The 72089-nt window shown below is 38.7% G+C and overlaps 1 protein-coding gene across 3 annotated transcripts; it reads left to right on the forward strand.

Annotated features, from left to right (window-relative positions):
- LOC109227083 (general transcription factor 3C polypeptide 5-like) lies at positions 15379-59645 on the forward strand. 3 transcript variants are annotated; one of them, XM_019392091.1, is made up of 16 exons: positions 15379-15597; positions 15675-15812; positions 16454-16820; positions 16957-17046; positions 17135-17225; positions 17741-17798; positions 25472-25514; positions 26872-27043; positions 27152-27250; positions 27901-27969; positions 34547-34685; positions 36611-36806; positions 37099-37235; positions 37338-37368; positions 46675-46849; positions 59383-59645. In XM_019392091.1, the coding sequence occupies exons 2-15, from the start codon at positions 15678-15680 to the stop codon at positions 46839-46841; spliced, it is 1794 nt and encodes a 597-aa protein (XP_019247636.1). In that variant the 5' UTR covers positions 15379-15597; positions 15675-15677; the 3' UTR covers positions 46842-46849; positions 59383-59645. The 3 variants fall into 3 exon arrangements, with proteins under 3 accessions (XP_019247636.1, XP_019247633.1, XP_019247635.1); XM_019392088.1 differs by having other exon boundaries at positions 15380-15597; positions 37329-37368; XM_019392090.1 differs by lacking the exon at positions 15379-15597 and having other exon boundaries at positions 15604-15812; positions 37329-37368.

The raw sequence follows: 72089 nt of genomic DNA on the forward strand, positions 1-72089 counted from the left end.
ATGTTAGAAGAGATTAGAGTGATGGTGATGGAGAGGATGACTACCATGAGAGAATTTGCAACAAGGTGGATTTCTGATGTATCTCCCATGGCAATGGGGTACATAGAGGAACAATCTTAATACGCTGTTAAGCATGAATTTAAATGGAATGGGGACGCTGGGTATGAGATACAACATGGGGTTTACAAACATATTGTTGACTTTTCCAACAATACATGCACATGTAGATCATGGCAGCTCAAAGGAATACCATGCTCCCATGCAATATGTGCAATGTTTTTTAAGAGATTTGAGCCTGCTGACTATGTAACCCACTGGTACAAGAAAGAAACATACCTGAAGGCTTTTAGTTGTTACATACAGCCAGTACCAACATGGAGATGTGGCCATCAACACAGAATCCAACTGTTGAGCCTCCTGTAGTTACCAAGATGCCTGGTAGACCTAAGAAAAATAGAAAAAGAGCTCAAGATGAACCTAAAAAGAAGTTTGGAAAGAGATCAAGGAAAGGGACACCAATGACATGCTCTAATTGTAAGACAGTAGGCCATAACAAGAAGGGGTGTCCTATCCTGGTAATGTATTCAATTTGTTTCTGATTGTGTTTTGTACTTTGGTTGTTTCTATATCTCATTTTATATTTTGGAAATTTCAAAAAGGACAAGGATCTGGATCAACAGGAACCGGTAATGCTGGTGCTACTCAACCATCACAGGCTGCTCAAACAACAACTCAACAATCAGGTCCTACAACTGATTCGGGAACTGCCAGGACCAGAAATACTCAACCATCAGCTGTTGCAAGTGCATCTATAAGTATTCTTTTTTTACTTTAGTTATTCTCTATTAGGACCATAATTTTTAAATTACTAGATAGTATTTTATCTTACATCAGGATACTGGAAGTATGAGATCAGAACTTCTGAGGATATTATAGCTAGTGTTAGAGGAAGGACAAGAGGTAGTGGACTTCGAGGAAGACCAAGAACTACTAGATTTGGTATATTGTTTAGTGAAACAGGAACAGTGATAGAAAGGGTAAGATCATTAAGGATTTGAATTTTTATTTATATATTAGTAATTTGGGTACTGATTTGGCTTCTGATGCAGTGTGGATCAAGAGATAGGGTACATTCTGCTCCTACAAATGTAGTGGATGTTGGGCAGACCAATATCGATCTTGGATACAGTGCACCTGGACTAAGGTGGCAAGGAAGAAATGCTATATCACAAAGGCAACTTCAACAACAGTTGAGGAGAAGACAAACTCAAGCAAGCCTTAGCCAACCTCAAGTCCATTCTTCATCTCAGCCAAGCCAGTCTCCATGTCCAAACTTGAGCCAATCTCAGCAAAACATCAACCAATTTCAACCTTGAAGATGATTGAATATTTGTTTTTGTGATAACTTAAGTCTGTTAGTTGCAGAACTTAATTTGTAGGTTAACTTAAGTCTCTTTAAGTATGACTTCTCTTTTGGAACAATGTTCAAACTATTTCTGCTATTAGACAGCAGTTCAGTGCTAATTTTGTCAGCCAAGAAGGCTGATCGAACTTGGTTGTTTATATATGTATGCTTGTTTATGTTAAAATTGCTTTTCATTCCACAAAAAATACATCATTCATTCTGTCATTATCATTGTACATAGGGTTATGAAGACACTTATTAGTGCTAACTAGACTAAGAAGAAAATTACAATTATTAGTGCTACTACAACAACTAAAGTTACAATGATCTTCACCCTCTTCCTACGCTTTAGTCGATCTCTCTCTCTAATTCTTGATAACAGCCCTGAAATCACCTGTTTACAGTGATCTGGAAGAGGTGGGTCAAACCACCTAAAAAATTACAAGAATTGGCTTGACCATAGTTTGAGCACCCATAAAACCTTCTTCCTGGATTTGTTGGCTTCCAAGTGATGAAAATATGAGCTTCAACTCCACAATGACAAAATACAGGACTTTGATTCATTATCACAGTTTGGAAAAAGAAAAAAAAATTAAGAAAGCTTCAGATTTTAAGAAATATGTAGGAATGAAGCTTCAAATGCATATAATATAGGGATAATGTGTTTTACATTAAAGGAATAAGAACCCACTTAAATAGGCCCCATTTTTTACCGTTGGGCGTTGGGAAGGGGGCTCTCACACTCCTAAACGTCGTAACACTCATGCAGCAGGCTGACTAGGACCAACTGAAGCCACATGGGATGGGTCAACGGTCAAATGTGTTTATTAGTTATAGGTTTCACGAGTTTGAGTGTTTAAATGGGAAAGACGAAAGTTTGTGTATCGGCTTTCAAAAGCCCTACAAGTTTAAGTGGCCAGGAAGCCATTTCGCCTTTAATTAATTAAAGAAAAGAAAAACAAAAAAAAAATAAAGAAAAGGAAAATAGGAAGAATATATCTTTTGGTCTTGTTTCTATTAAAACTGGGCCAATCCTTAAAACTGGCCCAATCAATTTTAAAACCCCGTCCAAACTCCAAGCCCAAATACCAAATCCACCCGGTCCAATCCCCTACTTACCAAAACGACCCTGTTTCGCCCCTTCCTAATCCCAGCCGTTGATCATCACGAATCCAACGGCTGGGAACTGGTTGTTCATTTTACATATAATTGTCCGAACCAGAGACCCACCCCCATAGACCCCCTCTCATTTCCGTCTCTCACTCTCAAACCAAAGAAACCCTAGCTGCCCTAATTCTCTTCACCACCTCCGCCGTGGTCCGCCGACTGGAAATCGCCTCACGATGGCGGACCACCTCCAAACCTCACTAATTTAACACCTCATAACCGTCTCCTCCTCCTCTTTCCATATATCACCATAGTTCCCATCGAACAAGTCCCCAACCCCTCGAATCTTAGGTCTAAGACCCCATAAACCCTAATTTTCCCCTTTTTGTTTCTTGGTTAGTTTCTGAGTCGATTGAACCCAAGACCTCCATTAGTCGACTATTCTTGCTAGAAACAGTCGATTAATGGTTGTCCAAGTTCATTTTTCCCCATAAAATCGGTTGAGTTCATAACTGGTCCATCGGTTGAGTTCTTAGGTAATTTCTTTCCTTTTCTGCTTACTCTATCTTTTGATTTCTTTCATGTTCAAGTTTCTTGTTTAAGCCCGCATGATTTAGTGTTAGTTTTTTACTGCTTGTTGGACTTTGCATGTTTGTACCCGTTGTTTAGATCAGTTAAAGCATGCTGAATTTCATAAGTATTTGAAGCCTAATTTCGATTGCATAAGGTTAGGTTAATTAGGTTTAATTTTTTAGGGTTTTGATAAAATTGACTGTTCTGTCTTTTTTTCTTTCGTGTTTGCTTTTCTCTTATATTCGTTTATTTGATATTCAATGTTTAGTTTAAAGTTGATTAGAATAGTTTTAGGAGTTAGTCAACAATCTACTTGGCCCGTCTGTGATTAACTGTTAGAAATCTTAGCTTTAGTTGATTAATTTGTTTAATTTGCAAACTCATTAGGGTAATTTCTAGGTTTCTTTGCATTGGCATTCTGTTTTTGTTTAGCTACTGTTTTGGGCTACAAATTCAAATTCAGTATTTTATTTAGGGATAATTAGATAAACCTGTTAATTAGGTTCAAATGGTTTGAATCAAATCCTAGGTACCCTTAAGCCTAATTTTAGAATTAAAAGGGGCAATTGAAACAAGTCTAGGAACCCTAATGTAGGATCACCTAGCTGGTTCTAGAAGGTCCTAAGGGGATCCCTAGAATCAAAATAGGATAAGAATATAGGGTATAACTGAAAGAATAAGTAATTGAAGGGTTAAAATTGGGTTCTACATTAGGTAAAAATCAGAAGGTTCTAGCATTTGTACAGCTGTCCCCATTTCCAGCATGAAAAATGCTGGAATTGGGCTGAAAAAGGACAGATAGCTGTCTAAATATGTTGTACTATCTGACAATTAGGGAATTTAGGGTAGAATATTCCATTTTGATGCTATTTTGGCATACCCTATAAAAGAAAAGGTTACTCCCTCATTCTGGACAGAGAATTCATTTGCATATCTTGACCTAAAAACTTCAGAATACAAAGAAAAATCCCTGAAGCTTTTCTGGCTAAAATCTTCAGTTTTTCTAGTTAGATTTCTAGGCTAGTTTTTCTGGTACTCTGATTTTTTGAGAAGTTTGAGTGCTGGTTCTTGGTTTTCTGGGTTGGTTTCCACTACTGCTGTTTGGTTTTGGTTGTTGCTCCATCTCTAAGTTTTCAGTAGGGGTGTTCATAAAAACCCGAAAAATTGAACCAAACCGAAAACCAAACCAAACCGACCAAAAAAACCAATACTTTTTGGTTTGGTTTGGTATTGGTTTTGAATTTTAAAAAATGATCAAATTTGGTTTGGTTTTGGTTTTAATAAAAAAAACCGAACCAAACCGACTATAAGAGTAGCTATTTCAAATTTATTATTACACATATATATATGTATATTTTTATACAAAGTTTCAAGAATTTAATGGTTAATGTTAATAGTTTGCACTTTTAGTATAGTTCTTTACCTATTCTAGTTTGATTGGTAGTTTTCTTTTGTTAAGTGTAAGAATCCATTTCGTGTTAAAAATAATATATTTTTAATTGAGTCCTTAAATTATTCATCACAATTTGATTCAATTATCATCAATATATCCTGGTAAATAATAGATTTCTCAAAGGGCAATTTATTTGATAGTGTTACGTTGAAAATGTGGTCTCCGAAATATGTGTTTGGTAGTGTATGTATTATATTTAAGAAAAACCGATAAATAACCGAAAAAACCAAAAAACTGACATAAATCGAATCGAGAAAAAACCAACTTAATTGGTTTGGTTTGGTTTGGTTCTAATATTTGAAAGACCGACTTACTTGGTTTGGTTTCTCTTTAGGGAAAAACCGATCCAAACCGAACCATGAACACCCCTAGTTTTCAGCCAGCATCTTCACTTGTTTTTGCTGCTGGTTTTTGCTGTTGTTAAGGTACTGTCACGACCCGGATTTTCCCACCCTCGAGGGTCGTGATGGCGCCTACCAATAGGAGCTGGGCAAGCATACTTAATTAGCAATTTCATTAAACACCTGTTCCTTTTTTAACAATTAACGGCATTAAATAAAGGTGACGGAATTAAAATCATAAGCGGAAGACTTAAATGTAGATAGATGATCGATAATACAGAAGTTCCAACACATATATCTCTACCCCGGGACTGGAGTCGCATACTCACGAACGTCTAAAGAGTACTACATACAAAGTCTGAAAGGAACATAATCTATTTATCTCGGGTACAATGAGATGACAGCCAAATGTAAAGATAGAAGGGAGACGCCGGGCCTGCGGACGTCTGCAAGTTACCTCGGGTCTCTCTGGACTGAAGGTTCGCCCCCGTGCTAGTGCTGCTGCTGCTGGTCAATACCTGGACCTGTGCAAAAATGCACAGAGTGTAGCATCAGCACAACCGACCCCATGTGCTGGTAAGTGCCTGGCCTAACCCCGTCGAAATAGTGACGAGGCTAGACAGGACTACCGACCAACCTGTGCAGTTCAATATTTATATGCAATAAAAGGAAAGAACAAAGAAATTAAGCAGTTAAGAGGGAGGGGAGCATACTATGGGGAAGTACAGTCCGGATATAAAGTCAACAATTTAAGTAAGAAACAGGGAAATAACAATAATTAATGAGAGCAGGAAAATCAACAGTTTCACGGCATCAACCTTCGTGCTTTTACTCTCATTCTCACCAAAAGCAATCAAATAAAGTGCACGGCATCACCCTTCGTGCTTTCCCTCACAAAACTCTCATATCATGACACGGAATGATCCTTCGTGCAATTATAATCAAATCAGAGCACAGAATGTCCCTTCGTGCATAAATAATCAAAACATGGCACGGAATGACCCTTCGTGCAAATATAATCAAAACATGGCACGGAATGACCCTTCGTGCATTATCACTCTTCCTCACCCAAACAGTAATCACAACCAAACGGGGCGAGGGGATAAACAAATAATAAGAAATGTCCCGGCAAGGGAATTACACAATTAACAGCTAAATCCCGGCAAGGGAGCAAAAACAATACTTTCACATCCCGGCAAGGGAGATAATCAATATACTCAAACCAACCCGGCAAGGGATTAATCATATCACTTTCTATTTCTTTCATTTCTTACTCAATAGTCTTTTTATCGTTCGAGCCAACGCTCCAAAGAATTTACAATTCATAATTAGTCCTCATACTCTTCACATTGCATAGAATTCATCAATTAACATGGAAGAGTCATAACAATATCAGGATAAGCACATACAAGGACCCACGGTCATGCTAGACACCGGTGTATAGATACTCGTCACCATGCATATACACCGTACTCCACATTTAGCAATTAGCAAACAACACTCTAATCCTATTCCCTCAAGCCAAAGTTAGATCAAACACTTACCTCGAATGCTCCAAACTCAACTCAATCCTCTAGTATAGCTTTACCCCTCGAATCCACCACCAAACCGCTCGAATCTAATCACAAATTACTTGAACGTATTAACAAATGCTACTTGAATCGATTTGAATGCATGAAAATGAAATTTCCCAAAGTTTGTTCAAAAATTCCCAAAATGCCCCGGGCCCACGTGGTCAAAACCCGAGGTTCGAACCAAAACCCGATTACCCTTTCCCCCATGAACTCAAATATGTAAGTTATTTTGGAATCGAACCTCAAATTGAGGTCCAAAACCCCCAAATTTAGGAACCCTAGTTCTACCCTAAATTCCCAAATTCCCCCATTAAAATCCTTGGTTTGAAGTTGAAATTACATTTAAGGATGTTAAGGAGTATAGAAAATCAGTTAGAAATCACTTACCAATCGTTTTGAAGAAGTAGAATCGTTTGGAAAATCGCCTCTTATGTTTTGGGTTTTGAAAAAGTGAAAAATGACTGAAAATCCCGACTTTATATACTGTACTGGAGACCCGGCGCGGATCGCACAAAAATGCCCCGCGGCCGCGCCGAGGAAGAGTGGGGAACCCACTCTCTGAACCTACCCAGCACGGACCGCACTGATTTGGTGCGCGGCCGCGCTGGAGGAATGGACCAAAATTCCCACTCTCTGAATCTCCCAGCGCGGACCGCGCTGATATGGCACGCGGCCGCGCTGGGCGACCTAGGACTACTGGCCCTCTGAACCTAGCCACGCGGACCGCACAGAAATGCACCACCGCGCAGCTTCCAGCGCGGACCGCGCGGAAATGACCGCGGCCGTGCTGGGGGCCTGCAACACCTGGACCTGCAAATTTCTGATACTTTTAAGTCTAAGACCTTCCCAAGACCCACTCAAAACTCACCCGAGCCCTCGGGGCTCCAAACCAAACATGCACATAACTCCAAAAACATCCTACGAACTCATCCGTGCGATCAAATCGCCAAAATAACATCGAATTAGGCCTCAAGACCCATAATTTCTTTCCAATTTCCATGAAACATCAAATTTTACTGCTTCTAGCTCAAAACACGTCAAATGACGTCCAAATCTAACCAAATTTTACAGCAATTGCTTAACTCATATTTAAGACTTGTGCCGGGCGTCGGAACCAAAATACGAGCCCAACATCACAGTCTTCTAAACAAATAACACTTTCCAATTCTTTAATTATTTTCAGAAAACAATTTCACGTAAAAATTCATTCCTCGGACTCGGGACCTCGGAATTTGATTCCGGGCACACCCCCAAGTCTCATTTTCATACGGACCCTCCGGGACTGTCGAATCACGAGTCCGGGTCCGTTTGCCCAAAATGTTGACCGAGGTCAAACTTAATCAATTAAAACATCAAAATTTTATTATTTTTCTCACAAATTCATATTTAAACGTTCCGACTAGCGCCCGGACTGCGCACACAAACTCGAGGCAACCCCCAAGTGAGGTTTTCACGGCCTCAGAAATACAGAGTAAGTAGGAATACAAGTGATGACCCTTTGGGTCGTCACAGGTACTGATTTCACCTTTCTTAATGTACTGCCTGTTTGAAAGGTTATGATATCAAAAGATGCAATTATATGTGATAAATGAGTGTCCTTTCATGTAGTTGTTTGATTACATTGTTACAGATCTAGTTAATCTATTACTATGTTTGGGTTCAGGGGCTTGAAATAATCTGGTATGAGTATCTTGGTTAATACATTGATGCTTGTAGTTTTCCTCTTGAAAGTTACCTTATTTGAAGATGCTTCTTTAGTTAAATGTTCTTCATGTTAACACTGATTCTGAATATTAGTTGTTGAAGTCATTCCTTCCCTTATTCTCCTGTTGATGAATAACATGGTGTTTACTTGAGATCATTTGGGGTTTGTCTTGCTAACCATGAGCTATAACTTGTGGATTTGGCCACTAATTAGCCAAATCAGCAAGTTCAAAAGCTAAGAGCTAAAATTCTGCTGTTGATATCATGCTGAAACTAGTGGCTTCATGTGGTGCATTAAGCTTTGATGGATAAATCATATCCAAAAGGGGCAAGTGTTCACTAGGCTATCAATTACATGGAAGTTGTAATGGAATTAGTTGATATTTTTCTCTTTAAAAAATTAAATTCTGGTGTAGTAGATCAGTTGTAATTCTCACATTGTTGTTAAGATAGTCTGTAATAACTGCCAGTTAGTATCAAGGTGTTGTAAATATAGCATGACCATTAGAAAATCAACCGAGCTTATGTAAATTCATAATGAGTTTGAAGTATTTGATGACTTGATGATAACAGCTTTGTGTTTATGATTGTTATTTAAACACCAACTTTGAGCAGAAAGGTATAATCGAGCATGTTATGTCGAGTTTCTTGGCTATAAATTTATTGCGTGATGTTCGATTTTTGTTAGTCGTGTTATTAAGTAGCCAAAGTTGACTTTGTGCTAGACTGATAAAGTGACCCAGTTGAAGTTGTTTAAACCAGTCTGGACACTCTAGGCCATTGGGCCTTAGAGTTAACCCATTGAAATTTGTTCGAAGGAATGGATTGACAATCCAACATTATATTCTATTACTTGTGTGAAAGTATGAATCGTTCGGCCCCATCTGGACTTGTCGAAATTTTGGGAATGGAAATTTTACACTGTACTGCTTAGCCTAATTAAAATATTGCCCAAACATGTAGGCTCTAAAGGGATATTGAACCAGTATATGGGAACAAATGTAAGCAACTGTTTGAATCAAATGTGCTAACTCTTTGACTATTCATGATGATCAACTCTTTATTTACTAGCCAATAACTTCCTCAACCTTGGCCTTCACAATAATCTCAAAGTAGTTTTAGGAAATAATTTGAACATCGTAGTTTGTTTTAGGCGCACAATTAACTATCGCGACTATGGGTACGGTTCCCGTGACATAGTTATGATACCTAATCCCGAAAATCGGGTGTGCATTTCATGTGACCTAATCGTTACAACTTCGAACAATAATAAAATAAATATGTCGCGAATCGCGGGTGCATTTCATGTAGCGTGGTTTGAGGTATATTCCAAAACGGTAAGTGTACGACAATCGTAACTTATTAAAGAAATAATTCCATAAATCCTAAAAGCGGTTTAAAAATAATTAAAAGCGGTTATAAAGTTAAAAATGCACAATAGGTTTAAAATATGTAATAAATCAGATAATTAGGCCAATTATTAATGGCTGAGCGACCGTGCTCGAACCACGGAACCCGGGAATGCCTAACACCTTCTCCCGGGTTAACAGAATTCCTTACCTAGTTTTCTGGTTACGCAGACTTTTAAATAAAGTCGATTTTCCTCGATTTTTTTTGGGATTTAAAATAAACCGGTGACTTAGGACACCATAATAAATTATCCCAAGTGGCGACTCTGAATAAATAAAAATAATCCCATTTCGAATAATGTCACTTAAATTGGAAAAACTCCCTTATATCCCCCCTCGGGGTGGAAAAAGGAGGTGTGACAAGAAGTATCTTAGAGAACATCCTACTAACTCAAGAGATTGTTACCGATATTAGATTGAGGGCCAAGCCTGCTAATGTAGTCATAAAACTTGATATGACTAAGGCATATGATAGGGTGTCCTGGAAGTTTTTGTTACATGTGTTGAGGAAAATGGGGTTTACTGAATACTTCATCAACATGATATGGATTTTACTGTCCAATAATCGGTATTCTATATTGGTTAATGGCCAGTCCTCAGGGTTCTTCAAATCTTCTAGAGGTGTGAAGCAAGGAGATCTATTGTCTCCTTCCATGTTCGTCCTATTAGCTGAGGTTCTATCTAGGTCATTGAACAAGTTGTTTGATGACAAATCATTTATAGGTTTTGGGATGCCAAAGTGGACTGACCCCTTAAATCATCTTGCATATGCTAATGATACCATCATATTTGCATCAGCCCATACAGAATCTTTGAAGAAGATCATGGCAGTGTTGAATGACTATGAGAAGATTTCAGGCAGTTGATCAATAAGGCAAAAAGCTCATATAATATGCACTCTAAGGCATCCAATGCATTGTTCCAAACAGTTGGGGATCCCACACGCTTCACTAGAGGTGCTTTTCCTTTTACTTATCTAGGATGCTCTATATTCTATACCAGGAGGAGGAAGGAGTATTATGATGATCTTACTGAAAAAGTGAAGGCTAAGTTACATTCATGGAAAGGGAATCTGCTATCTTTTGGAGGTAAGGCTACCTTGATAGGTAGTGTTCTTCAAAGTATGCCTATACACATTCTCTTAGTACTGGATCCACCTAAGAATATCATAGAACATTTACATAAACTGTTTGCAAGGTTCTTTTGGAGTACAAATGAGGAAGGGATAAGCAGGCATTGGGCATCATGGCAGAAGTTGTGTCTTCCAAAGGAGGAAGAAGGGTTGGGTTTTAGATCATTGTTTGATGTCTCCAAAGCACTGCTTGCAAAGCTGTGGTGGAGGTTTAACACTGCTTGTAAAGCTCTGGTGGAGGTTTAGGACCACAAAGTCTTTGTGGTCAAATTTCATGTGGAATAAATACTACAAAAAGGAGTTGCCTACAGTAGTACAAATTAAGAAAGGATCACATATTTGGAAACAAATGTTGAATGCTAGACAGGAAGTGGAGCATGAGATTTGGTGGGAGATGAAGGCTGGAACCAGTAATGTTTGGCATGAAAACTGGACAGGTCTAGGAGCTTTGTATCACCTAGTGCCTCCTGATTTTCACATTAATGAGGAGTTAGAAGAGGTGGTTGAACTAAGGCAAGAAGATGGTTGGAATGAGGAGTTGATTGACCCATTTACAAAAGACATTGCAGATCACATCAAGCAACATGTACGGTTTGAAGGAAGTGATGAACTCTGGGATAGGCCTTGGTGGAAACCTACTACTTCTTATAGGTTTAATGTGAGTAGTGCTTGGCATCTTGTAAGGCATAGGGCAAATCCTATTCCTGAATTCAAAAATATGTGGATAAAGGGACTGTCATTCAAGATATCTTTCTTTCTCTGGAGGTTATGGAGATTCAAACTGGCTATAGATGATATTTGGAGAAGGCAAGAGTACATTTATATGTCCAGGTGTTGGTGCTGCACAGCACCACAAGAGGATAATCATCTTTTCATGACTGGAGTACTGCAAATAAGGTGTGGAGGACCTTTCTAATGCTGCTGGGATCACTGTTCCATTGGTGCAGGTACATCAGGTGATTAGGGCATGATGGAATGCTGATTGTTGTCCAAAGTTAAAGCCTCTATATAATGCAACTCATGTAATCTTACTTGGGAACTTTGGAAGATGAGAAACACAAATAGGAATAGGGGATAAGTGTCTGTGCAAAGATTCACTCATGGGATCAATAAGACATTGCACTTATTAGCAAAGCTACTGCTATGTTTTTGTTAAGCTTGGAGACAGGTTAAGTTTGCAGGTTGAACTTTACCTTACACTAACACAATCTTCAGAAGGCTCAAATGGTACATTCAAGCAGGAATCCAGCAGGTTAACAAGTTACTTGTCTATTCTTGAGGATCTAGGTACTGTTATGGCAGTTTTCAGTGGTATTGGCATGGTTACATGCCCAGTCTGGAGTTGCCATGATAGTGCTTGGGATAGTTTTGTAATGCAGGAAATAAGCTTCTACACTTATGTTCACTGGCAGCCTAGGTCATTGAGCATGAAGCTGGATCAAACTACATGGTTTTGCCGTCAATTGAAACTGTTCATTAGTACCGAAAATGACGATCGATCATGCTACGTCTTGAAGTCCAGAAAATAGAACTACATGCTGTGTTTCAAAGCAATCATATGATACTTGGAAGGTAGGTTAGCTCTAGAAGTGGATGGTGTTGGTTGGAGATTCACATTTGCCATGTCGTTTGGAATGCAAAACTTGGCTCTTGGTGAGAGCGTTAAAGGTGCTACTTTGTGGTTTTGCCCTTGGCTTGTGGATACACACACCACCATATGTTGGGAGTTGACTATGATATCTGTTGTAATAGCTAACATTTGCATACTTCTTAGCTTTAGCTTTAGCTTTACATCTTTTAATTTTGGTTTTGGACAAATTGTAAACATTGGATCCCTGTTTTGAATTATCATATATATATATATATATATATATATATATATATATATATATATATATATATATATATATATATATAAACCATTAGGCATCCAACCTAGTGGTATGTTTGCTAAAAAAAATAATTAGCATCACTTGCATGTAATATAGACAATACACAATCACAACTTCTAATCGAAATAAAAATCGGTACTTATCTCTTAAAGCATGACCGCGATTGCGAAAATATCTTCATGCATGAGCAAAAATGTCCAAGAGATCATCCTCCAGTTCCATGGTCTTCTATTGTTACCTAGATAATACCAGAAATTGCGAATTCGCGTGGGCGAATTTTTTCCATGAAAAAAGTGTAGTAAAATCATAGCCTCCTTATGGAATAAGACCCTTTTATATAGCCATAGATTTTAGGGTTTAAAACCTTTTTCTAAACCTGTTGGGTCTTCCTTTTTCACCAAGAAATAAGATTCCATTTAATTCCTAAGTATTCAGGCACAACAGGGACCACAAAATTTAAGTAACGAGGCTTCCTATTATGGACTTAATTCAAGATATTTGAATTAATATTACCATAATAAATTACGAATTATTCCACTAAAAATTCGTAATTGCACTCCTCAGTTTAATTTCGAAATTCTTTCACTAGACCTTATTTAACTCCTCATATTAAGATTCAGATACTAATCAAATAAATTAAATTACAGACAATTTAATTCATTGATTATTTTCTTTAGACATTTAGTTAACTTATTTCATGTGATGGATACAAAATCTACATGCAGGTTACACATTGAAACTTATAAGCTTTCATAAAGGTGCATCATCAATCTCTAGGCGAGACATGAATTCCATCAACTAACTATTACTTCTCCAATGCATATGATTATTGTCCAATTTACCAGGCATATTGACCCACTAAAGAATCTCGCCTTTTAATAAATTAAAATAATAAATAATATACACAACTAATAATAATTATATAAAGATTAAGAGTATAAATACATTTAATAGACTAGAGACTTATTTTATGAAGTCAGTATAAAAACTTGTCTCTACTTGGTCCGTTCAATATATAAAATAAACTAGCATAAGAAGTATTCTATAATCAAGATAAACTATATTTAATTTTGTGCTACAATCATTCCAATGATTTGTTCAATTTCATCTTAGATTGGGAACATAACCTTTATACTTATAAGGTGATTTAATCTTTCGTGTATAAGCTAAATTCTATACACTAAATCATTTACTATATAAGTAAACATATATGAATACATAATCAATTTAAGTTATTATTAAAATTGAATAAACAATATTTTCATAATAAATATATATCCAAACCTATAGTTAATAGTATATATCACAACACTTCCTAAAAGCAGAAAAATTGATAACGGTACTGCTCAAAAGCACTTCTCCAATTTCGCCAAATACATCAAATTTTCAGAAAAGTATTTTTTCTAACAAAAAAGTAATTTTTAACCTCCAAACAGGCTCTAAAATTTGCAATGATATAAATACCACATATTTTACAAATCTTGAATGACATTAGGCACCAATCAATTACCAAAAGTGCAATGGAAAATGGCGCCTGGAGGAGTTAGAGAATCGAGGAAATTTTACTGAGGAAAATTTGAGTTTTTAGTTTTTCAAATTTGCATAAATTTTAATATTGGTCATTGTGATTTTTGGTTAAACACAATTAATCTTAAATTAATTGATATGTGTATTTTATCCCTTAAATGTGTATCTTTACAAATTTAAAGAATTGTTAAGTGTTAAATTATTTAATTATCAATATGTTATTTAAATTTATACTATTACTCCTTTTTAAGATCAATAATGTTTTAATAAGATTTTTTTGATATCACATATTTCCTATATAGAGAGACAAAAAATATTCGTTTTATTTAAATAGGTATCAGTATTTTCTTTTACAGAATTATAGATTAAAAATATACTTTATCAAATATTACAAGGACTAAAATCAAAATTATCAATAATAAATGAGAGATCATAAGTACAATTATCTCTTTTATTCAAGTCTAATATCTAAATTGATTCCTAATATGTCTTTTTCTTAAAAGGAATCCGATAAATGATGTCTTCCTGCGAAAAAAAGTAACACAAGCAATACTTGAGAAATAGTCAAACAACCGATTGTCAATCCCATGACCGCAAATCAATCGAGACTATCTAACCAACTTGACATATTTTACACTGTCATTTTTGTGTGTTTCAAATAGACTATTTGCTTGCTTGACCAATCTTTTAAAATCTTACTTTAAAAAATACTTTTTCTTAAAAATATTTTTTTTTAAAATTATGTTTTCTATATATTTAAAAAATAACAATTTATTTGACTAATCAATTTTAAAAATATTTTTACCAATATTAGGCAACAATTTGAGCAAGCTTTCAAAAGTGGTTTAGGAAAAAACTATTTTTCTTAGCTTCCCAAAAATAACTTCATCTACTAAAGAAAATACTTATATTTTTAGAAGTTATTTTTTTTAAAAAGAAAAAAAATAAGCACGATTGACTTCTCAAAAACTTCGCCAAATAAGCTACCTATAATATATTTTTGTGGATACTGCCTCAGAAGCGGAGTTAGAAGTTGAAGCAAATTTTAAGACAGAATCGTGATCTAAAGCTAATATACAATAATAAGTAAACTAAAGAAATTTTTTAAAAAGGTGAAAGTTTAAGTTTTGGTATTAAAAAGGAAAAATGGTGGAGTAATTCTAAAGGAAACAGCAGTAGGCCTCTTTTTTTTTTTGGCGTGTGTTTAAAAAAAAAAATGTAGTAAAAATCACAAAATAACGCGTGTCTTCCCCAAGCCCCATTTGCTAGCTTTCAATACAAAAATACAGGTCCATGGAAAAGTCATTGGGTCTGCCCAGTAGTATTAATAATGGAAAATTTTGTGTCTGGATTAAATCTCTACCCTTTGGAAACTCGGAAGTTTTTTGACTGAACAGAGCGGCAAGCAGAAGCAGCAGTATATAAACACTTATTCAGAGAAACACTTTCCTCTCTACCCCATAGCTCCTCTCCACACCAGGTAAAGACTATTTCTCAGAAAACCAAAATTTTTGCTGTGTGAAGCAAATGAGTTTGTTTTTGCTGGTTTTATAACAGATTATGGGGATTATAAAAGATGGTTCAGTATCAGGAATTTTACCCAGTAACAAGGTCTTTGCTGTTCATTACCCTGCTTACCCTTCTTCAATGGAACGTGCCATTGAGACTCTTGGCGGCATTCAAGGCATTGTCAAGGTATTACACATTTTGTTGTATGTACAACTTTTGCAAATTACCCGCATTGGAATTTGAAAGTTCAATTCTTAGTCACATTCTGTGCTATTATGAGTACCTTTTCTTTTAATTCTTTTTTGCTTTGCAAATCCGGTCAAGGAAGAGCAAGTTCATTTAGTAGTTCCACTTGTCTAATTCACTTTCCGGGAGCAGTGAGAACTTAGTTGTCCTTTTTCACCTGGTGATGGTGGAAATTTGAAAACATTCCTAACTGCTTTAGCCCAATAAAAGAAAAAAAAGGACCGAGCCTGCCTCTATAAAGTTACTCAGCTGGTGGTACTAATGGTGCATGTCATAATGGATTCCTTTGAGATTGCTCATTAAATATTGTTTCAAATTCTATTCCGCTTGCTACCCTTTTTCATTACCACTTGATAAAAAAAGTTGAAAATTGATGTAAGTAGTCCTAGGTTTCATGCATTAAGAATGTAACTCATGAGTAGTGGAAATTTACTCCAAAAGAAGCACTTTATGGAGCACCCTGATGTTTGTGAACTAATAGTTATACTAATGGCTGGCTAATTCGCTTTATAGACATGTGGTAAATTTGATGTCAATTAATCTTAGAATCTGATTGTTGCTGACACTCCTTGTAATTTCAGGCTCGAACTTCACAGTCAAATAAGCTGGAGCTCCATTTCCGGCCAGAAGATCCTTATTCACACCCTGCCTTTGGGGAGCTTAGGCATAGAAATAATTTCCTGTTGAAAATATCCAAGACTAAAGTAAGGGATGTCGAAACCGCTGACAGTAGTTGTGGAATATTGATACAATCTTCAGGGAGTCCTGTTAATTGCGAACAAGAAATTTCTCGTGTTGGACATTCATTAGCTGCAGAAAAGGTTAACGAGTCTAGATGTTTTCCTGCTAGTGCTTCAAAAGAAATTGAAGTGCAGAATGCTACTAAATTGCAGGAGCATCTCTCAGCTAATATTGTTTCTCATGTTGCTGAAGCTTATCATTTTAATGGTGAGAACTGATATTTAATGTTAGACCACTTCATGTTCCCCAGTTTGTCTTTCTGCTTTTCTTTGAGCACATATTAACTTTATAATTTCTTGTTCCCCTTTTTTCTTCTGCGTGCACAATTGTGCTGCTTTCAAAGGAATGGTAGACTATCAGCATGTTCTTGCCGTTCAGGCTGATGTTGCCAGAAGAAAAAAGAGACAGTGGGCAGAGGTGGAACCTAAATTTGGTCAGCCATTCTCTCATTATTCCAGCAATTTCAAAATGTGGGAAATCCTCTGTTCCAATACCTAATTTCTTGAGTTTACTGCTTGTAGAGAAGGGAGGTCTTATGGATGTCGATCAGGAGGATTTGATGATTTTACTACCTCCTCTGTTCTCCTTAAAAGATATGCCTGAGGATATTGTGTATGATGCTCTGGCTTGTTAATCTGTTCTTACGGTTTTAACTAACGTTAGACATTGTATACCTATGCACACATTCTTGTTGCACCATGGTTTTAGCAATCCACCACTTCTTACCCTCTCTGTTATGTGTCTCAGTCTGTTTCTCTCTCTCTCTCTCTCTCTCTCTCTCTCAGTTGCTGTTGGTGTAAAAGTTTCTGGTTTTTCTTCTCTTCTCCTCTATTCTCTGTTGTCTCCTACGTTATATGGACTTGGGTATGGATATGTATTTGCTGCGGGCATAAGTATCCGTTGTCGGTAGATTCAACTTTTATCATGATTTTAGAGTATTTTGAGGATTTGCACGTAATACGCATAACAACTGATCGACACAGAGGCAAATGAAGAGTCCATCTAACGTTAGTTGAATCACCACAATCGGTTATGTGATGCAGACCACTTTCCTTGTCTAAGTTAAAGCATTCTCTTTAAGAGAGGTATCTTCCTATTTGTAAATTTCAAACTTTTTGTAATTGCAGATTAAAATCACTTGCACCAAAAAGGAAACAAGAGGTGCTTTACCGGCAAAATTGGGAGGTAATTTTTTCTGCCTGCATGGAGGAATTTTCTCTTGTTTTAAATTCTTTATTTTCAGTCAAATATTTTCTGCAATTTTATTTTAATCTTTCAATCAATTTAACAAGAACACTGCAGATCTTTTGTCATGCTGCCTAGGCAGTAATGCATTAACAAGGAAAGCGTGTCTTCAAAATTCCATGTTTGAGTAATTTAGGGATCTGGATTACCTTTGAAGCATTCTCTTATCCTGCGTCTCCAGTCTAATGGGAATATAATTTTTTTTTTCTTTAGTGATATCTAGCTCTTGAAGGGGAGCCTTGGCGTAACTGGTAAAGTTGCTGCCATGTGACCAGGAGGTCACGGGTTCGAGCGTGGAAATAGCCTCTTGCAGAAATGCAGGGTAAGGTTGCGTACAATAGACCCTTGTGGTCCTGCTCTTCCCCGGACCTCGCGCATAGCGGGCTTAGTGCACCGGGCTGCCCTTTTTTAGTGATATCTAGCTCTTGTTAGTAGGTCATTATTGATCTTCTGCATGTTGCAAGAACCATAATAGGTTAGATCCGTCTAATCTATATGTTAAATTGTGTCCATTCTTAATTCTAGCACTAATCCTACGGCAATAAACAACCGATCAATGCTGTAAAGTAGTTTACTCAATAGTATATTAGTATGAAACTGATGTAAATTCAGTTAACTGTTCTTTCACAAAAAGAAAAAAAAATCAGTTAAATGTTAATGCTGATTTGAAATTAAACCGTAAAAATGGATCTTTGGTACTTGATACTAAGTGGTGTCCAGGCTTATGTGTGCCTCAATCAATTCACCTAGTACCTGCTACCTCTCACCATTGGTAACTCTGCCCACTAGGGAACAGATGGGAAGAAATTATTCTTTTTGTCTCTGCCGAGATTTCGACCTGTGGTCTCCCAAATGTTTGATTTGTTCCGTAACACTTCGGCAAAGCTCCTTTTGTTTCGCATACTTTCTGATATACCAAGATTCCTCTTTTGTACTGCGAACACTTACTCATGTACTTTATACGTAAGTCACATTTGCTCATGTAAAGAAAAATAAAGAAATTAACTGGAAACAAGACAATTTGTCATGAAAAGGAATTCAAATGCATTTTTCCAAATAGTTGAACCGAATATAAGTTAATCTGACACAATGGAAGACAGCAGGGCGCGGCCCTTTCTCGGACCCTGCATGAACGCGGATGCTTTGTGTACTGGGCTGCCTTTTTTTTTTCAATGGAAGAAATATAATTTTTCCCCAATAATGTTTGCTAACCTTGACGAGAAAGCTTCCAGTTCTCTTCTATATAATGAAACTAATCATGAGATATATGTAGAATTATGAAGATTGCAAGAGGGACGAGCACAAGTTAGCTGCAGATTCTTGATACTCTTTAAGAACTTTTTTTGATCAAGTAGACCAAAACGAAGAAAAACCTACACGAAAATACGAATCCCTGCAAAAGTCACCTAATCATCTATACAACAAGGAATTTCATGGGTGCACCAGAAGAAAATAAGGGATCGGATGCTACTCCTCAGCCGAGTAAAGCTCATCTCTACCCCTTCAAAAGCTCTTCAATTTTTCTCTCTCCAAATGACCCACATGATTGCAGGTGGAGCAACATTTTATGCCTTGCGCCTTCTCCTCCTCTCCCACTCTTCCAGCTAGACATCGGTTCTCTTACTGTTCTTGGCATCACCTATGAGGCACCGTACCAACTACACATATCCCCCATCACTACTGGACTGCAATGTAGAAGAAGATGATCCACATCTTCACCTGCCTCCTTACACATGTAGCACCAATTGACGCAAACAACCTTTCGCTTTCTGAGATTTTCGGCCGTCAAGATCCCCCCTCTGGCTGCTAACCAAGTAAGCACACCTTCCTAGGCACCTTAGGAATCCTGATGAATTATATGGAAAGGCGTCCTCCTCCCTAACCAAGAACTTTTCATAGAACGACTTAATAGAGAACACTTTGTTATTCCCCAAATCCCACCTGAAAGTATCATGGCTATCTAATAACGTACCTTGAAGTAAAGCTAGCAATCTTTGGAACTCAGTCACCTCTCAATTGTGGAAATCCCTTCTGAACTTCAAATCCCAAAAAACCTTTTCACCTTGTACGCCCGAATTTGTTGGACTGTCAGCCCCTTTTAACGTGAAACCCTGTAAATGCTCGGGACTTTCTCTTTCAACATGTTATCCCCACACCATTTATGCCCCCAAAAACTAACTCTCCTCCCATCACCTACCCTGAGTGATATATTGCCACTAAATTCGACACAGACCTTCATAATATTCCTCCATAACCCACACCCATAAGGCATATTGACATCTTTAGTTCTCTTTAAGAACTTTTAGTGGCTTTGTGAGAATGCACGGAGAAAAATCTATGTTTGATATTATTCTCTTGTGTAAAAAAACGATACAATGAGCCCTATATATATATATATATATACATAACATGTCCTACTCCTAATACATATGAGATTAGGGTTATTTACTTTTATTTACATAACTATTCTAACACTCCCCCTCAAGCTGGTGCATATAAATCATATGTACCGAGCTTGTTACATATGTAGTTAATTCGAGGACCAGTGAGGGACTTGGTGAAAATATCTGCAAGCTGATCATTTGACTTCACAAACTTTGTAGCAATATCTCCCGAGAGTATCTTTTCTCTGACAAAGTGACAGTCAATCTCAACGTGTTTAGTTCTCTCATGGAACACTGGATTTGACGCAATATGAAGAGCAGCTTGATTATCACACACAAGTCCCATTTGACTAATCTCACCAAATTTCAACTCCTTGAGCAACTGTTTGATCCAAATTAGCTCACATGTGGCCATAGTCATCGCTCGATATTCTGCTTCTGCACTAGACCGAGCAACCACATTCTGTTTCTTGCTCTTCCAGGACACCAAATTTCCTCCTACTAAGACACAATATCCAGACGTAGAATGTCTATCAGAAGGTGATCCTGCCCAATCAGCATCTGAGTATCCAACGATCTGCTCATGGCCTCGATCTTCAAACAATAAACCTTTGCCTGGAGCTGATTTTATATACCGAAGAATGCGAACAACTGCATCCCAATGACTATCACACGGAGAATCCATAAACTGACTCACAACACTCACAGAAAAGGAAATGTCAGGTCTTGTCACTGTAAGGTAATTTAATTTACCAACCAACCGTCTATATCTTGCAGGATCGCTAAGAGGCTCCCCCTGTCCTGGCAGAAGTTTAGAATTCGGATCCATCGGAGTGTCAACAGGTCTACAACCTGTCATTCTGTTTCCTCAAGAATATCTAAGGCATACTTCCGTTGTGAGATCACAATACCTGAGCTAGACTGAGCGACCTCAATACCCAGAAATACTTTAGTTTGCCCAGGTCCTTAGTCTGAAAGTGTTGAGAGAGATGTTGCTTCAATTTAGTAATACCATCCTGATCATTGCCGGTAATAACAATATCGTCAACATAGACGACCAGATAAATACAGAGACTCGAAGCAGAATGCCGATAAAATACAGAGTGATCAGCTTCACTCCGAGTCATGCCAAACTCCTGGATAACTGTGCTGAACTTACCAAATCAGGCTCGAGGAGACTGCTTTAGACCATAAAGTGACCGGCGCAAGCGACATACAAGGCCACGAGACTCCCCCTGAGCAACAAACCCAGGTGGTTGCTCCATATAAACTTCATCCTCAAGGTCACCGTGTAAAAAGGCATTCTTAATGTCCAGCTGATAGAGGGGCCAATGGCGAACAGCAGCCATGGATAGCAAAAGGCGGACTGATGCTACCTTAGCCACGGGAGAGAAGATATCACTGTAATCGAGCCCAAATATCTGAGTATATCCTTTGGCAACAAGACGGGCCTTAAGGTGATCAATCTTGCCATTCGGACCAACTTTGATTGCATATACCCAGCGACAACCAACAGGAATGAAGAGGGACGAGCTCCCAAGTACCACTTGTATGTAAAGCAGACATCTCGTCACTCATAGCCTATCGTCATCCTGGATGAGACAATGCTTCACCTGTAGACTTAGGGATGTAAACAGAGGACAAAGAAGATAGAAAAGCATAATAGGGTGATGACAAACGATGATAACTTAAACCGACATAATGGGGATTAGGATTAATGGTTGTCCGTATACCTTTCCGAAGTGCAATCGGTGTACTAGGAAGAGACAAGTCCGCAGTAGGAGCAGGGTCAGGTGCAGGACGTGAATAAGCTGGGCCTGATGCCGGGTGCGGACAACGATGATATGTCAAGAGTGGTGTTCCTGTGGCAGGGAGTCTAGGAGGAGCCACACTAGACTCCCCAATGGTTGGAATGGGTAAGACTTCTGTGACGGAAGGTGAAGGAGGAGCTATAGTAGACTCCTTAAAGGTTGGTATAGGTAAGACCTCAGATATATCAAGGTGGTCAGAATGGTCATAAGAGGTAAAGAAAGGTTTAGACTAAAAAAATATGAGATCAGGTGAGTAACAACGATATCCCTTCTGAACACAAGAATAACCAAGGAAGACACACTTGAGAGCACGAGGAGCTAACTTATCTTTCCAGGGGCTAAGTTATAAACGAAACAAGTGCTCCCAAAAACACGAGGGGAACAGAGTATAAGGGTGACTGGGGAAACAATACTGCAATCGAAAATCTGATTCTGGATGGGAGATGAAGGCATACCGATTAACCAAATAACAAGCTAGTGAGAACTGTCATCGCCCCAAAAACGCAACGGAACATGAGATTCAAAGTGAGAAGTGTGCGAGCAGCCTATTCTTTCTCTCTGTAACCCCATTTTGCTGAGGGGTATAAGGACAAGACGTCTGATGAATAATTCCTTAAGAAGTCATAAACTGCTGAAATTGAGAGGATAAATATTCTAAGGCATTATCACTGCGAAAAGTGCGAATAGAAACACCAAATTGATTTTTAATTTTAGCACAAAAATTCTGGAATATAGAAAACAACTCAGAACGATCTTTCATTAAGAAAATCCAAGTACATCTTGAATGATCATCAATGAAACTAACAAATAACGAAATCCCAAGGTTGAACTCACTCTACTAGGACCCCATATATCAGAATAAACTAAAGAAAAAACAGATTATGCATGACTCTCAATACTACGAGGAAAGGAGGCTCGGATATGTTTCCCGAGCTGACATGACTCACACTCTAATGTAGATAAACTAGACAAACTAGGCACCATCTTCTAAAGCTTGGATAAGCTTGGATGTCCTAAACGTTTGTGAATTAGGTCCAGAGGATCTGTAGCTAGACATGCCTTGGAGGAATTGAGTGAGTTAAGGTAGTAAAGGCCTTCTGATTCAAGTCTTGTTCCAATCGTCTCTCCCGTACTGCGATCCTGCATAATAAAAGAATCATCAATAAAATATATACCACAATGGAGGGCACGAGTCAAACGACTAACGGATGCAAGATTAAAAGGACAGCTAGGGACATAAAGAACGGAATCTAGAGTGACAGAGGGTAGGGGATTCGCTTGTCCAACTCCTTTTGCTTTAGTTTGAGACCCATTGGCTAAAGTAACAGTGGGAAGAGACTGTGAATACGCAATATTTGACAAAAGTGATTTATTACCAGAGATATGACCAGAAGCGGCTGAGTCCACAACCCATTGTCCAAGAGTACTAGACTGGGAAACACAAGCAAAAGAATTACCAGCAACAGAAGTATCAGTCTGAGCAACAGAGGCTACTTGTGGAGATGTCTGCTTACTTGCTCGATACTGAAGGAACTCATTATACTCCCCTTCTGATAAAGAAAATCCCTGGTTACCTGTAGTCTCAGTTTGAGCAACATAAGCATTTTTGGGTGGGCGACCATGTAAAGAATAGCACACGTCACGAGTGTGTCCAAGTTTATGACAATAAGAGCACTTGGGTCTAGATCTTCCAAAACGACCTCCTCCTCGTCTATTCTCCATAGTATGAGATGCCCGATTGTCCACTGACTGGGATACGAGGACAGATGAGTCAAGTGTCTGTGATGAACTCACTGGGTGACTTGGTGCTGCAGCAAGGCGAAGTAATCGAGAGAATAATTCATCAACTGTGGGGACAGTCGGACTAGCCAAAATCTGGTCACGTACTGAATCAAGGTCATTAGGGAGTCCAGCGAGTGTAAGAACTAGAAACATCTTCTGTCGTTGCTCTTGTTGCTTTTCAATACTAGCAGAAACTGACATCATCGTCTCAAATTCTTCCATGACTCCCTGTACTTGTCCCAAGTAAGTAGACATATCCAATTCCTGTTTCTTCAAGCTTGTCATTCGCGATATTACATCATAGAAACGAGATATGTCATTAGTGTATAAATTACGAGCCTTTTCCCAAACTAAATAATATGTCTGGAATGGACGGAACAAGGGCATCAACTTGGAATCAATAGATCGCCACAGGATACTACATAACTGAGCATCGACCTTCTCCCACAGTGTTTTGGCCTTTTCATCACCTTCGCTAGCCTTTTTTGTTAAATGATCTTGAACTCCTTGACCTTTACACTACAACTCGACAGACGAAGCTCAAGCTAAGTAGTTTGAACCTCCCATTAAAGGTTCTGAGGTAATCATAACACCGGAACTGCCAGAACCCGGGTTTTTAGACCCGAAAGCATCGACTCCCAAAGACATCGTTGGATTATCACCAAATAACAGAAAGAATCAACTGACAACTCGCTGAAACAGATGAAGGAAACACTGTTTTTGCCGGAAAATTACTGTAGCTGCCGGAAAAAATCAGTGTAGTCGCCGGAAAAACTCAAAGTGGTCGGAATTAAAAAAAATAAAATTATGGATAGGCTCGGAATGGTTGGGCGATCAGACTGTCCTAAAGGAGTTTTCTGAAAAAATGGACGGAACGGGCTCCACGCGCCGGCGCGTGGAGTAGATCTCACCGGAGGTTGACTGTTCCGGGCGGCGCGTATGACGGAGGTGTTTGCTGGGGTTTGGTCGCCGGAGGTTGGGGGACCTTGTGGTGGTGTTGGTTTTTGCACAACACCGACGGAATTGTTTTTGACGAAAAATAGCCCTAAAAAGTCACCGGAATTGAAGCACGGCGACGGCTGGGTTTTTTTTTCCCGGATGTTTTCCCACTGTCGCTCTGATATCATGTGAGAATGCACGGAGAAAAATCTATGTTTGATAATTCTCTTGTGTAAAAAAACGATACAATGAGCCCTATATATATATATATATATACATAACATGTCCTACTCCTAATACATATGGGATTAGGGTTATTTACTTTTATTTACATAACTATTCTAACAGGCTTCATGAACAATGCCAGATAATCAATTTCTCTTACTTCTGCTCATTGATCCATTTATTGCTACTCTATAAACAACATAAGGGTAGTCAGTTTCACCTTGTTGTGTCTTTTTTCTCTATGTATTGACTGATTTTTTTGGACATTTCAATTGTTTTTTCAACTCTTTCTTATTTGTCTGCTTACGTGCTGAGGCCATTATGAATTATTTTATCTTCACTTCCCTTAGCATTTCCAGAGCTGCATACTTGACATACTCCATATTCTTTTACTTGACATGCTCCATATGTTCTTCGAACTCTTATCACACTAATATTTTACTGATGAATTTTTATTTCTTTTTCAATGTAGAGGGAGATGGAGCAGAGTCTTAACCTTGATGTTAATATCAAAGATATCCTTAAGTGTCTGAGCAGTGCATCAGTATTAGTTCTGTGTCTGTTGTTAGACTCTGATAATTTCTTCTCCACCTTTCCATTTTCAATGTATCTAAAACAACCCTTGCTTAGAAGCACTTTCCATGACCTATATAAGGGAGACCTCAAAGCTTTTTTTCAACTTTGATTATTTCTTTTGGGATGAGAGAAACAACTTTTTTCATCAATACAAGTAGGATTAATGAGGATTGAAACAGTATCTTGGAGCTACGATACATAGAAAATAGAAGCTCGTGAAAGTACCTTCCAATCTCCTTGAAAGTATCTCTTAAGCTAGTCCATTGAAAACTTTTGTTGCCTTATTTCTACCAAAGTGCACCACGAAAAGGGTACTTTTCCCCTCCCTCTGTAAATTATTGTGATCGATGTTCTTAAGGATATTTCAAATATACTGTATATCAATTAGGATCAGAACAAATTAATTAGGATTATTAGTTTCCTGTAATTATGTAATTCTTGATTTGCTTTCCTAGTTTAGAACATGTATGCTTTACTATTTTAAAACCCTATAGCTTGAGGGAATAATCAAACAGAGTTTCTCTCAATTCTTACTTCCTTGTCCTGCTTTCTCATATGGTATCAGAGCATCTAGTGAGGTTAGTAGACACTGTACAGTGATCAGTGACATATACATGAGAGATATCCTGTTGTCATGGAATTGTCCGGCAACTAAATGCATCTGTTCGAGGTTACTATACTTTCTAGGGACATTGTGCGTGTAGGAGTACCACCAGTAGACTCATAACTTCCTGCAACCCTAGCCAAGAAAGCCCACTACCATAGGGCCCTCCATGCGTGGCATGTGCCTGCGCTGGTGCGTGCAGGCTTTTCCAGCCACATCCCAACCACGGTTTTCACTCTCGGGGGGTCGCGTCTTGAATTCGACTCCGCCCGCCCAGGTTTCAGCTTGTTCTGTTGCTACAGCGAGGACAAGTTTCGCTTTTCCGGCGAGATCAGCTTTTTTTTCTTCTTTTATGCACTGGTCAGGCATCCTCTATTGTTGAAGTGCAGCAAATGGGAAAATAAGCCCTCGTACTTCATGTTTTAAGGTGAAAGAGTTTGTTGGCTTGGTAAAATCATGGTGGGAGTCATCAGCAAATAATACATTGGGAAGCTCTTTCATTACTAACTCTGCTGCCACTCATTAATTGCACTTTTCTTCATCCCTGAAGAGAAGTCTACTGAAGATTATATTATCTTGAAAAGACGGATACTTGACATCTTATTCAACAAAGACAAACACATAAAACAATAAAGTCACTCTGCAGTATGATGGTATTGCAGCTGCCTGGTTGTTCTGCTTAACATTCATACAGATTCCTAAACCAGTGGATTGGGAAAAGCACATACTTCAGGGATCAGAAGATTGGAGACGGCAGAAGGTGGTATCTGAATTGTTTGAAGAGCGTCAAATATGGGTCAAAGAATCATTAGCTGAGCGCTTGCGTGATGAGGGTCTGAAGCTTGGAGAGGGCAGGATCAAAAGGTAGCATATGAAATTCTTATACAGTCTTCACTTCTATCATTTGGATTAAGTCTTGGAAATGATACTGTTCATAGTATAAATTTTTGGTATATCTCTGTCATTATGCAGGCTTCTCTTTAGAGTAGCATATTACTTTTCGAGTGGGCCTTTCCGTAGATTCTGGATAAGGAAAGGTTATGATCCTCGGAAGGATCCTGAATCCCGCATGTAAGAATGAAACAGTAATCTTTTCTTGTAATCTTTTACTGCTACTTATCAAAGAAATGTTTTCCTTGTGGATTTCACTTAGTTATATTTATTCACTAATGATGATTTCTGAGCTTTGTCCCCCTTGTCCCTGATTTATTAGAGTTTTTGTCTCATATGTCATCGAAAATGTATCTTTCCACTTGCTTGTTAATAGTTCTGTTGTATATACCCATGCAAACCTTGGGAAAACAGTAAATTTTTGCTTTAAGAGGTGGCATCTGCAATTGAGAGAGAGGTTAGGAGAGGGTGACAGAAATTCTATGACTGCACACATTTTAGTTCGCGTAAAATATTTTCGAATATAGATTACGAAACTGACCAAATTTAGTTGATTTATCCTAGAGATGGAATTTCTATCCATTTTCTCCTTTGTTCCCCTCTTTATTTGTCCCTTCCAATTTGTCTTCTTCCTCTGACATAGAGCTGATTCCTCTTCCCCACAAGTGGGATCAACCAAAGGTGTGTGATCCATTTGTATCTAATTTGCACTTTTCTTGTTCTTGTGTTGCTTAAGGTACTTGGAATCAATTTTAACACGTTAGTTTTAGGTGCAATTTTTTCGAACTCTTCATTATGCTTGTGCTTACTTCTTGCAATTTGTTTAACAGATACCAGAATATTGATTTCCGAGTGCTCCCTGAATTACGAAGCTACTGTGAGAGTCATGCGTCTTCTGGGTACTGAATCTGCTCACAACTTCATATCACTTATGTGTTTCTTAGAATTTAAATATCTCTATGAGCTCTCGGTAGTTGAGAATGCTGTAATCTTCATCTCACATTGAACCTTATCCGTCTTCGAATTTATATTATCTAAAACTAAAAGAAGCTTGCTTGGTGCGCGAAGTGCACTTTCTGGCTTTTTCCGAAGTACCTCAAGATATGTCCTATAGGTCTGGTTTCAGATGGGAAATGTATTACAAGCTCTTTAAATAGTTAGGTTTGGTTCAGATGGAAAAGGTATGCAAGTTATTTGAGTTGTGTTCTGCTGACTAAACTGGAGTAAATTTTGGCGAGTTATTAAGTTAAGTAGATTGATAAACATTAATTTCCTTTAGCTTATTTAGCTAAAGTTAACATGAAAACGACAATCATGTGGCTAGCCGTGTGGTGCATTTAGAATTGCTATCATTTCCTGTCTTCATGATCTATGAATCATTATGAGGAGCCATATGTTTAGAGATTGCGCTGTAAAACTGCCCCTTGCTTTTACAGTGGTCATGGCCGCACCGAGTTTCGGTTCAGAGAGCATCTAAATTACATTCAAATGAAAATGGTCAGTAAGAGATATTACCTCTCAAAATCAGTCCATAGACTTTAAGTTCTCACTCGTTGCATCAAGTAAGGGGATAGGAGAGATGCGGTAGGAAATACGAGTCTCGCCTGCCACCCATCGTCACCCAAAATTTTTGTTATCTGTTAGTAGCGGTAAAAAGTCAGAGGACCATAAGGATACAGCTTGAAACGACTTGCTTATCTTTTCTTTCTCTATCTTTTGATCAAACTAATTTCTTGTGACTAGCAGTGGCAAACGGGCGGGTTGGGTCGGATATGGTTCGGGTCGGAAACGGGTAATGAAAAAACGGATCAATTATCCGACCTGAACCATATTTAATACGGATAAAAAACAGGTTAACCGGCGGATAATATGGGTCCATGACTTCTTGTATATGATCACTTTTGGGAGAATTCTTAGTCTCCTTAACTTGAGGAACCCCCAATTTGAGGCTTTACAAACGTAAAAGTTAGACCCATTGGTTATCCATTGGTTACTCATTGGTTATTCATTTTCTAAATGGATAATATGTTTCTTATCCATATTTGACCCGTTTTTAAAAAGTTCATTATCCAACCCATTTTTTAGTGGATAATATGGGTGGTTAACTCTTTTCTTTTAACCATTTTGCCACCCCTACTTGTGACTAACTCAGAAGTTGAGAGAAAAATAATTTCTCTATATTTGTATATTTTGATCTTGCTTGAGTTGGTCAAACAGTCAAAGGGCCACCGCAAGTAATAGTATAGTACTAAAAGGATTATATAGTTATTGACATAGAGGGATCTTGTAATTATGGGAAACTTCAAATGTTTCAAGTAAAAGTCTCTTAAATTTTCTTTTCAGTTAGTCAAATATCATTTCATTTATGCCAAAAGAGGGCCAAAATATATATGTACAATGTAAGACTGCATGCTAGTCTTGATCTTTTGACAAACTGTTCCTTTTTACACCAAATAAGTGAAATGAAAAAAGAAAGAATCCTTTACAATCCTTGAATTCTTGCTGATAAATGGACCTTGAGCCTAACTGAACCCCAAAATCTAGCTTATGAGGTGAGGATTGCCCAAGACCATATAAGGAGACCAAGAAACCCAAATCCCACCGATGTTGGACTTAACACCCCCCTCCCCCTCACGCCCAGTCTTGCAAACTGAAGCGTGGACATTATAAATGGAGGCCCAACATCTGTAACAATAAATTGAGATAGGCCTGGCTATGATACCATAATAAATGGACCTTGGGTCTAACTCAACCCCAAAAGCTAGCTTATGAGGTGAGGATTGTCCAAGACCATATAAGGAGACCAAGAAACCTAAATTCCATTGATGTGGGACTCAACACTTGCCATTGCCTTGAAATCCTGCTGTTCTTTCCATTCCACATTGTCAACCAAAAAGGCATAATGGCTACTAGAATGTACCCTGTTAGTTGAGGGAATGAGCTGCGGTTTCCCTACATGATTTTGGGAAATTTTCAAATTAAGAGATAGCTTTTAGAGTTGAGTTATACCTAATGTCCATCTTCTTTACAGATACCGCAGCCAAACACATCACTATTATGGATTTACCCAATGTTGAGGTCTCGTGTCGTATTCTCCATGCTCCAGATGCCATCCCTAAGCATTCCAGGTGTGGTAGAATGTCCCGCTTAGTTGAGGGAATGGGATGTTGCCTTTTTATATGGTCTCAGTTAAACCTAGTTTATGAGCTAGCTTTTGAGGTTGAGTTAGGTCTAAGGTCCATTTTATAATATGGTATTAGAGCCGACCATTCCTAATCTTGATTTACCTAATGTTAGGCCCTCATATTATATCGTCCACACTCCAAATGTCCAGTTCCGGACATGCATAGGGTGTTAGAGTGTCTCATATTAGTTCAGGAAATGAGATACTGTCTCTTTATGTTATTTTAGACAATCCTCACCTTACGGCTAGTTTTTCAAATTGAGTTAGCCCCAAATTCCATTTTCTTAACATGATATTAGAGCCATAGCCATCCTGTTATGTTTTAGAATTTTGGGCCTTTATGTTATGTATGCTCTAGTTGTCCAAGTTCGAGCGTGCAAGGGGTTTAGAGTGTCTCACTTTGATGGAGTGAATGTATTGTTGTCTCCTTTTACAAATTTGGGTAAGTTTTACCTCATGGGTTAGCTTTTGGGGGAAAGAGTTAGACCCTAGGTTCATTTTCTTTACAATGGTATCTTTATTGCTGCTTTATGTGATCGAGCTTCCTTAACCTCCAACTTGCATTGTGTTCGGGTGAGGTATGTGTTTCAGTTTTATTATGAGAATACCCCTGCCCAAAATTCTGAGGCCACTCTATGATGCAACACTAAGTGATCGACATCTTTCCCTTATTGTTCACCCGCAATACCAACTTTCAGAAATTCATTTCTCTAGAATGTTTAATCAATGGATTGCATTTCATTAACATGTGAAGAAATTAACTTAATTCATTTTTCCTTTCAATTTGCCTTTTTTGCTCCCACTTCAGGTTCACATAAGTATTAAGGTGTTACTTGGGAAGTGGTTATGGAGATTTGGCGTACAGGAGAATGCTTTTGGAAGAGGTGATTGTGGAGAAATGTGGGGTTTTGGGATGGGGAGGGAGAACCAAAAATATTACACTCCCATATGGGTATGGGTTATCGAGGAATATTTTAAAGGGTTAGGAAGAGTTTAATGATAATGTATCATATATGGTGGGGATAGGAGTAGAGTGAGTTTTGGGGGACACAGATGGTGTGAAAGTAACATTTTGAGTATTACTTCCCCTAACATGTACAGTATTTCATTCCAAAAGAAGTTGTGAATCCATGGCATGCTTGTTGATTAGCATGATTTCAAGAGTTTTGATTATATTTAGGAGATTGTTGATTAGCATTATTTCAGGGAGATCTGATTATACTTAGAATATTTAATTTTATTTGATTTGATTTGATAGCTGGACTGATTTTATATATTTTTTCCCCCTTAATTAGCATTAGGAGCTTTGTATAAATTTCCTTGCTCATGGAATGTAAACACACACAAAAATACAATAAGCCTTTTATTCTTCTCAAAATCTACGTGGTATCAAAGCCATTGCTGCCTTTTTGAGGTGAATTATCTCCCTCGCAGCACTAGGATTTTGTTTTTATCAAAGAGATCGAGTTTTCTCTCTCTTAATGGTTGTCGGCAACACAAACTCCTTTTCGTCAGTTTTTTTTGGAATTTTCTTTTCTATTGGGATCGCTGGAATTTTCCGAGCCTGTCCCTACCAGTTTTGATTTTACTTAATCAGAGTTAAGGTTCCGCCAAGACAGATTTGGTTTCCGGCAAGGCATATTATTTTTCAGCAATTTTCTTCAAATTTCCTTTTGATTAGGCAGAAAATATGGAGATATTGAGACTGCTCGCACACTTCTCATTGAGTCTGATATTCCATTGCGTTTTTGGGGCGATGCAGTTCTCATAGTTTGTTATTTGATTAATCAGATGCCTTCATCTCTCATCAAGAATCAGATTTCGCATTCAGTATTGTTTTCCCGGTCACCCTTATACTCTCTTCCCCCTCGTGTTTTTGGGAGCACATGTTTCGTTCATAACTTAGCCCCTAGGAAAGATAAATTAGCTCCTTGTGCTCTCAAGTATGTTTTCCTTGGTCATTCTCGTGTTCAGAAAGGATATCGTTGTTGCTCACCTGATCTTCGTAGGTACCTTATGTCAGCTGACGTCATATTTTTTGAGTCTAGACCTTACTTTACCTCTTCTGACCACCTTGATATATTTGATGTCTTACCTATACCAATTTTTGAGGAGTTTACTATAGCTCCTCCTACACCCTCAGCCATAGAAGTCTTACCTATACCAACCGTTGAGGAGTCTAATGTTGCTCCTTCTAGATCCCCAACCACAGGAACACCACTCTTGACTTATCGTCGTCCACTCCTAGCATCAGGCCCAGCTGATTCACGTCCTGCACCTGACCCTGCTCCTATGCAGACTTGTCTTCTCCTAGTCCACTGATTGCACTTCGGAAAGGTATACGGACCATACTTAATCCTAATCCCTATTATGTTGATTTAAGTTATCATCGTCTATCATCACCCCATTATGCTTGTGTCTCCTTTGTCCTCTGTTTGCATCCCTAAGTCTACAAGTGAAGCGTTGTCTCATCCAGGATGGCGACATGCTATGATTGACGAGATGTCTGCTTTACATATTAGTGGTACTTGAGAGCTTGTTCCTCTTCCTTCAGGTAAATCTATTGTTCGTTGTCGTTGGGTTCATGCAGTCAAAGTTGGTCCGGATGGCCAGGTTGATCGACTTAAGGTCCGTCTTGTTGCTAAAGGATATACTCAGATATTTGGGCTCGATTACAGTAATACTTTCTCTCCCATGGCTAAAATAGCATCAGTCCACATTTTTCTATCCATGGTTGCTGTTCGCCATTGGCCTCTCTATCAGTTGGACATTAAGAATGTTTTTCTTCATGGTTATCTTAAGGATGAAGTTTATATGGAGCAACCACCTGGTTTTGTTGCTCCAGGAGAGTCTAGTGGCCTTTTATGTCGCTTGCGCTGGTCACTTTATGGTCTAAAGCAGTCTCCCTGAGTCAGGTTTGGTAAGTTTCAACACAGTTATCCGGGAGTTTGTCATGACTCGTAGTGAAACTGATCACTCTGTGTTTTATTGACATTCTGCTTCAAATCTCTGTATTTATCTGGTGGTTTGTGTTGACGATATTGTTATTACAGGCAATGATCAGGATGATATTACTAAGTTGAAGCTACATCTCTTTCAACACTTTCAGACTAAGGGTCCGGGCAGATTAAAGTATTTTCTAAGTATTGAGGTCACTCAGTCTAGCTCAGGTATTGTGATCTCACAACGGAAGTACACCTTAGACATTCTTGAGGAGACATGAATGCCATGCTGTAGACCTGTTGACACTTTGATGGGTCCTAACTCTAAACTTCTGCCAGAACAGGGGGAGCCACTTAGCGATCCTGCAAGATATAGGCGGCTGATTAGTAAATTAAATTACCTCACAGTGACTAGACCTGCCATTTCCTTTATTGTGAGTGTTGTAAGTCAGTTTATGGATTCTCCCTGTGATAGTCATTGGGATGAAGTTGTCCGCATTTTTCGGTATGTGAAGTCAGCTCCAGGCAAAGGGTTATTATTTGAGGATCGAGGCCATGAGCAGATCGTTGGATACTCAAATGTTGATTGGGAAGGATCACCTTCTGATAGACGTTCTACGTCTGGATATTGTGTTTTAGTAGGAGGTAATTTGGTGTCTTGGAAAAGCAAGAAACAAAATGTGGTTGGTCGGTCCAGTGCAGAAGCAGAATATCAAGCAATAGCTATGGCAACATGTGAGCTAGTTTGGATCAAACATGTTGAAAATTTGTTGAAATCAGCCACATAGAACTTGTGTGTGAAAATCAAGCTGCCCTTCGTATTGCATCAAATCCAGTGTTCCATGAGAGAACTAAACACATTGAGATTGAATGTTACGTTGTCAGAGAAAAGATACTCTCAGGGGATATTGCTACAAAGTTTATAAAGTCGAGTGATCATCTTGCTAATATTTTCATTAAGTCCCTCACTGTTTCTCGTATTAGTTACATATGTAACAAGTACGGTACATATGATTTGTGCACACCGGCGTGAGAAGAAGTGTTAGATAGTTATGTGTAATTAGTCCTAGTCCCACATGTAGTAGGAGTAATAGGGCTCATTGTATCATTTTAATACATCAATAATATTTTTCTCGTGTATTATTTCTCCCGGTTGCTAACTTCTTTTCTGCAGGGCTTCTTTCTAATACTTTTTTCTTTGATATTCACATCGCTTAACTAGGGTAGAACTAAATTAGTGCTGAACTAGCCAACATGATCCTCATACATAAACCTGATTTGATTTGGTCTAATGGATAATGATAGCCAGCTAATCGGCTTTTTTATGCCGTATTTTCTTTTTTTCTGCAGTTTGAAACATAGATGGGATGATATATGTGCTTTCCGTGTTTTTCCGTATAAATGTCAGATATCATTGCAACTTTGTGAACTCAAGGACAACTACATTCAACAAGAAATCAGAAAACCCTCAAATCAAGAAACTTGCGATGTATGTTATCATTCAGTAAAATATTTCTTTTCAACAAGCTATTGTATGCTAGACACTTTGATGCATGGATGGTTTGTGGTGCTCGTGATGCCCTTGCTTTCGTCAAATCAGAAACCCCATTACCATTTAGTTGTTCAGTAGGATTGAAGTGTATGTTGTCCACTATGATAATGGAAGTATGTAACTTTTTGCTGTATACATAGTAAATTCTTGTCTACTATTTGCTTGGAATAATAAATTTATGATGGTAGAAAACTAATAAAATAATGAAGTAGTTTCTTAATTAATGGATATGTTGTTCCGTATTTTCTTTGTTTCTCACTTAGGGACGAAGCAGAGTGATGCTTCGACTATTCACTTTATCTCAATAATTTGTTGTCTCTTTGAAAAGGCAGGACAATAATGTTTCTAGAGTCCCGCAGTAATTCTGCATATAGACTGTAGACTCTTTCTTGAATCTAAAACTTCTGGATACGTTGATACCATGTTAAGAAAATGAATTTTGGAACTAATTAACCCCAAAAGCCAAAATTTTTGCGTATTTGACCTATGGAAAAGAATCAAGGCCCGCAGGTGAGGAAACGTGCTGAAGATATCATTAAATACATAAAGTGTGTCTTAGATGGGTTGGTGACACACTTCAACATGGTATCACAGCCAAACACGTCCCCGATATTGTGTTACCTTTTGTTCTTCGCCGCTTTCTGGTGTGCTATGATGTTAGATTTCCAAATTGGTTGAGAGTATAAATTGTAGTCCTTTTATATGGTCTTGGACAATCCTCACCTCACGAGCTAGCATTGGGGCTTGAGTTAGGTCCTATGTCCATTTTCTTAATATGGACCAGAGTAGAAAAATCCTAAGTTCTAAGTCTTCTTGAAGACAGGGTTTAGTTAGCTAGCTTTTGGGCTATAGCACACTGCACACAGTTGGTCACATGGCCCACTTGAAGGCATGGGTTTCTTGGTTTCTAAATTGGGGCGGAATACGTGAGGCTGGGGTCACTAAGTCAAACTTATCCCTGGTGTTGTGTTACTTAATGTTAGGCACCACTATGTTATCCATATTCCAGATGTCCAGTTTTAATGTGCAGCTTAGGGTAGAAGGGGAGGGAGTGTTAGAGTCCTACATTGATCGAAGGTATAGTTGTAGTCTCTTTATATTTTTTTGGACAATTCTCACCTCTGGTGCTAATTTTTTGGAGCTGAGTTAGACCAGTGGTCTATTCTCTTAAGTCTGAATAGCTCTCATATAGCAAATTTCATGTTTGCCTTTCCCCATGAAAGTTCAAAAAGACTTTTGCGATTCATCTGTCAATACCAATTGAGTGAGTGGAGAAATGAAAACATTATCTTTGCGATGATAACATATTTGCGTGTGTGCATACTCACACTCATTCATTCTAAAAGTCATATTTCTGCTCATGAGATCTCTTGTGCTGAAAGATAATCAAATCTAACTATTGACTTGACAATCTTGAGGATTAGAAGTCAATCTGGTTCAGGAGAGAAGCAAACAGATTTGTCCACTAGAGACTGATTGTTTAGTTTTTTTATTTTATTGTGCTCACGTTCATGTTATCTCTTGATACTTCTTTTTCACCTTGGTCTTTTTCTTTATTTCTTTATTTTTGGTTTTCAGATTGAATGTTTTACTGTGAACATTTTAAGTATATCCTACATGCTCTGCCTGGTGCCTTTTTCCTTGTAATTTCTCTGAGAGGATGTTAACAACAGATTATAGGTGGAAAGGACAGATGATTTTGCCTCTTGGGGGTTTGGGCCCTGGGGGTTTTCCTTTAGTAACTCACTTCTTATGTACTTAAAACAATTCCGATTTGCATAAATGTAGTTATCTTTGTGTATTCTGACTAATACTTGAAGCAATCACCAATGGTACTTCTCTTCTGATAATTTTATTTGCAGAATACAACAGGATGGTTCTCCTCTCATATTCTTGATTGCTTGAGACTGTGCATTGCTGTGAGATTTATGTCAGTATGCCCTCATCCCGATGCGGAGTCTTTACTAAAAACTGTGTCTGCCCGCTTTGAGAAGTCGAAGAGGATTCACACTTGTGTGAAAGTTACAAGACCTGAAGAGCAAGGAAAAGTCCATAAAGGTTGAAAACAGTTGGAGTTATTTGTAGTCTATCATGAATCTTAAACATTGACGTAATTATCTATCATGAAATTTAATTGTTAATGTAACTAACTGTCGTATTTTCTAAAACTCCTAAACTGCAAATATCAAAGCTAAAATTATCCCTAGAGCTGATTTGCTCTCTGGAGTACTTACAGGCTTCCAGATTTTACCTTACTTTTGGTATATTTTTATCTTCCAACTAGTTGTCATTATAGTCACATCGGACCCTTTACTCAAGTTTTTCTCCTATAAATTCCTTGAAATGTCAGAAGCTGAAAACAATGAAGTCGATGACCAAGCAGGAAACAATGAAGTTGATGAACCTGATTATTTAGAAGACGATGAAGATGACTTTGAGGATGATAATGTTGAAGATGAGATGGATGCATACGAACCTCTTGACCTTGTAAGATGATATTTATATTTGAGATGCATTCATAAGCAATTTCTGGTAAGCATCCTTCTCATTGTTAAGTCAACTAATGCCTTGTCTTCTTAGGTTGGCCAGGAAGGGGAGGTCTCTATACATGATGATCCACGTATCCTTGGAACAAAACCATGCTCAATCAGACTTATTATGTCATTCTTCTCTTATGCTTACATGCTGATGGATGGTATTAGTTGAATGATCAGCAAACCTGCAAGAGATTTTCAAGAAGTATAGGAAAAACGATTCTTCTAGGAAAATTTGCAGATACTCATCCTTAATAATTTTGTTTTTTGTTCTCACACCCTGACAAAAGAAGCAGGAGAGCAATTAATAAAGAAGAACTAGAGGGTAGAATGCTGTAGTTACATGAAGTCTAGATGAAAAGTTGTTGTCTTAAAAAGATACTCCCTCCGTTTCAATTTATGTGAACCTATTTCCTTTTTAATCCGTGCCAAAAAGAATGACCCCTTTCCATATTTGAAAATAGTTTACCTTTATGCAATGTGCCCCATTTTACACCACAAGTTCAAAAATCAACTCTTTTTTCTTAAACACCGTGCCCAGTCAAATAGGTTCACATAAATTGAAACAGAGGGAGTATAAGTAACTATCTGCAATAGTTTACATGATATTGAACATAAAGGTAGAGGGGAGTAGCTAGTTTCTATTGGAAAGCTTAGCAACCGGTCTAGTCAATGTCTTTTTTCTTAAGAAAAAGAAGAAGATAACAGTGGGGTTTGGACGAACTTGCACACCTATGTTATATCAGCTACCTCAACCAGCACAAGTGTTGGATAACTCTGTCCAAGGCTTCAGTAGATGGGAAGATTTCACTTAGTGACACCTATGTTATTCAAACCTTGGTTGAGATTGTCACTCTAGCTCTTCCATCTCCTTGGGCCCAATCTAGTAAAATCTTGTAGAGTCCTGGTTTAAAGCCTAGTTCTAACAACCAGAAGAAACTAGGGAGAAAACGTGAGACGATCCAAAATCCCACCAAGTCGTGATGACACCTAACACAACCAGCTAGGTAAGCCAACCAAGATATAACACAGTTTGATTGAAGGTCATCAAGTAAATAATTTTATAAATATGCAAAAATCAAAACAACTATCCCCAAGAACTGGCGGTACAGTCATGAGCCACTAAGACTTAGATTTACAACGCTAGTACGAAGAAAATACATTTGTTTAAGTATACATAAACAGGAGTACAAGTCCTAACTACCATGAACAAAATGGTAGCTTGCAACTGGAACATTGTTACATCTTCAAAGCTATACTCCGTCTTCCACAACAGCTCAACTCCAAAATCTGCACGCAAGGTGCAGAAGTGTAGTATGAGTACAACCAAGCCCATGCACTCAGCAAATATCAAGACTAACCTCAACGATGTAGTGGTGAGGTTTAGTCAAAAGATACTCAATTTATATAACCTGTGCAGCTCATAAGCATATATAATAATAGAGATATAACCAAGAAACAACCAAGGAAACAACGAATATCAATAATAAAATGCACAATCGAAGAAGAATATAATAAGCATGCTTTTCCAATTAATCGGGTCAAAGCAAATACAATTGCACCAATTTTGCATACAAAAGAGACATGCACCAAGTAGTATTTACTCTAATACTTCAACATGAATATAAAATGTCTATACATGACAAAGATCCAATCCCATATCAATTTCCAAATAACATTTATGTGAAAACCTTTACATGAGTCCAACATGTCAATGTATGATGAAAACTCTTCCTTTACATCAATCCGACACCCTCCAATTGTCCATCAACTCACTAACAAGTCCCATGCATATGTAAAATGCATCAACTAGCATGTGTAGAAGATATGCATGAAAAATGCGCATAAAGAATTCACTTGGATGGTCAAAGCTTCTACCTTTATGCTCAATAACTCATCACATCGGATCCCTCATCACAATTAATCAGAAACTCGTCGGTTTCTCACAACCTGCGTGTACGCTATTAAGAGAGAAACATGAGAAGGCAATCCTATGGGAATGGATCCATATCTACACGCTGAACGGATCGTGACTAGCACGTCCAATGCCGACAAAGACCTCATGCCAGAACAATCTCATATCACAATCATCGCACGACAGAAACCTCATGCCATATCCATATCATAATAACCGCACGGCAAAAACCTCATGCCATAATCATCTCAACTGCGCGTACAACTCACGTGCCATAACCTCAGTACATACTAGGGAACCATATGCAGCGATGTATGCATATGAATAAGAGATGATTTTTATGCATGATATAAGCATGTATGTGACGTATGACTGCAACTCCAAATGTAATCTATCCTCCAAATGATCATTATGTCCAATTAAGCATCAAAAGCCTAAACATGATTTCTAACATGAATAAGAAGACTCAAGTAGTCGTACAACATTTTAAGGCATATCACAAGAATAACAAGTGTAGATGTGTGCTCACATTATAACTTGTGACTACGGCCAAATCAACTATAACAACATACCTCAAGAATAGCCCATCAGGCTCTAATAAGGTGTCATAAGTTAACACATGATCTCTAGCATGAATAATTGTACCACGTAATCATAAGAATCAATAGAGCATGAGTCAAGAATGACACACATTCAGTCAAAGCATAAGGAAGTCTAGAATCCACCCTAAACATGGTATAACCTCGGTATCCGCATATATGCCCGTCACCTCGCATATACGTTACCCCTGAAACACATAGCACGTAGCAAGTAATTCCATTTTTAGAAAAACATTCCCTCAAGTCGAGGTTAAGCAAGATATTTACCTTATCTGGGCTAGTCTTCAACCCCAAATCATGATTTTTCCTTGTTCTTAACCTCCAATAGTCCAAACCTAGACAAATATCATTCACGGGAGTCAAACAATGATAAAGTAAGCAATCCAATCAATAAAGCCTCGATATTTGAAAAAATCCCAAAAAGTCAAAAAGTCAACCCCGGCCCACATGGTCAAGACTTGCAATCAAAACCAAATCTCGATGACGCATAATCTCACGAGTCCAAATATGTGATTAGATTCCAAATCCGAGTCCAAAACCCTAAAATACATTCTCTTAAATTGTAGACAAAAATTTCACTTTGAACTTCAGGTTTTAAGTGTAAAAATCCATGGAGAATCAAGATATATGATCAAAATCAAGTAGAAATCACTTAACCTCAAGATATGAGTGAAATCTTTTAGATAGTTATGTAATTAATATGTAATTAGTTCTAGTGCCACATGGAATAAGAGTAGGATATGTATTGTATATAGTTTATAAATAGGGCTCATTGTATTATAATCAAGAGATCAATAATATATTTTTTCCCGTGCTTTCTCACTTGGTATCAAAGCTACCGTGAGAAATTTATTGCTGTCATAAATTCCAGCGACTTCGGGAAGAGAAATCAGTCAACCGAAAGCCCTTTTTTCCGGCAAAGACAAGTTTGTCCGTAAGAAAAATATTATTGGTCAATGTTACGCAAAAACTAAGACCACCGCGAAGTAGATCAGTCTCCGGCGACCAACCCTTAAAATAATCTCTGGCAGAAAACCATCCATGCGCCCTTACGCGCAGCCGGAAGAATTTTTTCCGGCGAGGTTCCAATGTCACGCGCCGGCGCGTGAGGCTGTTTTCGACCAGATTTTGGCAAAATTCTTTTGGACAGTGTGTTGCCCCTGCAATTCCGAGCCTGCCCATCATATTTTCTTTTTATTTCATTCACTTTTAATTTTTTCGGCAGCTACAATAGTTTTTTCCGGCAGAAACAATGTTTTTCCGGCAGCAACAATGTTTTCTTCCCTGTTTCAGCGAGATACAATTGATTATTTTTATTTTGTTTCTTGGCCTCTCTCCTATCCAACGATGTCTTTGTGATTTGATATATTTGGTTTTAAAAATACAGGTTTTGGAAATTCGAGTTTCATGATTACTTCAAAGCCCTTAATGGGAAGTTTGAACTATTTAGCTTGGCCTTCCTCCATTGAATTGTGGTGCAAGGGTCAAGGTGTTCAAGATCACTTAACCAAAAAGGCTAGTGAGGGAGATGAAAAGGCCAAAACGCTTTGGAAAAAGATCGATGCTCAATTATGTAGCATTTTGTGGCGATTTATTGATCCCAAGCGGATGCCTTTGTTTCTTCCATTCCAGACTTGTCATTTAGTTTGGGAAAAAGCTTGCACTTTATGCACTGACATATCTTGTTTCTATGATGTGATATTGCGAATATGTCTACTTACTTAGGACAAGTACATGCAGTCATGGAAGAATTTGAGAAGATGCTAGTTTTTGCTAGTATTGAAAAGCAACAAGAGCAACGACAGAAGATATTTCTAGTTCTTACACTCGGGACTTCCTGATGACCCTGATTCAGTACGTGACCAGATTTTAGCTTGTCCTACTGTCCCTACATTTGATGAATTAATATCTCTTTTACTTCACCTGGCTGCAACACCCAGCTACCCAGTGATCTCATTACAAACATTTGACTCCTCTTTTCTCGCATCCCAGACAGTGAAAAATCGGGCATCTCAAACTATAGAGAATAGACGAGGAGGAGGTCGTTTAGGAAGATCTCGACCCAAGTGTTCTTATTGTAATAAAATTGAACACGCTCGTGAATTGTGCTATTCTTTACATGGTCGACCACCCAAAAATGCATATGTTGCTCAGACCGAGACTATAGGTAACCGGGGATTTTCTTTATCTGATAGGGAATACAATGAGTTCCTTCAGTATCGAGCAAGTAAGCAGACATTTCGACAAGTAACCTTGATTGCTCAGACCGATTCTTCTGTTGCTGGTAATTCTTTTGCTTGTGTTTTCTAGTCTATTACTCTTGGACCGTGGGTCATTGACTCAGGCGCTTCTGATCATATCTCTGGTAATAAATCACTTTTTGTCGAATGTTGTGCATTCACAGTCTCTTCCCACGGTTACTTTAGCCAATGGGTTCCAAACTAAAGCAAAAGGAGTTGGACAACCTAATCCCTTATATTCTGTCACTCTAGAGTCTATTCTTTATGTCATTAGCTGTCTTTTTAGTTTTGCATCTGTTAGTCGTTTGACTCGTGCCTTCCATTGTGGTATATATTGATAATTCTTTATTATGCAGGACCACAGTACGGGACATACGATTGGCATAGAGCGTGAATCACAAGGCCTTTACCACCTAACTCACTACATCTCTCCAACGCATGTCCAGTTACAGATGCTCCAGACCTAATTCACAGACATTTAGGACATTCGAGTTTATCCAAGCTTCAGAAGATGGTGCCTAGTTTGTCTAGTTTGTCTACATTAGATTGTGAGTTGTGTCAGCTTGGAAAACATACCCGAATGACCTTTCCGTGTAGTGTTGAGAGTCATGCAGAGTCTGTTTTCTTTTTAGTTCATTATGATATATGGGGTCCTAGTAGAGTCAGTTGAACCATGGGATTTCGTTATTTTGTTAGTTTATTCAAGATGTACTTGGCTTTTCTTAATGAAAGATCATTCTGAGTTGTTTTCTATATTCCCGAGTTTTTGGGCGGAAATAAAAAATCAATTTGGTATTTCTATTCGCAGTTTTCCCAGTGATAATGCCTTAGAATATTTATCCTCTCAGTTTCAGCTGTTTATGACGTCTCAAGGTATTATTCATCAGACATCTTGTCTTTATACCCCTCAGTAGAATGGGGTTGCGGAGAGAAAGAATAGGTGTCTCATTGAGACTGCTCGCACACTTCTCATTGAATCTCATGTTCCGTTGCGTTTTTGGGGCAATCACTTCTTATAGCTTGTTATTTGATTAATTGGATGCTGTCATCTCCCATTCAGAATCAGATTCCGCATTCAGTATTGTTTCCCCTATCACCCTTGTATTTTTTTCCTCCTCGTGTTTTTGGGAGCACATGTTTCATTCATAACTTAGCCCAGGGGAAAGATAATTTAGCTCATCGTGGTTTCAAATGTGTCTTCCTTTATTCTCGTGTTCAAAAGGGATATCGTTGCTACTCACCTGATCTTCGTAGGTACCTTATGTCAGCTGATGTCACATTTTTTGAGTCTAGACCTTACTTTACCTCTTCTGACCACCTTGATATATCTAAGGTCTTACCTATACCGACTTTTGAGGAGTTTGCTATAGCTCTGCCAATACCTTCAGTAACAGAAGTCTTACCCATACCAACCGTTGAAGAATCTAGTGTAGCTCTTCCTAGATCCCCTGCCACGGGAATACCATTCTTGACTTATCGCGTCGTCTGCGCCTAGCATCAGGCCCAGATGATTCACATCCTACACCTGACCCTGTTTCTACTGTTCCACCGATTGCACTTCAGAAAGGTAGATAAACCACACTTAATCCTAATCCCCATTATGTCGGTTTAAGTTATCATCGTCTATCATCACCCCATTATGCGTTTGTATCATCTTTGTCCTCTGTTTCTATCCATAAGTCTACAGGTGAAGCACTGTCTCATTTAGGATAGCGACAAGCTATGATTAACGAGATCTCTGCTTTACATACGAGTGGTACTTGGGAGCTTGTTCCTCTTCCTTCAGGTAAATCTACTATTGGTTGTCGTTGGTTGTATGCAGTCAAAGTTGGCCAGATGGCCAGGTTGATCGACGTAAGCTCATCTTGTTGCCGAAAGGTATACTCTGATATTTGGGCTCAATTACAATGATACTTTCTCTCTCGTGGCTAAAATTGCATCAGTCCGCCTTTTCCTATCCATGACTGTTGTTTGCCATTGGCTTCTCTATCAATTGGACATTAAGAATATTTTTCTTTACGGTGACCTTGAGGTTGCTCTAGGGGAGTCAAGTGGTTTTGCATGTCGGTTGCGCCAGTCACTCTATGGTCTAAAACAGTCTCCTCAAACCTGATTTTATAAGTTCAGCACAGTTATTCAGGAGTTCACCGTGACTCGTAGTGAAGCCGATCACTCTCTGTTTTATCGGCATTCTGCTTCAAATATCTGTATTTATCTGGTGGTTTATATTGGTGGTATTGTTATTACCGGCAATGATCAGGATGGTATTACTAAGTTGAAGCAACATCTCTTTCAGCACTTTCAGGCTAAGGATCTGGGTATATTAAAGTATTTTCTAGGTATTGAGGTCGCTGTATTGTAATCTCACAACGGAAGTATGCTTTAGACATTCTTGAGGAGGCAGGAATGATAGGTTGTAGACCTCTTGACACTCCTATGGTTCCAAATTCTAAACTTTTGCCAGGATAGGTGGAGCAGCTTAGCGATCCTGCAAGATATAGGCGGCTGGTTAGTAAATTAAATTACCTCATAGTGAATAGACCTGACATTTCCTTTCTTGTGAGTGTTGTGAGTCAATTTATGGGTTCTCCCTGTGATAGTCATTGCGATGCAGTTGTCCTCATTTTTTGGTATATAAAATCAACTCCGGGCGAAGGATTATTGTTTGAGGATAGAGGTGATGAGCAGATCGTTGGATCCTCAGATGTTGATTGGTAGGATCACCTTTTGATAGATGTTCTACGTTTGGATATTATGTTCTAGTAAGAGGTAATTTGATACCTTGGAAGAGCAAGAAACAGAATGCGGTTGCTCGGTCTAGTGTAGAAGCAGAATATCGAGCAATGGCTATGGCAATATGTGAGCTAATTTGGATCAAACAGTTTCTCAAGGAGTTGAGGTTTGGTGAGATCAGCCAGATAGAACTTGTGTATGATAATCAAGCTACCCTTCATATTGCATCAAATCCTGTGTTCGATGAGAGAACTTAGCACATTGAGATTGACTGTCATTTCGTTAGTGAAAAGATACTCTTAGGAGATATTGCTACAAAGTTTGTGAAGTCGAATGATAAGCTTGCAGATATTTTCACCAAGTCCCTCACTGGTCCTTGTATTAGTTACTTATGTAATAAGCTCGGTACATATGATTTGTATGCGCCGGTTTGAGGGGAAGTGTTAGATAGTTATGTAATTAATATGTAATTAGTCCTAGTCCCACATAGAATAGGAGTAGGATATGTATTTTATATAGTTATAAATAGGACTCATTGTATTATAATCAAGTGATTAATAATATATTTTTCTCCCGTGCTTTCTCACAAAATCCATCTCCAAAATTGCCTCCTCTCGTTCTCTGAAACTCAAAATAGTGAAAAATGAACAATTCTCAAAATTTTGGACATAAAATACCCTGGAACCAAATAATGCATCGAGTTCGCGATCGCATGGGCGCACCTATGTGATCACGAAGTGTCACTGGCAGACACTTATGCATTCGCAACCTTGCACACCCGATCGCAGAGAGTAACACCTCCAGTCCCAGAAGTCTACTACGCAATTGCGTAATAACGCTCGCGATTGCGAAACTTCACCAATCGACCCTACGTGATCGCGGATAGCTTCCACGCGATCGCGGTGAACAAAATTCCACCTGCCACTCTCCCTCTACGCGATCGCGACACACACCTCGCGATCGAGAAGAGCATCATTGACAATAGAAAAACCAACAACCAACTTAGCTCAAAATGATCCGAAACCACCCCGAAACTCACCCGAGCTCCTCCGGTCCCTGTCCAATCATTCTAACAAGTTCATATACCTTACTCAAACTTATCGAAAGGCTCAAAACACAAATAATAACATCAAAATCAAGAATCAATGATCAATCCAAGTTATGCAACTCTCTTAAGTTCATAGATTTCAACTTTCAAATAGAAGCGTCGAATCAATCCTGAGCCACCCGAGGCCCGAACTAAAAATTCTTACGAGTTCCAAAATCATCATAAGAACCTATAAGAACCTTCAAATCCACAATCCGGAGTCGTTTACACAAAAGTCAAACCATGGTTAACTCTTCCAACTTAAAGCTTCCAAAATAAGAATTTATTTTCCAAAACATTCCCGAACCTCTCGAAAATCAAAATCTACCTTATAATCAAGTCATAAAACATCAAATGAGCTTACTCGCGGTCTCAAATGACGAAATGAAATGCTAGAATGCAAAATGACTAGTCGGGTCGTTACAGATCATTGTGTTGTAAAGTGATGCTTTCCTTTTTGTGTGATAAAAGAAAAGTTCTTTTTGGCCCTGTCGAATTAGTTGAGGTGCGTGCAAGCTGGTTTGGATACCATGGTTATAAAAAAAAAGAGAAGTTTTTTTTGGGTCATAAATAGACATTCCTCTCATTGCATTGGATGAAGACGGAAATTAAATGGAGTGATCAATATGTTACTTTTGATGCTCAAGTACCTCTAAGGTCTAATTTTGTGGTTTAGAGCAATTTTCCTTTCTCCTTTTCCTTTCTAGGGTCCTCTAGCCATGAACTTCTGGTTTATAAGCACTGGAATTGTGTGCCAAGGTTTTGTTGGAGCCGGATATTAGTTACCCAAAATTTTAAGTTTCCTATATGCTGCCCAGATACAAACCACGATAATGTTTCAAGAGATTACTTGCAAGAGCTCTTTGGTAATTTTCCATTCAGTACAGCAGGGGTGGATGAAGTGCAAGATGATCAGAGTCTTGGAGAATATCAGATATATGACCAATACATCGATGGCTCTTATTCCGAAGATGAAGACTACTAAGTTGTCTTGTGAGTTTTCTTATCTCTCTTTTACGAATCATATCCTTTCCTATTTTGGTGGATCTAACAGTTTTCCATCACTATAAACCATAACCTTCTCCTCGCCAAATTGTTGTGGGTGTTGAATTTCACAAGTATTTTTTTCCATGCAAGTAATTTAGTTTTCTTTTGGACTTGAATATAATACTTTTCCTTTTTGCCTTTGATCAATCCCAGTGAAGAGTGTACTAAGCATAGTACTAATTCCATCCTGTTGTTTTTGAATCACTTCTATGGCTACTGTAGGCTAATTAGTATTTAGTGGTCGACTGAAGAACCAATGCTGCAAAAAAGGGTTTGGAATAAAGTATATTACCTGTGCTCAAGTCCAGTAAGGAAAAATCTCTCAATGTGCACAGCTGCTGCTATGCATTATTATATAAGACGGATGTTTGGGAAGGCTAGAGATTTCTGTACCATATTCATTAGGAAGTTATAAATAAAAGCTTATAGCATTGCCTTTTGTTTGTTTTTTCCCCTTTTAGTTTTACGTTTCCGTCATAGCTGACTGATTAAGCTGACCGAATGCTGCAGACATGAAGAAAAACCATGGTTTATCATACTGCCTTTACATGATGCTCTAATCCCACTTCGGTATTATTTGGAATATAGTTTGGTGGCTGGGCCGAGGGTCCCACCCAGGGGCGGCTCAACTAATTTTGTGGCCTAAAGCCAAAATATATTAAAAGACCCTTAAATTTTCATAATATTTATATGATAATTGTGAGAAAACACGGGAGAAAATATATTATTGACTATGATACAATGAGCCCTATATATACAATACATGTCCTACTCTTAATACATATGGGATTAGGGTTATTTACTACTATTTAGACAATGAAACTAACACTCCCCCTCAAGCTGATGCATATAAATCATATGTACCGAGCTTGTTACATATATAACTAATACGAGGACCAGTGAGGGACTTGGTGAAAATATCTGCAAGCTGATCATTCGACTTCACAAATTTTGTAGCAATATCTTCCGAGAGTATCTTTTCTCTAACAAAGTGACAGTCAATCTCGACGTGTTTAGTTCTCTCATGGAACACTGGATTTGACGCAATATGAAGAGCAGCTTGATTATCACACACAAGTCCCATTTGACTAATCTCACCAAATTTCAACTCCTTGAGCAACTGTTTGATCCAAATTAGCTCACATGTGGCCATAGTCATCGCTCGATATTCTGCTTCTGCACTAGACCGAGCAACCACATTCTGTTTCTTGCTCTTCCAGGACACCAAATTTCCTCCTACTAAGACACAATATCCAGACGTAGAATGTCTATCAGAAGGTGATCCTGCCCAATCAGCATCTGAGTATCCAACGATCTGCTCATGGCCTCGATCTTCAAACAATAAACCTTTGCCTGGAGCTGATTTTATATACCGAAGAATGCGAACAACTGCATCCCAATGACTATCACACGGAGAATCCATAAACTGACTCACAACACTCACAGAAAAGGAAATGTCAGGTCTTGTCACTGTAAGGTAATTTAATTTACCAACCAACCGTCTATATCTTGCAGGATCGCTAAGAGGCTCCCCCTGTCCTGGCAGAAGTTTAGAATTCGGATCCATCGGAGTGTCAACAGGTCTACAACCTGTCATTCCTATCTCCTCAAGAATATCTACGGCATACTTTCGTTGTGAGATCACAATACCTGAGCTAGACTGAGCGACCTCAATACCCAGAAAATACTTTAGTTTGCCCAGATCCTTAGTCTGAAAGTGTTGAAAGAGATGTTGCTTCAATTTAGTAATACCATCCTGGTCATTGCCGGTAATAACAATGTCGTCAACATAGACCACCAGATAAATACAGAGACTCGAGGCAGAATGCCGATAGAATACACAGTGATCAGCTTCACTCTGAATCATGCCAAATTCTCGAATAACTGTGCTGAACTTACCAAACCAGGCTCGAGGAGACTGCTTTAGACCATAAAGTGACCGACGCAAGCGACATACAAGGCCACGAGACTCCCCCTGAGCAACAAACCCAGGTGGTTGCTCCATATAAACTTCATCCTCAAGGTCACCGTGTAAAAAAAGCATTCTTAATGTCCAGCTGATAGAGGGGCCAATGGCGAACAACAGCCATGGATAGAAAAAGGCGGACTGATGCTATCTTAGCCACGGGAGAGAAGGTATCACTGTAATCGAGCCCAAATATCTGAGTATATCCCTTGGCAACAAGACGAGCCTTAAGACGATTAACCTTACCATCCGGACCAACCTTGACTGCATACACCCAACGACAACCAACAGTAGATTTACCCGAAGGAAGAGGGACGAGCTCCCAAGTACCACTCATATATAAAGCAGACATCTCGTCAATCATAGCCTGTCGCCATCCTGGATGAGACAATGCTTCACCTGTTGACTTAGGGATGGAAACAGAGGACCAAGAAGATAGAAAAGCATAATAGGGTGATGACAAACGATGATAACTCAAACCGACATAATGGGGATTAGGATTAAGGGTGGTCTGTATACCTTTCCGAAGTGCAATCGGTGTACTAGGAAGAGACAAGTCCGCAGTAGGAGCAGGGTCAGGTGCGGGACGTGAATCAGCTGGGCCTGATGCTGGGTCCGGAAGACGATGATATGTCAAAAGTGGTGTTCCTGTGGCAGGGAGTCTAGGAGGAGCCACACTAGACTCCCTAACGATTGGAATGGGTAAGACTTCTGTAGCGGAAGGTGAAGGAGGAGCTATAGTAGACTCGGGTAAGACTTCTGTGGCGGAAGGTGAAGGAGGAGCTACAGTAGACTCCTTAAAGGTCGGTATAGGTAAGACCTCAGATATAGCAAGGTGGTCAGAATGGTCAGAAGAAGTAAAGAAAGGTTTAGACTCAAAAAATGTGACGTCAGAGGACATAAAGTACCTACGAAGATCAGGTGAGTAACAACGATATCCCTCCTGAACACGAGAATAACCAAGGAAGACACACTTGAGAGCACGAGGAGCTAACTTATCTTTCCCAGGGGCTAAGTTATGAACGAAACAAGTGCTCCCAAAAACACGAGGGGGAACAGAGTATAAGGGTGATTGGGGAAACAATACTGCATGCGGTATCTGATTCTGGATGGGAGAGGAAGGCATCCGATTAACTAAATAACAAGCTGTGAGACTGCATCGCCCCAAAAACGCAACGGAACATGAGATTCAATGAGAAGTGTGCGAGCAGTCTCAATGATGTGCCTATTCTTTCTCTCTGCAACCCCATTTTGCTGAGGGGTATAAGGACAAGAGGTCTGATGAATAATTCCTTGAGAAGTCATAAACTGCTGAAATTGAGAGGATAAATATTCTAAGGCATTATCACTGCGAAAAGTGCGAATAGAAACACCAAATTGATTTTTAATTTCAGCACAAAAATTCTGGAATATAGAAAACAACTCAGAACGATCTTTCATTAAGATAATCCAAGTACATCTTGAATGATCATCAATGAAACTAACAAAATAACGAAATCCCAAGGTTGAACTGACTCTACTAGGACCCCATATATCGGAATGAACTAAAGAAAAAGCAGACTCTGCATGACTCTCAATACTACGAGGAAAGGAGGCTCGGGTATGTTTCCCGAGCTGACATGACTCACACTCTAATGTAGATAAACTAGACAAACTAGGCACCATCTTCTGAAGCTTGGATAAGCTTGGATGTCCTAAACGTCTGTGAATTAGGTCCGGAGGATCTGTAACTAGACATGCCTTGGAGGAATTGAGTGAGTTAAGGTAGTAAAGGCCTTCTGATTCAAGTCCTGTTCCAATCGTCTGCCCCGTACTGCGGTCCTGCATAATAAAGGAATCATCAATAAAATATATACCACAATGGAGGGCACGAGTCAAACGACTAACAGATGCAAGATTAAAAGGACAGCCAGGGACATAGAGAACGAAATCTAGAGTGACAGAGGGTAGGGGATTCGCTTGTCCAACTCCTTTTGCTTTGGTTTGAGACCCATTGGCTAAAGTAACAGTGGGAAGAGACTGTGAATACGCAATATTTGACAAAAGTGATTTATTACCAGAGATATGATCAGAAGCGGCTGAGTCCACAACCCATTGTCCAAGAGTACTAGACTGGGATACACAAGCAAAAGAATTACCAGCAACAGAAGTATCAGTCTGAGCAACAGAGGCTACTTGTGGAGATGTCTGCTTACTTGCTCGATACTGAAGGAACTCATTATACTCCCCTTCTGATAAAGAAAATCCCTGGTTACCTGTAGTCTCAGTTTGAGCAACATAAGCATTTTTGGGTGGGCGACCATGTAAAGAATAGCACACGTCACGAGTGTGTCCAAGTTTATGACAATAAGAGCACTTGGGTCTAGATCTTCCAAAACGACCTCCTCCTCGTCTATTCTCCATAGTATGAGATGCCCGATTGTCCACTGACTGGGATACGAGGACAGATGAGTCAAGTGTCTGTGATGAACTCACTGGGTGACTTGGTGCTGCAGCAAGGCGAAGTAATCGAGAGATAATTCATCAACTGTGGGGACGAGTCGGACTAGCCAAAATCTGGTCACGTACTGAATCAAGGTCATTAGGGAGTCCAGCGAGTGTAAGAACTAGAAACATCTTCTGTCGTTGCTCTTGTTGCTTTTCAATACTAGCAGAAACTGACATCATCGTCTCAAATTCTTCCATGACTCCCTGTACTTGTCCCAAGTAAGTAGACATATCCAATTCCTGTTTCTTCAAGCTTGTCATTCGCGATATTACATCATAGAAACGAGATATGTCATTAGTGTATAAATTACGAGCCTTTTCCCAAACTAAATAATATGTCTGGAATGGACGGAACAAGGGCATCAACTTGGAATCAATAGATCGCCACAGGATACTACATAACTGAGCATCGACCTTCTCCCACTGTGTTTTGGCCTTTTCATCACCTTCGCTAGCNATGCTGGGGGCGGACGACGATGATAAGTCAGGAGTGGTGGAGCTGTAGAAGGTTGAACTGGACTAGGTGGTGGCACTGGAGCTATAGTTGGTGGAACTGGACTAGGTGGTGGCACTGGAGCTATAGGTGGTGGAGCTGTAACTGGAACTGTAGGCGGTGGAGCTATAGAGGAAGATGAATGGGTGATAGGGACTGAATCTCCAAAATAAGGAACGGGTAGCACCGCAGAAATATCTAAGTGATTAACTGGACCTGTGAAGTATGATTGGGTTTCAAAGAAGGTGACATCAGCAGACATAAGAAATCGCTGAAGGTCAGGAGAATAACATCGATATCCCTTTTGCGTTCTCGAGTAACCCAGAAATATGCACTTAAGAGCACGGGGAGCTAACTTATCTTTTCCTGGAGTAAGGTCATGAACAAAGCACGTACTCCCAAAGACACGGGGTGGAAGAGAGAACAAAGGTAAGTGGGGAAACAGGACAGAGAATGGAACTTGCTTTTGGATAGCTGAAGATGGCATACGATTAATAAGATAACAAGATATAAGAACTGCATCCCCCAAAAATGCAGCGGAACATGAGATTATATGAGTAGGGTACGAGCAGTTTCAATAAGATGTCTATTCTTTCTTTCAGCTACCCCATTTTGTTGGGATGTGTACGGACAAGATGTTTGATGAATAATCCCATGGGAGTTCATAAACTGCTGAAATGGGGAAGACAAATACTCTAGGGCATTATCACTACGAAATGTGCGGATTAGAAACCCGAAATTGATTTTGAATTTTAGCATGGAAGGTCTGGAAAATAGAAAACAACTCAGATCGATTTTTCATCAAAAATATCCAAGTGCACCTGGAATAATCATCAATGAAACTGACAAAGTAGTGGAATCCTAAGGTAGAACTAACCCGACTAGGACCCCAAACATCTGAATGGACTAAAGTAAAAGGTGACTCTGCTCGATTGTCAAGACGCCGCGGGAAATGGGAGCGGGTATGCTTACCGAGCTGACACGACTCACACTCTAGAGTGGACAAGTGAGATAAGCCAGGTACCATTTTCTGAAGTTTTGACAAACTGGGATGTCCTAAACGTTTATGTAATAAATCTGGTGAATCAGTAACGGGAGAAGTTATTGGAGGAAGACAAGATGCGAGTCCATGTGATTTTGCAAGGATGAGGTAATAAAGTCCATCTGATTCACGTCCGGTACCAATGATCCGCCCTGTACTGCGTTCCTGTATAAAAACAAGGTCATCAAGAAATAAAACAGCAGATTTAAGTGATTTGGCTAAGCGACTAACGGCTATGAGATTAAAAGGACTACCAGGAACATAAAGAACTGAGTCTAAAGGTAAGGAAGGAAGTGGACTTGCTTGACCTATTGCAGTTGCCATGGCTTGAGACCCATTGGCCATTGTGACTGTTGGAGGAGATTGAGAATATGAGATACTAGTAAAAAGAGATTTGTTACCAGAAATATGATCAGATGCACCTGAATCAATGACCCAAGACTCAGAAGGTGAAGATTGGGAGACACCAGTCATGCTACTATTTGTTGGAACAACGGAGATTAATCCTGAAGATGTCTGTTTACGTGCTTTGTACTGAAGGAACTCAATATAATCCGGTAAAGAAACCATCTGGATTGGATTCATTGCATTTAATCCAACGGATTGTGAGTTAAAGCCTTCAGGTACGAATTCCATTATAATATCGTGTCGGAAAAAGCAGAAAATTGCTGGGATCACTGTTCACGCCGGAAAAATCACTGTAGCTCGCCGGAAAAACTCAAAGTGGTCGGAATTTGATTTGAACTAGATGGGTAGGCTCGGAATTGTGAGGAGAGCAAGTTGTCTTGAAGGAATTTCGCGAAAAAGTGGCCGGAAACAGTGTCACGCGCCGACGCGTGGGCGTCGGAGCTTCGCCGGAAAATTTCTTCCGCGGCGCGTGGCGGCGCGTGGGGGGTTTTCTGACGGAGAAATTTTTATGGGTTGGTCGCCAGAGGCCGATCTACTTCGTGGTGGTGTTGGTTTTTGCACAACACTGACGAAAAGTGGTTTTTTTTGTTACGGACAACCTCTTAAGTCGCCGGAAAATTGCACGGCAACGAGGTCTTTCTTCCCGGAGGCCGCTGGAATGATGCACAACGATAATTTCTCACTGACGCTCTGATACCATATGAGAAAGCACGGGAGAAAATATATTATTGACTATGATACAGTGAGCCCTATATATACAATACATGTCCTACTCCTAATAATATGGGATTAGGGTTATTTACTGCTATTAGACAATGAAACTAACAATAATAAGACACAAAAGAAACCCACATGACTTTCTGTGATACGAGCCCAACACGTGATGATGTTAGGCTCACATCACGGTTTCGAACTCTCTGGTGGACAAAAGTATGATATTTAGAAATAGGTAGAGGATTCAACTCATTATCCATTGAGTACGAATCTTGCGCTACTGTCCTCGAGAATTTCTTTATTAAAACAGATGAGACATAAAAGAACTTGCATTCTGATGTATGAATAAATAAAATATGACAAAAAGAACTAGCTAATTTAGAGAATCCGAGTTGAAATTAGAGAGTAAAATCATCAAAAACATGAAGAGAAGAAAGAGTATACAAAGAGGAAGAAGAATTAGAATTGATGAGAAGGTAAATATACTAATTTTTTAATGCGAGAAAAAATTTATCGTTATTTACTCACTCAATAGCAACCTCAATCAAAATTTTGAAAATGTAAAAATTTGAATTTTTTTATTAATAATATTTGTATAAATTTTGTATTATATGTAATACTAATATAGTATTTTGTAATTTTGGGGCCCTTACTATTTGGGGGGCTTAAGGCAAGGGCTTTATCTGCCTTACCTTAGACCCGCCCTTGATCCCACCTGGGGTCCACAAATTTAAGAGTTCCAAGATGTAGAAATAAGTTGGTAAAAGAAGAATTCCCTTTGGTTCAAGTAGTGAAGAAAATAGTACTTTCATTGTCCCATTTTATGTGGCACACTTTTTTTTTTTATGAAGTAAATTAGGTTCATTAAAGGGCATCAAGAAGATGCAAAAAGTACAAAAGAGATAGAATAATTAGCTCCATTTACAAAAGCCTATGCTACTATCAAGGAGCTAGTGAAATCCACAAAAGTATCAGCACTATTAACAGGGGTGAGATAGTTCCAGCTAAATAACTTACTAAACACGCAGCCTTGAGGGAGTAGAGTGGAGTTGAAATGCCATCAAAACATCTTCGGTCCTTTCTTTCCAAATACACCAAAAAATTGCAGCTGGCACCATTTTCCAGATTTTTCTGATGGATTTGTCAACTCTCCAAAAATACCAACTTTCAAAAGCTTGCTTTGTTGATTGTGGCATAACCCATTTCAGACCAAAGGTAGTGTAGAAGAAGTTCCAAATTTCTTTTGCAACTGAGCAGTGGAGAAATAGGTGGTTTACACTTTCCATGTAGCATCTATTAACTAGTGTGATGTTCTGCTTGATTAAGTTGTCTTGAGTGAGACAGGCCCCATTTAGAGACAACCATGTGAAGCAAGTCACCTTGGTAAGCACTTTAGTTCTCCAAATGTGTTTCCATGGCTACTTATCTATCATTGGATTCTGGTCACAAAGGTGAATGTATCCTTCTTTGAATGTACTTGCCTCTCTTAGAATTTCCCCAAATATGTTTGTCAGGCTGTTGATCATCGGTGTTATGACCTTCTAGGGAGCTTAACATTGTGAGTAGGCTGTTGACCTCCCAATCCTGCAATTTTCTTCTGAAAAGTGGGCACCAAGTGCCATTGTCTCTATTTTGATCAACAGTGGAGTCTATGTTCAAAGCAATCTGATACATACTGGGAAACATGTCTTTGAAAGGTGTATTTCCGAGCCATCTATCCTTTCAAAACTTAATGCGAGTTCTATTCCCAACTTTGAAAGTTACATTTTAGAAAAATTCATCCCAGTGGTTGCTGATGTTCTTCCAAAGACCAACTCCATAAGGAGTGTTTGCTTTCTTGGAACACCAGTGGTTGTGTGCTCCATATTTAGCAACTATGATATCCTTCCATAGCCTAGATTCCTCCTGTCCACATCTCCATAGCCATTTTAAGAGCATAGCTTGTTGTGTGCTTGTAGATCCCTGATGCCCTAATTCCTTAGGCACACTGTCCTTTTTATCTGTCCAATTAAACTTTGCCACATAAATTGGGAGGGACAGAGTAGCTCTTTTTAACATAAAGTAATGATCAATCAGCGACTTGGAGAGGCATTTTTTTATTAAGACAATTTCAGGTTGAAAACTAACTAGCATGTTATCTAATAGACTAATTATTTCCTATATATAAGTGAGAGTTGGAAGCTCGAGCAACGATGTTATTTGGATTTGGTAGTTTGTCCACTTTAAACCATTGGTAATTCTGTTCTGTTTTGTGGGTTGCTGCACAGCCATTCGTAAGGATTTGGTAGTTTGTCCACTTTAAGCCATTCGTAATTCGATATTCATCAAAATTCCACTCATGTCCCTTCATTAAATTGGTATCGACAACTTGTCCCTTACTCCCTCTCCGTCTACAGTGGTGTGTCAGGAGTAAAATGGTCGGTTGAGAAACTGGTAACTGGTTATCACGAGGACGGTGCATAATTACTTTTGGTTTGCTTCACATTCCACACCCAGTGTTCTGTTTCTCTGACTGCATAATTATTGCTTATATAAATCAAGAGTGAGATTTATTTGCTGTATTATGTAAAAGGTAGAAGCTTCAACAAAATTTGTCTAATATTTTTCTAATACCAAGTTTTTTTTTTCTTTTCTTTTTTGGGAAAAAGGTTTACTTTTGAGCAAAGAGTAAGACCTCTCGAAAGTTATAATTAATTTAAATGAGCACATAGAGGTTAGGAAAATTGTCATTCTATTAAGTGGCTGGCTAAGCTATCAATCAAGGACCTAAAACTGTATTGCGTCCATCTCTTTTTCAAGCCCCCCAAAAAAATATTGATGTCACTTTGACGCCTAAGGCCATTACATACTTAAAACATACTCTCCTACCATAAAGCCACTTGACTTTAAGGAGAGGAGCTCCAGCCTCTACTTCCACTGCCGCCAGTGCAGAAGGATGCCGTCGAAACGACATTTTAGAAGCTAGTATCAATAGACATTGAAGAAGGGATGGTTCCTGCTGATGATGTTAATAAGTATTGTTGACTCAATTGTCATGCACTTTTAAATGTAAATATAACTTTCTAAGTTTTAGTCTTTTAAAAATGGATTATGTTGGCTCTTCGATTGAACTGTGTATTTCTTCTACAGTTCCTCATCATGTAAAGGTTTTCCAATCTGAAAACAAAAGTCTACATATTTACTTTCTAAAACTAGAATGACAGAATGAGTATTCTTTTCTTTCTTGATTATTTGCTAGATTCATATTGTTTGGCTTCCATCGGTTAAAAATTATGCTTTATATGCTGATTAAGAGATTATACTATTTCCTGATTTTCTAAACACTGTGTTTCTTTGATAATCAAACACTTAATTATATCCCTAGTAGCTTCTTGCACTTATATCTACTTTAAAGACTGTTGTCTCATAAAAGCGCTTAAGGTCTTAAAGTTTACGCTAAGTAGGCTCATCCTTATATATCTATCACATTACCATACAGATGTAAGCAGTGCATCTGAAAACAAAAGTCAATCAATTTACTTTCTTAAACTAGAATGAGAGAATGAGTATTCTTTTCTTTCTTGATTATTTGCTAGATTCATATTATCTGTCTGGCTTGGGTTAGCAATCATTCTTATTTGATAATTAAGAGATTATACTATTTCCTGAATTTCCAAACACTAAATCAACATGTGAGCTCTAACTTCAACAATCTCGATGGTTATTTTTGTTGTGGACTCTCTTTAAAATACTTGAGAGAAGGTGAAGTGGATTTTTGACAAGCTAAAGGCTGCACATTCCTTTTGCAATCTTGTTATCACTTCTGATTATCATAGCTTTTCCTTGTTTAACCTCTGAGTAAGTATTGATTTGTAGGCACATTCATTTTTGCGCAAGTACATCATAGGGTTGGGAACATGTTAGACGGTAGAATGCCTTCTGGAGAAAAATTCATTTTGCCAGACCTTTGAGAATACAATCTTATACTAGACCTTTACTTTCCATCTAGCTACTGCTATAGTTCCATTCAATAGCCTCTCTCTTGCGCTTTTTGGACTTTCCAAATGCTCTAAAATACTTAAATACCGTTTGTAGAGCACTTTTCCACCATGTAAGAAAATAACAGAAAACTCGATATAGGGAAAAAAAGCCAGTTCTTTCCTGTTCCAAACAATGATTCCGTTAAAGATTGGAAATTGACATCCTGTTTGCTCTCTTAGCATGATATTTTTTCCCTCAATGCTATTCTTAATAGGTTAGCTGTTGTAGGGGTTAATTGCTTCCAGTGAGCATAATTCAAACAATTGCATTAGCAGCAGAAAAACATAAGAGATTGTGTTTTCTTTCTTGAGATAGTATACTGATAACAGTAATCCTGTGACTATATGAAACAATCTGGGTGAGAGCCTTGTTCTGAACTCGTCTCCGCTGAATCAAAGTCCTAGTAGGTGATTTTACAGAGAATCAAGGATATAGATGTAATTTAGCTACCTTGGTTTTCCATTTGTCTAGGAAGTAGACCTTGGTTTTGCTTCAACGAACAATATCAAAGATATCTGAGCTGATTAGAATGGCCTGGAACAGTTTGATTTGCTCTTGCATTATAATCAACTCCTTTTCTCCTTCTTCCTTTCTCCACCCTGCATTCACCTCCGCTGACTAAAACTTTGATGTTGAGCATCCATGCACGAGAAAGTGAAGTGAGGATTCCAAGCAAACATTTCTTTATCACTTACCTTTTGGCACTCGATGCTTGCTCTGACTTCCAATACAAAGAGAAAAAGGATATATAATACACTACGATAATGGTAATCTGGCATTGAGACGCATCAGTTGTGGAAAGATGATGTGACGGGTCTATCTATTGAATCTTACAGCTTCTGAGTACTGCTTGTGAACTGATATTTGGAAGATGATTACAAAGTCTACATTAAGGCATAGTGTTTATGGGCTCTCTAGATACAGTTTTTGCGTAGTGTTTGATGGAGTCCAGCTTTTTGTAACATTTCAGTACTACCTCATTGGTACTGTTTTATCAATAATATTTTGCCTTACCTATTAAAAAAAAGTCTACATGAAGGCATAGTAGGATTTCCTGAAAATTTTCATATTGGTTCCAAAGTTTGAGGAGACTTGTGATTCAGTATTGTATTTAAACTGGTTGGTTTAGTACAACCTAAGTTGTAGATTTGTCATATTAATTTGAAAATTCTTATTAGAGGACTAATCTATATCCTCCTTAATGATTTGGTGATTGGAACAATCCCATTTAGTTAGTTTCCTTCAAAAACCAGTATCATCTTTGTTCTTAACTTGAAATATGATATAACTTACAGCTTAAGTTCGTAAATAATCCGTGCACTGATTCACATTCTCTTTCTTGATTGCAGTTGTATAAAGATAAGAAGCAGAAAGCAACTGCACAGAAAATAGCTGCATTCGCACTCGCAGTTGCTAGAGGGAAGCTTTTCGGTAGCCTTCTTCAACTCTACTCTACACCAAGTTCTGCTCAAGTTTACTAGAATTGGATCATTTGTGAAGTTTTCATATTTCTGAATATTTCTAATGTATAATCTGAGTATTCCTCATTTGGTAATCTCAACAAATGTACTTCCTATTTAAATTAAAGCACGTCGGTTAGAATTTTGAAGCACCGGGAATCTTGATGATTACTAGAATTTTAACCCCACAATACGAAATTCTGACCGGAGATTATTTTTTCAAAACTTTTCTTACGGGAATCAAAATTTAAATAGTGGCACCAAATGATTTTATTGTGCCATTCTCCCAATATGCTAACCTTTCGACGTAACACTAACATCAAAAGCATGCCTTTGGGAGGGCTAAGCTAGTGCTTTATTTGGAAAGAGTGAAGTGACTCCACTTACTCTACCTTGGGTATTTTATGTACATTGTACAGAAATAAGGAGGATAATAGAGGCGTTCTTCGTTAACTACTTAAAAAATGTATTATGACTGTATTTACCTTTTATTATTATTATTATTATTATTATTAATTATTTTTGGGGTCCTACTCTGGTCATCTTTTCTCGTTTACTACGTTACCTTTGAGCAGGCTGTTAATCTCTTTCTTTTTGTTTTATCCTGAATTATTTAATTTGTTTTTTCCGGAATTAAATTCGTCAAATTTTCTTTTCTGATTTTTGTAAGGCTAGTATCCCACTAGGCAGAGTAGCTAGTGGCTTTTTTAATTAATAATCAAATAAAACATGTCTCTTACATCATCTAAAAAAAAAAAATAAGAACTTGCAGAAATAATCCAAAACAAAATCAACTTAGAGCTTATAAATTGCTCCAAGTTAATCTTACAAAATAAAGATCTAATAAATGTATGAAACTGGAAACATGTAGTGACAGGATCCCTTTGCATATTCTCCTCTCCATTGATATCAAAAGCTGGTCAAGGAAAACAACAATAGTAGCCATAATTTTCAATAATGATGGTCGAAATACACCATGGGGATTGCCAAACCTTAGCAATAATATAATGTTCTTGAGCAACATTTTCTTTTTGATTTCATGTTAACATTAGTAACTTGTATATGTTATTTTTCTTCGTCTTTTTCTTTGTGTTTCTTTTTAGTGACTGCTACACTTCGTTTTTCTTATATCGTTCTTGGTTTTCTTTGTTCATATACAATCTTAATTTATTTCTGGACATTCATCTTTAATATTTATTCTAGTGCTGTATTTTTCACCATCTTCGTTTTCCTTTTACTCTATGGAATACTCAGAGCAATGATTATTAATTTAACAGTGAACCATTTATCAAAAATGTTTATGTTTTGATTTGTCTTTTCATTGTTGATTAGCTAAAATCTAGCTTTTGAGTTTGTTTAGTATATTATAAAGGGAAAAGGGTCAAATTCTTCTTTCTGCTATCAAATATTGTCTATATTTAACCTCCTTTATACTATCCGATCAAAATTAGTCTGCTGTTAACAAAGTTTAAAATCTGCCTCCCTTCCTAATGGATACCCCCAATTCCCAAATCCCTTTTCAATTGGGGTTCTTTTTTACCCCTTATTTACTTTCTGCTGCATTCGTCGTTTTTTAAGCTTGTTTACTCGTAAAAAGGTACAATTAAATTTGTTACGTGATTTATAGACAAGCGAACTGATTTGATCCAAAAATGATAAAGAAATAAGATTAAAAACGAGATTTAGCAATTGAAATTGAAGAAGATGACAAGCCTAGCTCCGAGCGCAATATCTCCGAGGACAAAAGTGAAGGCAATGATAAGAACAAGTAAACTTATTTAATTGAGAGCAAAAGTAAAATATAGCATGTGTTTGACAAGAATTTTGTGTCTTATAATGGCTGCTAAGCCTGCTATTTATAGTTATACTTAGGAAAACAAAATCCTAGGGTCAAGCCCCACTTAAATGATAATAAATGAGTCATTGATGAATATGTAATGGCAGACCATTAATGCAAAAATTTTCTGTAACGGCTGCTCATTTAATATTAGAGAATATCCTCTCATCGAATGTTATCCGATGACAAATACTCGGTCTGCTCCCGTTTACCACGCTCCCCTCGGGTTTTACCCGATATCGATTGCAGTTGTCATATCCGGTACTAGTTGTTACTTGACTCGCCTTTACCTGTCTTCGATTCCATGTGTCATGTTATCATTTAACCATTTATTATAAACCAATTTTACCCCATACAGATAGTCCACCTGCTTTTTGGTGACGTATCTTTATATTACCGGGAAGTTGGTGAAGATCCTTTTCTTGGCAGGAAATTTCCTAAATAGTTTCTGACGCTTGAAATGACGCACGTCTTCTCGCATTTAATACCCCGAACACGTGTTTCCCCACAATTCAACAAATATTTTTGCCGGTTTTCGAGGTAATCATGACCATGATTTTTGCCGTCTATATCTTACTTCTTCTCATTACTTTACTTCTTTACTTTCGAAGTTTTTTGTTTTCGTAAGTCCTTCTTCTTCTCTGTACGTACTCTGCATTTGCTTAGAGAGTTTTCCATCTTCTTCAACACACTTAACAAAAGTTTTTTCTGACCCATTATTACCATGGCTTCTTTCAGTGCCACTTTTGGAAACTCTGGTCTCCTCTTCGGTGGAGGCCTAAAGAGAAACAAGGACAAAGAAACTGATGTCGATTCTGAACCTCCCGCTGTAAGAACCATCATACCAAAATACCTCAGTACTGCTAAGACTTCCAAGAGAAGGCCCCTTCTGCGTCTTCACAGACTTGGGTTGTTAGTAGGTATCCCTCCTCCATTCGTCCTTCTAGTATCCATAATGGTTACCTTTACCAAGAAGGATTTTACGTATGTCTATACGTATCCCTTTACTTTAGGCCCATTCTCCCGGGTGTCGAATGAAGGGGTCAGCCCCATTATTTTAGAGTTTTGCTACCGGTGCTAGGTTTCCCTAGCACAAGTAGGCCCATCGGTATGGTGAATAGTGGCTTGCCTTTGCCAACTATGCACGGAGACCGGGAAAACCCTAACCCTTACACACATGATAAATCTTTACTCTCCCAAAATTTTTTGTGTGAGAGTAATAAACTTCAGCAAATGCGGCCACCACGCTATTCTCACCAGCGTGGATGATGACAATGACCGCGGGTGGATGGAGCGATTCATCATTTTCGCTACCAAGGATATTATCCCAGCCACAACTCCGTCTTTTCCTGAGTCGTAGAATCATTTTCGTAAGTTTTCGATTCATTTCCTTCCTTCGTTAAAAGATTATTTTCCGTTGTTGATGATCTTCTTGTTTCTTTTGTTCCAGCTACCCGATGGGAGCCACCACGAGTTCAAGGTCTGGACTAGTGGGACCAGAAAATTCTGAAAATCACAATACCAGAATCCCGTCGGTGGAAGGAGATGTCCCTCAAATACGGGTGGAAGGACAAAAATCATGGTAATCCGAGTTCTTTTTCCTTTTATCTTTGTACGAACACAGGTAACTTCATAAAAAAGTTTCTAACTCCGCTTTTTGTTTGATACAGGACTACCGCAAGGCTCTGTCACCTGCCCCGAGGTCGACGTTTTAGCTGACCCCAAAGAGGCCAGGAGGGTGCTGCAAAGTGTCCTTGCTCAAAGCAGTGCCCTTAGATCTTCTTTCGGTGAGGGCGCCTCTTCTTGGAGTCCCCAGCCCGAGAACAGGCAACCAAAAATACGACGCTTTTCCTCAGCTGGGGCTCAAAGGAAGAAGATAAAGGAAACAACGACCGAGCCGGCCACTGTCACAGCGGTCCTCGATGATGAAAGGGAAGCTAGTGATGGAGAGGCTTCCCTTCAAAGGAGGAAAAGATATTCATCAGCTCAACCGGATGCTCAGACCGAGGGAGCTTTAAAACCCGTACGGAGGAGAGACCTAAGCACTTTGGGGCGAGATGGACTTGGTGGATAATGCCTATTCTCGCTTTCCAATCCCCATTGCTACCTCCGGTCCAAAGAGTTTGGACCCTGGGCCTCGTCTGCCTTCGACCATCGAGCAAACAACAATTAGCAATGTCCCTGCTGTAGCTGCTTCTCATCCTTCCACACCAGCAACTTTACGCCCCTCAACACCAACTGCACCTTTGCCCCCAGCACCAACTGCATCTCCTCGACCGACAATAGATGTTCGAGAAAGGGATGCTTCTTCTCCTCGGTATCCTGACCATGGGAATTTGGGGCGCAATTATTCACCCCCTTTCCTAGATCCTCGAGGGAGGAGAAGTACTACTCTTTCGGGTTTCGAAGGAGTGCCATCTGTTGTCCAAGCCGGTAGAGCTTGCGAACTATCTGAAGTCGCTGGCTCCAGAAAATGATTGGAAGAAAATGCGCTCCTTTTCAGGAGAATGCTTGTTAAACAATGCCATGCACAGGGCGGCAGCGGTACCGTACTTGTTTTCTTATAACTTCTTTTCCATTTAGCTACTGCAATATAAATCCTAACTTTGATACTCTTTTTTACTGGCCAACTTTCTCGCTTCCGATGGCCTGCAGAGGCTGATCCTCGATAAGCAAGGGCTTGCTCCCGAGTTGGCCGAAAGAAACCAACTTGTTGTGTGCCTCCCGGTGTTAGGAGGCAAAAGCTGCTGAGATGGCGAGCTTGAGGCTCGGTTGCAGCAGAGCGAGCAAGATAAAATAGCCCACAGCCAAGAAGCTAGTCAATTACATGAGCAACTTCAAGAGGATAAGGCTAAGTGAGTTAAGCTCCACGACGTTGTGCTTGCTGCTGCCGGGCGCGAGTCTACCTTCGAGGAGCAAATAAATGATTTGAGGCAGACTTAAGTTCCAAAATCGAGGAGGCCAATTCTATCGAGGGAAAGAGGGCCAATATGGAGGATAGGCTCAAGAGGGCCATGGATCAGAACCGAATTCACTCAACTACAAATGTTGAGCTCGATTCTCGCCTTACTGCCTTGAGATCCGAAGGTCGGAATTGATAGGTTCCAAGCATCTAAAGATGAAGCATTTGAAATGTTCACTGCTTTTATTAGAAAAACCTAGAAACAATTAGGAAATCAACTTGCATCCATTAGGTCTGATCATGGAACTGAATTTGAAAATGCAAAGTTTGCTAAATTTTGTGATGAAAATGGAATAGATCATAATTTTTCTGCCCCTAGGACTCCTCAGCAAAATGGGGTAGTTGAAAGGAAGAACAGGACCCTTGAGGATATGGCCAGGACCATGCTACTTTCCAGTAAACTACCTCATAGCTTCTGGGCAGAGGCTATAAACACTGCTTGTTATATAATAAATAGATGCATGACTAGACATCTTTTAGAGAAAACTCCGTATGAGTTACTTAAAGGGAGAAAACCAAACATATCCCATCTTAGGGCTTTTGGTTGTAAGTGCTATATGCACAATAATGGCAAAGACTCCCTAGGTAAGTTTGATCCCAAAAGTGATGAGGGAGTATTCTTGGGATATTCTTCACATAGCAAAGCATACAAAGTGTTTAATAAAAGAACTCTATGTGTTGAAGAGAGTGTACAAGTTGTGTTTGATGAATCTAACACTCTTTCTGAGAGACAGGAACATGAAGATGAAGCCGTTGGACTGGTGAGACAATTGACTGAAGCCACAGCACAAGTAAAAGTGGCATCAAAGGAAGGAGCAGGTAATGGAACAGGTCCTCTCACCCAGGGCAACCTGACAGGGGGAACCAATCTGCAGGAACCTGTACCTGAACCTGTTCCTCTGCAGCATAACTATGAAGGAGAATCTAGCAGGAACCAGATGGTGGGGAAATCTTACAAGTACCTGAGTTCTCACCCCTTTGAGAACATCATCAATGATCCAACATCTGGGGTCAAGACAAGATCACAACTGAAGAACCTGTGTGCATTTGATGCTTTTCCGTCCCTCATTGAACCTAAAAATGTGAGTGAAGCTCTACAAGATGTAGATTGGGTCAATGCTATGCAAGATGAGCTCAATCAGTTTGAAAGAAGCCAAGTCTGGCACTTAGTTCCAAAACCAAAAGACAGGTCAGTCATTGGGACAAAATGGGTCTTCAGGAATAAACTAGATGAAGATGGAACAGTTACAAGAAATAAGGCAAGGTTGGTGGTTCAAGGCTATAGTCAAGAGGAAGGCATTGATTATGATGAGACTTTTGCTCCAGTGGCTAGACTTGAAGCAATTAGACTCCTCATAGCCTTTGTAGCACATATGGAATTCACTCTTCATCAAATGGATGTCAAAAGTGCCTTCCTAAATGGCTATCTCAAAGAAGAAGTGTTTGTGAGACAACCTCCAGGATTCGAAAGTAAAGAATGTCCTGATCATGTATACAAGCTAGATAAAGCTCTCTATGGTCTCAAGCAGGCCCCAAGAGCTTGGTATGAAAGATTGTCAAAATTCCTTCTGGAGCATGGGTACAAAAGAGGTAAAATTGACAGCACTTTGTTCCTAAGGGAAAAAGGTAAAGATCTTCTTGTTGTACAAATATATGTTGATGATATAATATTTGGGGCCACTACAGATAGGTTGAGCAAGGAATTTGCTAAATTAATGGGAAGTGAGTTTGAAATGAGTATGATGGGCGAACTAAATTTCTTCCTAGGCTTGCAGATCAAACAAAGTCCAAATAGAACCATGATTCATCAGCAGAAGTATACAAAAGACCTAATCAAGAAGTTTAAAATGGAAGACTCTAAAGAAATAGATACACCTATTGCAACTGCCACTAAATTAGATATTGATGAACCTGGTTCATCAGTTGATCAAAAGTTGTATAGGGGTATGATTGGTTCACTCTTGTATCTTACTGCCAGCAGACCTGACATTGTTTTCAGTGTAGGACTTTGTGCTCGTTTTCAAGCTAATCCTAAAGAGTCTCACTTGACTGCTGTCAAGAGGATATTGAGATATATGAAGGGGACTACTGAATTGTGCCTATGGTACCCTAAAGGTAGTAATTTCGATCTAGTAGGTTATGCTGATGCTGACTATGCAGGTTTCCTAGTGGATAGAAAAAGCACCTCAGGTATGGCTTACTTTCTTGGTTCATGTCTTGTATCATGGGCTACCAAGAAACAAAATTCAGTAGCTGAGTATGTGGCTGCAGCTTCTTGTTGTGCTCAACTACTGTGGATCAAACAACAATTAGTAGACTTTGGTATAGAAGTGGGATGCATACCAATATTCTGTGATAACACTAGTACTATAAGTATGACAAAGAACCCTGTTCATCATAAGAGGACCAAGCACATAGATGTTAGACACCACTTCTTGAGAGATAATTATGAGAAAGGATTAATCTCAATAGAATTCTGTGCTACTGATAAACAAATAGCTGACATCTTCACTAAAGCACTGAGTAGAGAAAACTTTGAAAGGAACAGGTTGGAATTAGGGATGATTAAGATCACCTAAAAGGTCCAGTTCAGATGCACAATGAAAAAAAATGATGAAAAAGAAAAAAAAAATTTGGTTAGGAGTTCTGATTTTATGTAAATATCTAGACTAATTCTTACTCAGTCTCATACTCTGATTAGTATACTCCTGTGACATGTGTTTATATGAATCCTTAATCTCTTACAAAGTTTTTCTATTCTGATATATGAGGCATAATCAAGAGGAGTTCTACTTGAAGAACCTGGTTCATCAGTATATGCTCATGAGAAAAGGTGAGGTATGTTTCTATACTTTGCACAATTAGAAAAATAAATATTCCAATTATGAGCAGAAGTCCTATCCTAACCAAACTCCTAAAAATCTAACCGTTGTGCATTGAACCAGTTTAATTCTCTTCGAATTCTAAATGAAACGGGATTATCTCCTTAAAACTAGCACCGATCAATTACCTCTTAAAGACCGGAGTCCTAATGAGATTAGACCCCTGATTGACCACTGCAAAAGACTGCCATTACTGCACCTAATCATACTCTACTTTAAATACACTCCACATATTGCTACTACACTCCATAACCATCATTAAGTGTTAAACCCCTGATCATCCTCCATCTCTCCAAAATTCTTCAAAATTCCCAAAAATCCTCCAGAAATTCTCTGCCATGACTAACTCTCAAGAAAATCCTTTAACTCCCCCACCAGTATCTCCTAATACATCTTCATCTGTACCTCCTAGCGACAACCCTAAACCAAGATTTCGCAGGCAGAAAATGTTGGCTAGAAAGACTGTTGCTACTGGTGTTTGGAGAACAGCTCTCAACGAAAAATTGAAAGCGAGTCAAAGAGGGGGAAGCTCTGAAAAAGAATCATCTGACTCAAGTTCTGCGTCTGAAGCTTTTGTCTCTGCATGCGATGGAGAAGAACGTGGGTCTTCTGAATCAGACAAAAATCAAGAAACTCCTAAAGAGGTAAATACATGCTATGCTTTTTCTGATGTAGTGGAGAAAGTAGATGATAGGTTTGTGTTAGTGGGATCTGTGAGAGATGTAACTGAGGGAGAATCGAAGAGGAAGGGAAAGAAAAAGAAAGGTGAAATTCTTGCAATTTGTGGAGGAGTTGAGGAGAGTGGCAACAAGCCAGGGGGAAGTGAATCTGGAGAAGCTGCTGAAGGTCTTGTGAACCTGAGTGAACAACAAGATGGACCTAGTTCATCTGTGGAAGAAACCTTGGCTGACATTCTGAAGAATGTTGGAGAAAGCTATGATCCCAAGAAGCTTGGAGTGGAGAAGAAGAAGAAGAAGAGGAATCTGAGAAAGAGCAGGACAGGTTTATCCTTTTTGGAAAAAGAAAAATATTGAAAGGAAGAATTCTGAAAGACCTGGAGGAGCCAGGCATGAAAAGATTGGTTGACGCACTGGAAGCACAGGGTTGGAAGGACATGGTTCTTCAACTGGATGGCAGGCTTGCAAGAAAAGAACTGATAGAGTTTATGGCGAATGCCAGAGTGGTGAATGGGGTTGTTACAAGCCTGGTGAGAGGAGTAGAGGTGCAGTTTGATGCACCTAAGTTGGGAAGAATTCTAGACATACCCTGTGAGGGATATGATGATTATACTAGGCAAAGGTGGCCTTGTCTAGATTCTCTCCCTTCTGCTNACGTGATTTATAGACAAGCGAACTGATTTGATCCAAAAATGATAAAGAAATAAGATTAAAAACGAGATTTAGCAATTGAAATTGAAGAAGATGACAAGCCTAGCTCCGAGCGCAATATCTCCGAGGACAAAAGTGAAGGCAATGATAAGAACAAGTAAACTTATTTAATTGAGAGCAAAAGTAAAATATAGCATGTGTTTGACAAGAATTTTGTGTCTTATAATGGCTGCTAAGCCTGCTATTTATAGTTATACTTAGGAAAACAAAATCCTAGGGTCAAGCCCCACTTAAATGATAATAAATGAGTCATTGATGAATATGTAATGGCAGACCATTAATGCAAAAATTTTCTGTAACGGCTGCTCATTTAATATTAGAGAATATCCTCTCATCGAATGTTATCCGATGACAAATACTCGGTCTGCTCCCGTTTACCACGCTCCCCTCGGGTTTTACCCGATATCGATTGCAGTTGTCATATCCGGTACTAGTTGTTACTTGACTCGCCTTTACCTGTCTTCGATTCCATGTGTCATGTTATCATTTAACCATTTATTATAACCAATTTTACCCCACTACAGATAGTCCACCTGCTTTNTTTGGCCTGCTGCTCTCCTTCTTGACTTTATGAACTAGAAAACTCCTTTTTAATTTAGAATTCCTCGTTAAGGTCCAATTCTCGAACATGCCTGCAATTTTCACAATTTTATTAGTTTTGGAAACATGAATCAACACTTCGGACTAAAACTAAAGCAAGAAGGTACTAATATGTGGTTAAAATCCACACTTATCAACTCCCCCAAACTTAAGTCTTTCTTGTCCTCAAGCAAATAGATTAGTTCCAACCTCCTCAATGTGAAAGGTCATTTTAAAGAGTCAAATGTAAACCATTCATACTCAGTTGTGACCGACAATTTCCCACAATACGCATGCATTTCCAACAAGGTGACAAGCCACATATTATGCACGAATAACTCTAATGTGACACTTTAGCTTCAAGAATTGACTTCACTCATCAAGGACTCTTGTTTTATCATGTAGATCATGGTGGACTCCAAAATCTTCCTCCTCTACCTTCATTTCCATGTTCACTTCAAGAATTAGCACTCAATTTCTAGATCAATGAAAGGTTTGCTCTTCTCTCACAAAGGATGTCACAAGTAAGGCTTCAAGTACCATAGGTTTGCCCCTTATGTAGATCACCATTAATGTAAGCTCACTCGGTTCAAAATAAAGTAGGACTTCTTTTGGGTTGTAATAAATGCTTTTGGGATTGGGGTAGAACACCATATGAGATAAGTGGTTACACCCTTCCTTAAGAACTCCACTTTTTTTTTCATTCTTGGCTCACATTTACCAACTCTTAGAGGCATTTCCTTTTCTTGGGGGCTAGAGAGACTCGACATCACTCTTTATTGTTCATTTTATTCTTTTCCTCCATTGATGCTCATACTAGAGATAGTTGCCTCTTTTTGATTTCATCAACCTTCCTTTTTATTCTCTTTTTGGCATTTTCTTTTTGTTCTTTTCTTTTCTTTCCTTCTCTTTTTCATAGAGATCATTTCTTTTCTCTTTTTGCTGCTTTGATGCCTCTTTTAGATTACTTAACTCTCGCCCTAGACATATGCCTTAAGCCACTTATTTTATAAGATTGTTAAGGAAGGGTCGGGTGCCAAGAGAGGACTATAAATAAAACGGGTAAAGGCTTGTACCATGATTACCAATAAAGAAAGGCTAAAGGCTAAAAGGAGTTGACTAGGGATAACAAGCATTAGGTGGAAATAGAAAGCTCAAAAGGACCAGAGAAAGCCTACAATCATCTTCCAAACCAAGAAAACCTAGGATTTCGCCTTGAAACACATTCAGGGCAAGTTCTAGACCATTCACACAAATACTTAGACTAGCAATAACAATTATCCTCACCTACTCATGCAAATTGGAACCATAAAAGAGGATATAGTCTAAAAGCCTACAACGATACACAATAAAGTTAAATATCACTATGGTTCAATCAACCAATCGATGATTATCAAAGTCAACACAAGAGTCTACAAAGTCACTAACTAGAATTATTTTCTTTCAAAAACCTTGTTTCAAATGATTAAACGCAATTAAGTGTGTTGGTTCCAAATGAAGCATGAATAACTTGATTAGGGGCTATGGTTGCTGCTTGGGGAGAAACATCAGATGAGGACTCTGAAGATGAAGCTGAGGAGGATCAAGCTCTAATGGCCATCGGAGAATCAGAAGATGAACAGGAGGTAAGTATTCTACACCTTAAAGAAAAGATTAAGTTCTTGTCTAAAGAAAAACTGGCTGATCTGCTGATGGACTTCATAGATGAGTCTGAAATAATAAACAGTGAGAAGGATGTTCTGTCTAAGGAATGTGTTATCCTAGAAGAAAAATGTAAAAGGTTAGAGTCTAGGGCTGATGAGAGTGACAACACAAATACTGAGTTGAAGAACCAGGTTCATCAACTTGAAAATAAGATTCTAGAACTTAGATCTGAAAATATTAAACTGAAATTAGGGACAGGAAAGAAAAGGGCTGATCAATCATTTCTCATCCTAGAAGAAAATCTAGGAAAAATGAAAGATGAACTGTACAAGAAAGATGAATTGATTAAAGTCCTAAAAGAAGATTTAGGAAAGGTAAAGCATGAACTAGACAGAACATGCAAATGGAACAAGGCTTCCGATGCACTCTCCTGGCTGCAAGAACATCATAGTAGCAACAAGAGAGGACTTGGATTTGGGACACAAGCTCCAAAATGGGATCCCAAAAACAAGTATCTCACACTTCCTGAGAATAAGATCTGCACACACTGTGGTAATACTGGCCATTACAAAAATGAATGTAATGCAAGAGAAAAGGCCAGTCAAAAGAACAAAGCCTTTGTTCAAGAAAAGCACAAACTGCCTGGTTGGGCAAAGAAAAATTTAATTCATCCTTTTGCCCATAGAAAGGGACCCAAACTAGTTTGGGTTCCTAAGACTAACCCATGATTTCTTTTTGCAGGACCAAGTGAAGGGAAGTAGCCAAATATGGTACATGGATAGTGGCTGCTCAAAACATATGACTGGTAACAAGAACCAGTTCCTTTCACTTGAGAACCTAAAAGGAGGTAATGTCTCCTTTGGAAATGGAAAGAAAGGTGAGATCATTGGTGTTGGAAAGGTAGGAAAGACAGACTCTCACTCCATTGAGAATGTCTATTTGATAGATGGCTTAAAATATAGCCTGATAAGTGTGTCACAACTGTGTGACAGAGGTAACCTTGTGGCTTTCACTTCCACAAAATGTTTTGTGATTAGCCTTACTACTGACAAGATTGTTTTGCAGGGAAGGAGAGTTAACAATATTTACATTGTAGATCTGTCAACTCTCTCTGAAAATGAACTAACTTGCTTGAGTGTGTTAATTAATGATCCCCTCCTTTGGCACAAAAGACTTGGCCATGCCAGTCTAAATCAATTGAACAAATTAGTCTCCAAGGACTTGGTGATAGGGTTACCTAATATCAAGTTCAAGGAAGACAAAGTTTGTGAGGCATGTGCAAGGGGGAAGCAGGTAAGGTCATC

The sequence above is a fragment of the Nicotiana attenuata genome, chromosome 6 (assembly GCF_001879085.1).
Source record: "Nicotiana attenuata strain UT chromosome 6, NIATTr2, whole genome shotgun sequence".
Lineage (NCBI taxonomy): Eukaryota > Viridiplantae > Streptophyta > Magnoliopsida > Solanales > Solanaceae > Nicotiana > Nicotiana attenuata.

Bases quoted from the DNA above. Each gene is read 5' to 3' on its own strand.
- LOC109227083 (XM_019392088.1), top strand. From the start codon at position 15,678: ATGGGGATTATAAAAGATGGTTCAGTATCAGGAATTTTACCCAGTAAC. The intron at 25,515-26,871 runs ATATCCTTAAGT...TAACATTCATAC, and splicing joins CCTTGATGTTAATATCAAAG to AGATTCCTAAACCAGTGGAT. The intron at 37,369-46,674 runs GTATCCTTGGAA...TATGCTGCCCAG, and splicing joins CTCTATACATGATGATCCAC to ATACAAACCACGATAATGTT.